This window comes from Oncorhynchus clarkii, chromosome 7, assembly GCF_045791955.1.
Source record: "Oncorhynchus clarkii lewisi isolate Uvic-CL-2024 chromosome 7, UVic_Ocla_1.0, whole genome shotgun sequence".
Taxonomy (NCBI): domain Eukaryota; kingdom Metazoa; phylum Chordata; class Actinopteri; order Salmoniformes; family Salmonidae; genus Oncorhynchus; species Oncorhynchus clarkii.
Genome location: NC_092153.1, coordinates 37,640,230 through 37,691,573, shown reverse-complemented (window position 1 = coordinate 37,691,573; position 51,344 = coordinate 37,640,230). Strand labels below are relative to the sequence as shown.

Here is a 51,344-nt window from a genome sequence, read left to right as displayed (position 1 = left end):
TTGTTCTCAAACCATAAGTGTGCCATATCTTGCAGTAGAATAAGTAAATGTCTCATACTGAACCGTTTGAAATCTTCTTATGTAAAGGGTTTAGGTGAGATGGTATAAAGTTAATACAATGGCAGCAATTCATTCCAGAAGGTATTTTTAACAGAACTTCACAATGCAATGTTTTTTTTGTTATTCCAATTTTATTATTATTATTATTATTATTATTATTATTATTATTATTATTATTATTATTATTATTATTATTATTATTATATGTATTCCCATACATATGAGAGAGCCATATTGTGGCAAAAAAATTGACTTTGTAGTTAATAATTATTAATCAAACATAATTTCTATGCAGTTATGGCTTTCAGAGTGATACACAGTCTGGGAGGAGTTCGTGGGTGCCTTTTTTTTGATGAAACAATTTGGTGAAGTACACTAGGCTCTCAACTTAATGTGTGTGTATAAACTGTATACCTGGCAAAAGTCATAATGACACAGTCCAAGGAAACTGCCAATGTGTTGCAGACCTTTTTTGACCACTTGTAAATGTGTTTACTTATCCATGGCCAAGGTAAAAATGAAGAAATCATTTATCTCTGTCGTTGAAAACACATTTGACCCTTTATTTATTTAAGTCCAAGATACAAATTGTTGAGGATTTATGTTCAAGAAAATAAAGAAAAAAACGATGAATCATATTCTACTAAAACAACATTACACCCTGAACACTGTTGTGAATTCATTTTTGGCATTAGTGCTATCAAGATGAAAGGGGCATATGTTATAAAATGGGACCATCTGCTTGTTACAGCCGCTGCCTGTGAATTGTAAATCACCGTGCATCTCTGAAATGACTGATACAAACATACTGGAGGGGATGTTTTCTCAGTTGAAATGTGTGTTTGCATGAAGGCCCGGCGTCCATTTCTCTCAGCGGAGGATGACTCTAGCGGCGTGGGTATTCATTCCATTTTTTGGATGCTCAATTTGTAATGATGAAAAGGTACTCGTCAAGCAACCGGTACACACAAATGCAGCTTTTGCATGAAACAAACGAGAGTAAAGTAAGCATGATTTATGCCTTGTGCAAATCTTCATGTCAATTGGCCTTTGGCTTTTGCACCACACACTCATCAGCAACCTGCTTAGTATGTAACCCTTACTGTTTGATGCCAAACTACTGAAACATTTTGTATTGTCTGCTGTTTATTCAAACCTGTTTTTCCCAAGGGCGTTGTTCGTTCAGACATCCTATGATTTTGATGTCCAAGAGGCCACTGTATATAAGCTGATCAAACTGAAAGGAGGGTGAAAGTTAGGATGCTAATTAGTCCATTGTAGTTTTGCCTCTCCCCCCCCCCCCCTCTCTCTCTTCCTTCTGTAAACATTATGCATTGAGCAAATGTGTTAATACAGCGTGCATCTTATACAATGTTGTAAATATCAGCATGTTTTAAAGAGGAATCATAACTATATTGTGTTTGTGTGTTTGTGTCCAATGTCATTTTGATAATAAAACGGAGAGAAAATATGCATTGACTGCACATTTGATGTACTTTCCCTAAATGCTATGGGACTCAACGTATGTCTGCATAATATATGGGTTTTAGAGGCTATTTTCTTGCCTGGAATTCAAGTGTTGATTTTTACTGTGTGGGTATTCATTTAGCAGAGCAAAAATACAGCATGCTTGTTTTTAGTATGTGTTAATTGTATAATCCTTTCAATCTGTCTACTGTGGTCAACCCTAAATATTTTACTATATACTTCAAGTACAAATGCAATATTACTAACATGTCCTGCATTCACTTGTGCATGGTCTTTGATGGCCATGATTCATTGTGTATTTATTGCAAAAGGACAACATTCACTAGCTCTCTTGCTTTGTAATCATATGTACCATAAGTGTTTCCTTCATTTATCCTGCCAGAGGTTGTAGTAACTGCCTTATCAAACATAATTTGTATCTGTTGTGTTGGGTTGGCCAGTATTGGCCCATTACTAAGTCAGATGACAGTACTACACAAATGTAAGTCCAAGTACTGGACCTTCCTTAGACTGTTTAGTGACAGGTTCATAACTCACCGCATAGAAGTCAAAGCATGGACTTGTAGCCCTCTTTCAATACCTCTTATATATTTGTACCCTGAGTAGACCTCTGCTTGCTGTCATTCAATGCTTAATATAACAGTTAAATGTGTCTTTTTTGTAGTATGTTGATCAAAATAAGAAGAAAAGCCATACAACTTGAGCACTGAAACATTAGAGCTCATCTGTGAGGTCAGTAACCAAGCCTAAAACACCTCTTAGGTATCTATACTCTGAGCAAAGGTATATTGCTACTCATATAAAAAACCTTATAGAGATATTAACAGAGTGGCTGGTTCAGACATTATCACTTTCCTATGACAGAATAGCTTAAAAATGATCTACCGAATAAGTATATTTATATGTGAATTATATTATATGTGTTCCCATCACCTGTGCCAGCTCTGTTGGATTTTCACCTCACATTATATAATATGTGTTTTGCTTATATATAGGTACTTAACATGATAATAGTGGTTATGTTTACCGACATTATTGGCATGACTTTGAGTTAATATTGTAAGATATACATGCCTCTGCATGTATTACATCCAATGACTGCTTGGCTTTTTGGGATGATCAAATACATACCTATGTTCGGAAAAAGTTGAAATGAACCTTCAGTCAGTCGTATAATTTGCACATGGAATGCAAAACAATGTTTTATGTTAGCATAAAGAGCCAATAGCAGAAAAATAGTGAAATGTTACTCGATTGCAAAATTACGTACATTTCTCCATGCTCTTAATACACCGATTGCAAGTATACATCTGATTTATTTAACCCATATAACCCATACAGTATAACCTCCATTCCAGTTATGCAGTTATTACTCAAATTATGAGTTTAATTGTGGTGATGAATGAATACTGTTACTTCCTCACATGTTTTCCGGATCCCTCCTATTGAGTATGCTTGGGTTGATTATGATTGTTTTATAGACCATTATTCTGTCCATTTTTAAAAGTTGTATTTGCAATAGGACCAATAGCGCCTGTGTTCTTCTAACATTTTCTCAGTGAACAACAGAAACTGAGTGGGTTTTTTCAAATTACTGCAATGCAGGCAACAAAATCCCTGTCTTCCTGGGTCTATGGAACTCTTTTGAGTATGAGGCGGACCCAAACAGTGCAGAGCTACATTCGCAATGCAATACTGCCAACCTTGCTGCTTAAAAAAAAAAGAAATAGGGTTCCTCTTTATGCATAGCGTTTTGATCCTCCATGGCCACCATACTTCACGACTTCCAAAGAACTGTTCCCCTTTGCCTCTCCTCACTCCCTCCTCTCCTTCTATACTATTCAACAACATGGACAAGGGAAATGCTTGAACGTGATTGTTTTTTTTGTCTCGTTGTAGAGGTGTGCGTATGTGTGTGTGTGTGTCAGTAGTTGTGCCTTTTGTGGATTGCATGATTTATTTCCCTACCAACAAACATGTTGTTGTCCAGCAAAAATACTACATATCCTCCAGCTCTTGTATCAATATATCAGTCAATGTGATATTATTAAGAACCTCAAGGGAACCAAAACATGGAATGTCTCCACAGACGTATCTATATGTTATCATAGGAAATAAAGGTCTTTTAAGTATGCTCGTCTTGCGTCGTTTGTAAACAACATAGTCTTTGTATTACATTTTCAAATTCACCTCTCCATATAATCTTTACCTGCTTTATTAGTGCTTACAAATGTGTACCAACCCTGGTTGTCGATCATGTCATACATACTGTAGGCCTCTGCGGTAAGATGCATTACCACACATTACCATTTGATGACAGTGCATACAAGAGATTGGATTGGATTGCAGCGTCGAAAAGGATTATAAATCATTTATACAAGGCTCAGGAGACTTTTCAGGTGGTGCAGTTTAAAAATAAACATGAAATGTAATTTAGTTACTTGGAACATCATAATATACCAACTGTTACACCAGTTCATAGATTAGACATTCGTACAGTATAATGTGCTGTGACGATATGAGTATGCATTATAACAATCCATAAATACATTTTTTTTTAAAATGCTAATATGCTAACTGTGTGTGAACTATCTGTGTACAATACAACCATCAACAGAGGAGAAAAGTGAAAGGGGCATCAAAAAAGGATTTAAAGTTGGCGCCCATCTGTCATTCCTGTCATGATTTGAATGTAGCGGTGGTTGGTGGTTGGTGATGGTGTAGTTGGGGTAAAAATTGGAAATAATTCTTGGATCATCCTCTTCCTCTCACTTGGACAGTTTACTGATGACCCGGATTAAGGCTCCGTTCTCGTCCTTCAGTCTCTGGTTCTCATTCTGCAGCTCTGTCTGGATCTGTGGAGGACAGCAGACAACAAGCAAACAGAGCAAACAGAGGAGGGTTAGGGCAGGGGTTACTGAAACATAACATCTACGTGCTGTACTGTTTGTTAAAGGGAAAGCTAAAAGTTGAAAGTATACCAATTCAAGCTGATTTACAAAACTCTAGTCCAAGTGTGATATACAGAACAAATGACAATGACTGACACATTCATCGCCCCTCTCTCCTCCGAGTGAACTGGGGACATACTTGAAAACATAAGCAACCATTTAGTTAAATGGGTTCTCCAGCTCAAAATGTGTATTAGCCAATTAAAATCGTTAACTTTGACCACTACCTACATGTACAAATTTCCTCGACTAACCTGTACCCCTGCACACTGACTCGGTACTGCTACTCCCTGTATGTTGGCCAGGTCGCAATTGTAAATGAGAACTTGTTCTCAACTTGCCTACCTGGTTAAATAAAGGTGAAATAAATATAGCCTCGTTATTATGTTACTTTTTATTATTTTTTGCTTTAGTTTATTTGGTAAATCATTTCTTAACTCTTTTTGAACTGCACTGTTGTTTAAGGGCTTGTAAAGTAAGCATTTCACAGTAAGGTCTACACTTGTTGTATTCGGCGCATGTGACAAATAAAGTTTGATTTGATTTATTGTGACAAATTCTCAATTGTAGCTTGTCCCACACATAAGCCCTATGCTAACTTCAACAGGTGGCACTGATTATATCCTGGCACAAGTGCATCAGCCAATTAAAATATTTGAAGTAGTTGGACATGTTCCTTAACATACCTAAGTCCAAAATAATGTTCTGATAATCAAAGCAACTATCACATGTATTTGACCCACTGGTCAAATTACTCTCTGTGTAAAGTGCCTAGTCCTCGTAATTGTCACAGATGGTGGAAGGGTTCGAATCTCGGATGAGTCCACTCGCCCCTCTGAAATGTTTATTTCCATCCATTATGTTAGCGTGGAGTTCTTGACTCGGACTAAAATAAGTGCCTGTATTTATTTTGTGTGCAGGTACTCTTTATATTTAGGTGCAGGAACTGCACAAATTTGTGGTGCCGTTACTCAGTTCCGGTGTCTAATAATCACATTGAATAGGCTATATTACATGGATGTGTACACCTAAATTAAGGCATTTTTAATCATCTACTTCAGCATATATGCAATATTTTACGCAAAAAAAACATGAGCATTACAAAGTGTGCATCAGGTAATGTGCACTCTCGTCATCATCCTACAGATGGCAGTATTCTAGTTATTTTAAAGAAGTTTGCAGGACTCAAAATCAACAGTCTTAATGTTGGAAGACAGTTGGCTGTCATTATGATATTGTTTTGTAGGGTACACTTACATGGAGGCTAAATGCTATGCATTGTTATAATCATTCACTTCGTCACATGCGTTTTGAATTGAGCATAAGGACTGGCAGTGAACAGTGTTTTCCTCAACCAAAAAGCGAGGGGGGATCAAACCCACGGTTAAAGTGCACTATCAATTGCAAGTTAACCGCTTTAGCAGTATGTACCACAGAGAAGCGATGATGACAATGATATGGCTACTATTTGATAAAAAAACTTGAAGAGCCTTATGGATTTAATGATGTACAATAAACTTACACATTGTAAGGACCTAATTTATGTGTGAAATTGATCAACAAAAATGTGGGAATTTGTCATGTTTGAAAATGTTGTCTGTCACTTGTAGCCTAGTCAAGTATGCATCAGTTCAATATTGACACATGACATTTTGTTACAGACCAATTTAACAAGTAAACCTTGAATTTGTAGGTTTAATTTCTCTCTAGTGGCCAGGGTTGACCTATTTTAAGAAATGCCATTGGTTGGTGGATATAAAGTTTAAGATCTTTCATAGGCTAATGAAAAAGTTAGCATAGAGCTAACGTGTGCCATGTTATGTGCTAATGTGTGCCATGTTATCTGATGGGACCAGCTACAATTATGCGTTCTATCACATGCAAGTAAATCAATGCCTTTCATTGGCTGATACGCATTTTGAGCTGGAGAACCCATTTCAATTTAAATGGTTGCTTATGTTCGCAAGTATGGCCCCACAGTGTTTGCCCACAGAGATATTATATATTCAGTTCAGTGTTCCATCTTTATTGAGAGCTCTCATTCAGAGATAATAAGAGGTTGTTGTCTGTACCCTCGTGTATGGAACACTGCAGATACTTGTGGCAGTAGTGAATGCAGGCAAATACTAATGGCTTGCTCACTCGATGAATATCAAATCAAAGCACTCTAACAAGCCACAGCCAACAGGGCATAATGGTTGACAAACGATGTCATCTTAGAATATCACAAAGGAGTCCATTATAGGGAATTGGGTGCCATTTGATAGACAGTAACACTATAGTACCAAGTCACATCCCAGAGCATCTCCTGATAGTTCTTGTTCTTCATTTGTCTGCAGGGCAGCTTTGTGATAACTGGACCTCTGTGGAGAGTGTGTTTTGGGAATATGTTCTGTCTCTGCTGTGGCTCAGTTTAGTCTATTGGAAATATTCTCAAGAGAGACAAGAGCTGGCAATAAGCTGCAAGAAAAGGGCCCTGAATTGGTCAAACAATGAACAACTCTCGGTATCAATTCGGTAAATTCAAGCAGGTTGGTATTTACCAAGTTTAATCAAATTTTATTGGTCACATACATGTGGTTAGCAGACGTTAATTCTTGATGCACCCATCCCGTTACCGGGATCATTTTCGTCAATATCCGCTGAATTGTAGAACGCCAAATTCAAATTAAATTACAAAAAATATTTAATTTTCATGAAATCACAAGTGCAATATAGCAAAACGCAGCTTAGCTTGTTGTTAATCCACCTGGCATGTCAGATTTCAAAAAAGCTTTTCGGCGAAAGCATTCCAAGCGTTTATGTAAGGACATCTCTCTCAGCAGACAAAACATTAAACAGCTTGCACCCAAGTAGATTGGTCACGAAAGTCAGAAAAGCAATAAAATGAATCTTACCTTTGATAATCTTCAGATGTTTGCACTCACGAGACTCCCAGTTACACAATAAATGTTCCTTTTGTTCCATAAAGATTATTTTTATATCCAAAATACCTCCATTTGGTTGGCACGTTATGTTCAGAAATCCACAGGCTCGAGCGGTCACAACCGAGCAGACGAAAATTCCAAATAGAATCCGTAAAGTTCGTAGAGACAGGTCAAACGTTTTATAATCAATCCTCAGGTTGTTTTTACAGTATATAATCAATAATATTTCAACCGGGACTGTAGCTTCTTCAATAGGAGAGAGAGAGAGAGAAAATGTCTGCCCCACACTGTTGCGCATGCAAAACGCTGCTGGCACCCAGCCATCCAATGACGCGATGTGATCTTTCTCGCTAATTTTTCAAAATAAAAGCCTGAAACTATGTCCAAAGACTGTTCACACCATGGGGAAGCCATAGGAAAAGGAATCTGGTTGATATGCCTTTAAATGGAGCGAAGGCAGGCAATGAAACAGAGAGCTTTCAGGAAAAACAGCACTTCCGGGTTGGATTTTCCTCAAGTTCTCGCCTGCAATATCAGTTCTGTTATACTCACAGACAATATTTTGACAGTTTTGGAAACTGTAGAGTGTTTTCTATACTAATCTGACAATTATATGCATATTCTAGATTCTGACCTGAGAAATAGGCAGTTTCATTTGGGTACGTATTTCTTCCAAACATCAAAATACTGCCCCCTGCATTAACCTGTTGAATGTAGGGGGCAGTATTTTGATGTTTGGAAGAAATACGTGTAGAGAGTGTAGTGAAATGCTTGTGCTTCAAGATCCGACAGTGCAGTAATATTAAACAAGTAATATAACAATTCCACAACTACCTAATACACACAAATCTAAGTAAAGGGATGGAATAAGAATATGTAGATATAAATATATGGATGAGAGATGACAGAGCGGCATTGACAAAATGCAATAGATGGTATAAAATACACTATCTAGATATGAGTAATGCAAGATATGTAAACATTATTAAAGTGGCATTATTAAAGTGACTAGTGATCCAGTTATTAAAGTGGCCAATGATTTTGAGGCTGTATGTAGGCTGCAGCGTCTCTGTGTCAGCTGTTGAACAGTTTGATGGCCTTAAGATAGAATCTGTTTTTCAGTCTCTCTGTCCCAGCTTTGATGCACCTGTACTGACCTTGCCTTCTGGATGGTAGCGGGGTAAATAGGCAGTGGCTCAGGTGGTTGCTGTCCTTGATGATCTTTTAGGCCTTCCTGTGACATCAGGTGCTGTATGTGTCCTGGAGTGCAGGTAGTTTGCCCCTGGTGATGCGTTGTGCAGACCACACCACCCTCTGGAGAGCCTTGCGGTTGCCATACCAGGAAGTGATACAGCCCGATAAGATGCTCTCAATTGTGCATCTGTAAAAGTTTGTGAGGGTTTTAGGTGACAAGCTACATTTCTTCAGCCTCCTTCACCCAAAATGTCTGTGTGGGTGGACCATTTCAGTTTGTCCGTGATGTGTACGATAAGGAACTTAAAATTGCCACCTTCGCCACGGCTGTCCCGTTAATGTGGATGGGGGGTGTGCTCCCTCTGCTGTTTATTGAAGTCCACGATCATCTCCTTTGTTTTGTTTTGTTGACGTTGAGTGAGATTGATTTCCTTACACCACACTCCCTGTAGGCTGTTTCGTCATTGTTGGAAATCAAGCCCACTACTGTTGTGTCATCTGCAAACTTAATGACTGAGTTGGAGGTGTGCATGGCCACGCAGTCATGGGTGAACAGGGAGTACAGGAGGGGGATGAGCATGCACCCTTGTGGGGCCCCAGTGTTGAGGATCACAGAAGTGGAGATGATGTTTCCTACAATTGCACAGGGCGGGGTTGAGACCCATGCTCTCAAGCTTAATGACGAGCTTGGAGGGTACTATGGTGTTGAAAGCTGAGCTGCAGCCAATGAACAGCATGGGATAGGGCAGTGTGCAGTGTGAAGGCGATTGCATCGTCTGTGGACCTATTGGGGCGGTGTGCAAATTGAAGTGGGTCTAGGGTGGCAGGTAAGGTGGAAGTGATACGATCCTTGACTACTCTCCCAAAGCACTTCATAATGACAGAAGTGAGTGCTACTGGGTGATAATCATTTAGTTCAGTTATGTTTGCCTTCTTGGGTACTGGAACAATGGTAGCCATCTTGAAGCATGTGGGGACAGCAGACTGGGATAGGGAGAGATTGAATATGTCTTTAAACACACCAGCCAGCTGGTCTGTGCATGCTCTGAGGACGCGGCTATGGATTCTGTCTGGGCCGGCAGCCTTGTGAGGGTTAACACGTTTGAATGTCATACTCACATCGGCCACAGAGAAGGGGGGAGGCCACAGTCCTTGATAGCGGGCTGCTTCGGTGACACTGTATTATCCTCAAATAGAGCAAAGAAGGTGTTTACTTTGTCTGGAAGCAAGACGTCGGTGTCCGTGACGTGGCTGGTTCTCTTTTTTTAGTCCATAATTGCCTGTAGACCCTGCCACATATGTCTCGTGCCTGAGCTTTTGAATTGCGACTCCACTTTGTCCCTATACCAATATTTTGCTTGTTTGATTGCCTTGGATGGTATAACTACACGGTTTATAATCTGCCATATTCCCAGTCATCTTTCCATGGTTAAAATGCGATAGTTCGCGTTTTCAGTTTTGCGCGAATGCCGCCATCTATCCACAGTTTCTGGTTAGGATAGGTTTTAATAGTCACAATGGGTACAACATTATCTAATGCACTTCCTTATAAACTCACTCACTGAATCAGCGTATAAATCAATGTTATTCTCTGAGGCTGCCCGGAACAATTCCCAGTCTGTGTGATCAAAACAATCTTGAGGGGTGGATTTCGATTGGTCAGACCAGCATTGCATAGTCACGGGTACATCCTGTTTGAGTTTCTGCCTATAGGATGGTAGGAGCAAAATGGAGTCATGGTCATATTTGCAGAAGGGTGGGGGAGGGCCTTGTATGCATCGCGGAAGTTAGAATAGCAGTGATCCAGTGTATTGCCCGCACGAGTGTTACAATCAATATGTTGATTGGATTTAGGTAGTCTTGTTCTCAAATTTGCTTTGTTAAAATTCCCAGCTACAATAAATGCAACCTCAGGACATATGGTTTCCAGTCCAGTGAAGTTCCTTGAGGGCGGTTGTGGTATCAGCTTGTGGGGGGATATACACAGCTGTGACAATAACCAACAAGAATTATCTTGGGAGATAATATGGTCGGCATTTGATGAAGGAATTCTAGGTCAGGTGAAAAAAAAGGACTTGAGTTCCTGTATGTTGTTACAATTACACCATGAGTCGTTAATTATGAAGCATACACCCCCGCCCTTTTTCCCAGAAAGATTCCGTCGACGCAACGCATAAAGAATCCCGGTGGCTGTAACGACTCCGACAACATATTCCGAGAGAGCCATGTTTCCGTGAAACAGAGAATGTTACAATCCCAGATGTCTCTTTGGAAAGCAACCCTTGCCCTAATCTCGTCTATCTTGTTATCTAGAGACTGGACATTGGCAAGAAATATACTCATAATCGGTGAGTGGTGTGCTCGCCTTCAAAGTCTGACCAGGAGGCAGCTCCGTCTACATCTTCTGCGGCGTCGTTGTTTTGGGTCGGCCTCTGGAATCAGATCCAATGTCCTGTGTGGTGGTGCGAACAAAGGATCCACTTTGGGAAAGTTGTATTCCTGGTCATAATGTTGGTAAGTTGACGTCGCTTTGATATCCAATAGTTCTTCCCGGCTGTATGTAATAACACTTAATATTTTCTGCTCTAACAACGTAAGAAATAATACATTTTAACAATTTAAAATACTGCATGATTTCCTAAGGACTAGAAGTGAGGCGACCATCTCTGTCGACCCCATCTTGCGCCATCTTGGGATGACTCGTACTGGAGGAAGCTCTGTAGGGTAGTCACTAGCTGGCACAGCCACAAAGTTATGAAATTTTAAACCTAACCCTCTCAACCGTATGCCTAACCCTTACCTTCAATTAATACCAAAAAGCACATTTTTGTTTTCATTAATTTGTACAATATATAACAAATTTGGATTTTGCAGCTGGTCCATATCTAGAGGAAATTGATGAATTCTGGACAGATACCTTCACTTCATCTTCCATGTCTGATATCTTCTTCTGAAGGACACGTGTTTCCTACAGAGAAGAGATGACACAAGCCACAATGAGACTAAACATGACAGGGCTATCAGCCTGACCATGACATGAACTAATAAAACAAAATATAATCAAATAGACATGTTGTACCAGAACAAGAGAGAAATAAACAGAAAGTGCATAGGCAAACATCTTATGAAATGAGGATCTCACCCGTTTTTCTTTCTCAAGCATGGACCTCTCATTGGACCTCTCAGTCATTGTGATCTTTCTCTGCAATACAAAAGTCCAAGGTTAAAATAGTGACAATGAGAACAATCCCTGAAACAGCAAACATTTCTCATATGAAGAGTTTAAATCCAAAACGCTATATATCCATTTTCAGATGGAGTCTATTGACTCACCTGTGAGTCAATCTAAATAACATAAGAAAACACCCATCAAAATCTGTCAGTTTAAGCTAGAGATATCAAACACAGCTGTAGCTTGGCCACCTTCCACCGCATCCGCCTATGGCGGCCTTCCGAATCTGAAGTGGAAGGTGGCCGAGCTACAGTGATGTTTGTTAGTTAATGAGAACCTGAAAATCGGTCTTCTCACAGAAAAATGAAATGTCTGTAGTGTCCGAATGGTTTGGCCTAGAAAACTAATATGACCACTCTAGGGATAAATTACTCTCGCGATGGAGGGGGGGGGGGGGTTCAACTTTGTTCCATTTGGAAATTAGAGCTCTACCTAGCGGTTGAGAAGCCTAGAGATGATCGTATTAGCAATGGCACATTAGAAGGGCAATTTGCCTAACATAAATTACTTTAGTTCTGCTTTCATAGGTAGGTAGGCAATGTTAAATGAGGGCTGATGTGAAATTTGGACACATTATAGTAATTTTGTGTGACCAAAAAATGTACAGTTAATTACATTTAAATGAATGCGTTTTCAGGTGGTTTGTAGTGCAATATCACCCAAAGTGTTTTTCTTGAATTTCAAATTAGCTACTGTACATGTTTCCATCATGGTTCCCAAATAACGGAACAAAGAGTAGTTTTCTATTATAGCATTTTTTGTATTACTATTTACCATATTCTCATTCCTAACAGGAATGATGCAATATTCATTCCTCAACAACTGAATTCCTACCTTTTATCCCATGTCTTTGGTGACTGATTGAGTTTTCTTACAGTCGACTTATTGGCCAAAGTTAGAGTGCCACAACACTGAACTGCAGCAACCCAAAAGGTTACAAATTATGTTAATTGGTGCAGGAGGGCTGGGGAGACGAACATCCAAGTTCAAATGAAGATTTTTTTCATATCTAGTTCTAAATCCATTGTCAAAAAACATGCTCAAGCAACCGGTTGAGAATAGGGTTAAAGAACTTATTAAAGTGATTTGTGTTTGTTCATGACAGAAATGTATTTGCTTGAAATCTACAGTATCACTTGAAAGTTTCATTTCAGGGAGACAAATAATCATGTTTTGTTGCAAAACACTAAATATCCACCTGAGCCTCACTCAGACAAATAAGTATTACTTGTAGGTTTTACACAGTCAAATGTGACAAGTAATGTTAAGGAGAAATTGACAATATATACATTTCTGGCATTAAAGTAAAAAAATAATAATTTTTAAATGTATCAATAAAGTAATATGAGGTATGTATATAAAATATTTACATTTGCCATTTTTAGCAGATGCTCTTATCCAGAGTGATTCATTCATTTTAAGATTGCTTGGTGAGAGACATCCACATATCACAGGCGAATGAATATACAGGATACAAACATTCCATTCCAGCTAAACAATGGATAATTAGAGTTTTGCAACAAAAGCCATTTTAATACACAATTAAAATCTATGAATAAAAAAAAATCTGAGAACAGTAATATTTTACCCACACATGAAGGTAAGTCATAAGCAATCATTTATTTTGAAAAAAAAAACACAATTGTGAAAGATTTGTGGACATAGCATTTTTGGAACAAAACTCTTCAATATTTACCTTTGAAAACAAACATGGTACTGTACTTCAAAAATACCAATTCCCAAGCATTTCTCTGGGAATTATCCAATGCCTTTTACTTGCATAATCTGTCATGGTTCTCACTCCTGCATCTTTCCTGATTTTATTGTGCAGTGGTCCATGTAATAGGATTTGGAAGAGTTACTCCACATTGTATTTGACAAGAACTGTAAGTTGGGAATCACAATGATAAGTCATGACATGGCACAACCGCCCATATACACTACAAGTATGTGGGCACCCCTTCAAATTAGTGGATTAAGCTATTTCAGTCACACCTGTTGCTGACAGATATAAAATTGAGTACACAGTCATGCAGTCTCGAAAGACAAACATTGACAGTAGAATGGCCCCTACTGAAGACCTCCGTGACTTTCAACGTGGTACCGTCATAGGATGCCACCTTTCCAAAAAGTCAGTTGGTCAAATTTCTGCCCTGCTGGAGTTGCCCCGGTCAACTGTAAGTACTGTTCGTGTGGAAACGTCTAGGAGCAACAACGGCTCTGCCTTGAAGAGGTAGGCCACACAAGCTCACAGAACGGGATCGCCGAGTGCTGAAGCGTGTAACTCGTAACATTCGTCTGTCCTCGTTTGCAACACTCACCACTGAGTACCAAACGTCAGCACAGAAACTATTTGTCGGGAGCTTCATGAAATTAGTTTCCATGGCCGAGCAGCCGCATATAAGCCTAAGATCACCATGTGCAATGCAAAGCGTTGGCTGAAGTGGTGTAAACCTCGCCGCCATTGGCGGAAACGGGTTCTCTGGAGTGATGAATCACGCTTCACCATCTGGCAGTATGGCGGACGAATCTGGGTTTGGCGGATGCCAGGAGAACTCTACCTGCCCCAATGCATAGTGCCAAATGTAAAGTTTGATGGAAGAAGAATAATGTTCTGGAGCTGTTTTTCATGGTTCGTGCTACAGTAGGCGCCTTTGTTCCAGTGAAGGTAAATCTTAATGCAACAGCATACAATGACATTCTAGACAATTCTGCGCTTCCAACTTTGTGGCAACAGTTTGGGGAAGGCGCTTTCCTGTTTCATCATGATAATAGAAATGGTTTGTCGAGATCGGTGTGGAAGAAATTGACTGGCCCGCACAGAGCCCTGACCTCAACCCCGTCGAACACCTTTGGAACGCTGACTGTGAGCCAGGCCTAATCACCCAACATTAGTGCCAGACGTTTGGGGAAGGCGCTTTCCTGTTTCATCATGATAATAGAAATGGTTTGTCGAGATCGGTGTGGAAGAAATTGACTGGCCCGCACAGAGCCCTGACCTCAACCCCGTCGAACACCTTTGGAACGCTGACTGTGAGCCAGGCCTAATCACCCAACATTAGTGCCAGACGTCACTAATGCTCGTTGCTGAATGGAAGCAAGTCCCCGCAGCAATGTTCCAACGTCGAGTGGAAACCTTTCCCAGAAGAGTGGAGGCTGTTATAGCAGCAAAGGGGGACCAACTCCATATTAATGCCCATGATTTCGGAATGAGATGTTCGACGAGCAGGTGTCCACATACCATGTAGTGTACGTATTCATTGGACTCTTCTGCAATCTGGTCATTTTCATCCGTGTTATTTGATTTTGGGATGGTTTGAACTACTTTGTGTGGCGGATGAATACCAGTTAGGGATAATCACCTGTGTGACTTTCTCCAGCTGAGTCTGCACCAACACCAGCTCCTGTTTGCTGCCCTGAAGCCGGGACTTGAGTCTCTCATTTGTAGACATGGCCTCCTCGTACATCTGCAATATAAAAGATGCAACAGCAAACAGACACAGAATATCATAACATGCCACAGTATTTTACTACTACACTTTACTTGAACCCTCTGTCATAAAGGCTACATAATACTTTCATTATCATGACATAACAGATGTCACAACAGATCATTAGCTACCTACGCCAGTTTGCTAGCTTTAACTGTTAGAGAATTTTACATTACAGGTCACCTTCTTATAGTCAGTGCATCCTGCCTCTTCCTCAGCCTTTTTCCGAGCTGCCATTCTGTTTTCCCTGCGAGCGTCATACGCTTCTCGGTCGTAAGCACCAGACGAGTCCAGTCTGAGGTAAAGATAACAAATGACTGAAACTACTTCACTGTGCCAGAGCTTGATCATCAATATACTTTATATTTCACCTCTATTTAACCAGGTAGGCTAGTTGAGAACAAGTTCTCATTTACAACTGCGACCTTTTGAGCCGAATTGTAATAAAAAGGTCAGTTGCAAAGGAGGCCTGAGTAATAAAGTTGGCTGTTAGGATATGCATGAACGCCTGGTAGTGAAAATCGTTGAGAAAGTGAGCTGAGATGAAAGCAGCTTACCTGGACACTCTTTCATGCTGAAAACAAACAAAAAAGATATGTCACTTACAAAATGCATAAAACATGAGTAGTTTGAATGATCTTCAACACTGAGGTGTAATGGCTTCTTCCTGGTTAATATTGCACCCTCAGACCGTAACTTTTGCCTGGGACTGTATTTTAAATCAACCTATGCTTATTATTGGGCTTTAATGAACATGAATAAAATAGGCACTTGTTAGGACAGATGACACTTGTAAATGACCCCTATGTTCAGAACCATTGATTGTGCATTCTTTGGGGTTTCACACATATTTCACCCCAGCGCCATTCATTTAAAATCAAAGTTTTCAGTGAAATACCATGAGAACATTTAGTTTTGATAGCAATATATCAAATAATGATAACATGACAAAATGGACAGTCTAAGTAAATTCCATACAGTATTTGACATGCAATTTATAAAAAATATATACAGTGGGGAGAACAAGTATTTGATACACTGCCGATTTTGCAGGTTTTCCTACTTACAAAGCATGTAGAGGTCTGTAATTGTTATCATAGGTACATTTCAACTGTGAGAGACGGAATCTATAACAAAAATCCAGAAAATCACATTGTATGATTTTAAGTAATTAATTTGCATTTTATTGCATGACATAAGTATTTGATACATCAGAAAAGCAGAACTTAATATTTGGTACAGAAACCTTTGTTTGCAATTAGAAATCATATGTTTCCTGTAGTTCTTGACCAGGTTTGCACACACTGCAGCAGGGATTTTGGCCCACTCCTCCATACAGACCTTCTCCAGATCCTTCAGGTTTCGGGGCTGTCGCTGGGCAATACCGACTTTCAGCTCCCTCCAAAGATTTTCTATTGGGTTCAGGTCTGGAGACTGACTAGGCCACTACAGGAACTTGAGATGCTTCTTACGGAGCCACTCCTTAGTTACCCTGGCTGTGTGTTTCGGGTCGTTGTCATGCTGGAAGACCCAGCCACAACCCATCTTCAATGCTCTTACTGAGGGAAGGAGGTTGTTGGCCAAGATCTTGTGATACATGGCCCCATCCATCCTCCCCTCAACACGGTGCAGTCGTCCTGTCCCCTTTGCAGAAAAGCATCCCAAAAAAATGATGTTTCCACCACCATGCTTCACGGTTGGGATGGTGTTCTTGGGGTTGTACTCATCCTTCTTCCTCCAAACACGGCGAGTGGAGTTTAATCCAAAAAGCTCAATTTGTGTCTCATCAGACCACATTACCTTCTCCCAATCCTCCTCTGGATCATCCAGATGGTCATTGGCAAACTTCAGACGGGCCTGGACATGCGCTGGCTTGAGCAGGATGACCTTGCGTGCGCTGCAGGATTTTAATCCATGACGGCGTAGTGTGTTACTAATGGTTTTCTTTGAGACTGTGGTTCCAGCTCTCTTCAGGTCATTGACCAGGTCCTGCCATGTAGTTCTGGGCTGGTCCCTCACCTTCCTCATGATCATTGATGCCCCACGAGGTGAGATCTTGCATGGAGCCCCTACCGAGCGGGATTGATCGTCATCTTGAACTTCTTCCATTTTCTAATAATTGTGCCAACAGTTGTTGCCTTCTTACCAAGCTGCTTGCCTATTGTCTTGTAGCCCATCCCAGCCTTGTGCAGGTCTACAATGTTTTTTCCCTGATGTCCTTACACAGCTCTCTGGTCTTGACCATTGTGGAGAGGTTGGAGTCTGTTTGATTGAGTGTGTGGACAGGTGTCTTTTATACAGGTAACAAGTTCAAACAGGTGCAGTTAATACAGGTAATGAGTGGAGAACAGGAGGGCTTCTTAAAGAAAAACTAACAGGTCTGTGAGAGCTGGAATTCTTACTGGTTGGTAGGTGATCAAATACTTATGTCATGCAACAAAATGCAAATTAATTACTTAAAAATCATACAATGTGATTTCTGGATTTTTGTTTTAGATTCGGTCTCTCACAGTTGAAGTGTACCTATGATAAAAATGGCAGACCTCTACATGCTTTGTAAGTAGGAAAACCTGCAGTGTATCAAATACTTGTTCTCCCCACTGTATTTGTATCCAAAAGCAGGTTGTGAGCATGTAAAGTAATATGTCAGTCTTAGAGATTCATTTTCCTTTTATAGTACCACTCTAAAGTTGACACACCTACTCATTCATGGGTTCTTTTTTTACATTTTTTGTTTTTACTATTTTCAGCATTGTAGAATAAGAGTGAAGACATCAAAACTATGAAATAACACATGAAATCATGTAGTAACCAAAAAAAGTGTTAAACAAATAGCTGTCACCATTTGCCTTGATGACAGTTTTGCGCACTCTTGGCATTCTCTCAACCAGCTTCACCTGGAATGCTTTTCCAACAGTCTTGAAGGAGTTCCCACATATGCTGAGCACTTGTTGGCCTCTTTTCCTTCACTCTGCGTTCCAACTCTTCCCAAACCATCTCAATTGGGTTCAGGTCGGGTGATTGTGGAGGCCAGGTCATCTGATGCAGCATGCCATCATCATCTTTGGTCAAATAACCTTTACACAGCCTGGAGGAGTGTTGGGTCATTGTCCTGTTGAAAAACAAATGATAGTGGGACTAAGCACAAACCAGATGGGATGGCATATTGCTGCAGAATGCTGTGGTAGCCATGCTGGTTAAGTGTTCCTTGAATTCTAAATAAATCACCAGCAAAGCACACCCACACCATAACACCTCCTCCTCCATGCTTCACGGTGGGAACCACACATGCGTAGATCATCCGTTCACTACTCTTCGTCTCACAAATGCACGGCGGTTGGAACCAAAAATCTCAAATTTGGACTCATCAGACCAAATGACAGAATTCCACCTGTCTAATGTCCATTGGTCGTGTTTCTTGGCTCAAGTAATTCTCTTCTTATTATTGGTGTTCTTTAGTAGTGGTTTCTTTGCAGCAATTCAACCATGAAGCCCTGATTCATGCAGTCTCCACTGAATAGATCATTTTGAGATGTCTTTTACTTGAACTATGTGAAGCATTTATTTGGGCTGCAATCTGAGGTGCAGTTAACTCTAATGAAATTATCCTCTGCAGCAGATGTAACTCTGGATCTTCCTTTCCTGTGGCGGTCCTCATGAGAGACAGTTTCATTATAGCTCTTGATGGTTTTTACGACTGCACTTGAAGAAACTTTCAAAGTACTTTAAATTTTCCAGATTGACTGACTATCATGTCTTAAAGTAACCATGGACTGTCAATTGTCTTTGCTCATTTGAGAATTCCTTGCCATAATATGGACTTGGTCTTTTACCAAATAGGTCCGTCTTCTGTGTATCATCCCTACCTTGCCACAACACAACACATTGGCAGAAACACATTAATTAAGAAGGAAAGAAATGCCACAAATGAACTTTTAACAATGCACACCTGTTAATTGAAATGCATTCCAGGTTGAGTGCGCAAATGCATTCACGAAGCTGGTTGAGAGAATTCCAAGAGTGTACAAAACTCTCATTAAGGCAAAGGGTGGTTACTTTGAAGAATCTCAAATATAAAATATATTTTGATTTGTTTAACACTGTTTTGGGTACTACATGATTCCATATGTGTTATTTCATAGTTTTGATGTCTTCACAATTATTCTACAAAGTAGAAAATAGTAAAAATAAGGAAAAACCCTGGAATGAGTAGGTGTGTCCAAACCAAATAGGGGTATTGTAAAGTAGTTGGCTACTGTGAAAACGTACTGTGGTGTTATATGGCATTTCTGCCCCACGCAACATTGTGCATTTCTATGTGACTTGTCAACTGGTACAGTATAGCTTGTGTCTCTGCTTGAAATTCATCAGCTTACAGTGAGTGTATCAATGAAATTCAGATAATGAGTGGAATATATTGTTATATACAACCCAGGTATTTCGTCAGTGTCTTGTACAATACATTATAATTCCAATTGGTAGCACAGAGTGTATCTTTCCACTTTGTACAATTACTGACTGATGGATAATGATTATGTAGTATTTACAGCCACATTCATGTATTTTGGTTTTACCTGCCAATAGAAATTGATGTCAAATTGATACATGTATGAGGAAAAGTGTAGAATTTTACATTGTTCAGCACTTTATAAAACTATATATACACACTATATAGCCAAAAGTATGTGGACACCTGCTCGTCAAACATCTCATTCCAAAGTCGCGGGCATTAATATGGAGTTGGTCCCTCCTTTGCTGTTGTAACAGCCTCAACTCTTTTGGGAAGGCTTTCCGCTAGATGTTGGAACACTGTTGTGGGGAATTGCTTCCATTCCGTCACTGATGTTGCGCTATTAGTTCTGGTTCACAGTTGGCATTCTAATTCATCCTAAAGGTGTTCGATGGGGTTGAGGTCAGGGCTCTGTGTGGGCCAGTCAATTTCTTCCACACCGAACTCGACAAACCGTTTCTGTATGGACCTTGCTTTGCGCACTGGGCATTGTCATGCTGAAACAGGAAAGGGCTTCCCCAAACTGTTGCCACAAAGTTGGATGCACAGAATCATTATATGCTGTTGCGTTAAGATGTCACTTCACTGGAACTAAGGGGCCGAACCAGAACGGTGAAAACAGCCCCAGACCATTATTCCTCCTCCATCAAACTTTACAGTTGGCACTATGCATTGGGGCAGGTAGCATTCTCCTGGCATCCGCCAAACCCAAATTCGTCAGTCGGACTGCCAGAGACATTGTTTGCTGATTATAATAATAATAAATTAAATTGCTATTGCGCTTTTCATAGAATCTCAAAGCGCTTCAAGAGCAAAAAACAAACAAGCAATATGAAAGCTGCATCCTCCGAAGATGGAGAGGCTCAGTCATGGCTTGAGCGGAGAGAGCTGGTCAGAGGATGGTAAATGATTGTGATGGAGTCTGCTGATGATCTTGTAGAGGGGCAAGTCTGGGAACCAGACTCAATTGTATAACCTCTTCTCCTTATCCACTCTGTGTAGCACCCACTTGGGTGATGCCTCAGCAGCTCTGGGTGCCAGAAAGCTCTTCAACACAAAATTCAGAATAGTACCCAGTTGTCCTCGCTACGAGCCCTCTGTCTCAGCACTGCTGTATTCCTCCATCTGCCATTCCTCTCCCGTTTCAGGCAACTCCTCAAATGATGTTCTCAGAATAGCCTGTACTGTGTCCAGATGTTTTTGCAAACAAAAACATTAGCCATTTAGCTAGCTAGCTAGCTAGCCAAGCCTTAAAGTGTTAACCTGTTAGTCAATCTGCAAATCCATGGCTCAAATACACCAGATACAGTATATGCAATTAAACTCGATGTTATCAAAAACAAAAGAGCTGATAAAAATCACCTAACAGATTACTAAATATTTACACATTTATAGGAGCTCTCTGCTGAGGCTGCTACTAGGGCACCATGGCAACTATATAACATACTCTAGTCATTTAAGCATGTTAACCCTTGTAAGGCTGCCGGCCTAGACGTCATCTGAAGCCACATCCTCAGACCATGTGCAGTCCAGCTGCCTGGAGTGTTTACGGACATATTCAATCTCTCCATATCCCAGTTTGTTGTCCCCACTTCCTTCAAGATGTCCACCATTGTTACTGTACTCAAGAAAGTAAGGGACAGTAACTGAACTAAATAACTATCACCCTGTAGCACTCATTAATGTCATCATGAAGTGCTTTGAGATGCTAGTTAAAGACCATATCACCTCCATCTTACCCGACAACCTAGACCCACTACAATTCGCATACCGCCTGAGTGGGGCAGAGGTCTAAGGCACTGCATCTCAGTGGAAGAGGCGTCACTACAGACACCCTGGTTTGATTCCAGGCCGTATCACCAACAGCCGGATTGGGAGTTCAATAGGGCGGAGCACAATTGGCCCAGCGTCATCCGGGTTTGGCCGGTGTAGGGAGTCATTGTAAATAAGAACTTGTTCATAACTGACTTGGCTAGTTACATAAAGGATAAAAAAATAAACAGATCTGCAGACGACTCAATCGCCATTGCACTGCACACTGCCCTATCCCACCTGGACAAGGGAAACCCCTATACAAGAACGCTGTTCATCGACTGTAGCTCAGCCTTCAACACTATAGTGGCTTCCAAGCTCATCACTAAAGTCAGGGCCCTGGGTCTGGGTCCTGGACTTCCTGACGGGCTGACCCCAAGTGGTGAAGGTAGGCAACAACACCTGCACCACACTAATCCTCCGTCACACCCTGATCTGTTCCACCTGTCTTTGTGTTCGTCTCCACCCCCCACCAGGTGTCTCCCATTTCCCCTAATTATCCCTTGTGTATTTATACCTGCATTTTTTATTTATCTGTTTCCAATCGTCTTGTCAAGTCCTACCAACATTTTCCAGTGTTTCCTGTGCTCTAGTTTTTGTTTTTCCTAGTTCTGACCTCTTTGCCTGTCCTGACCCCGATCCAGCTCCCTCATTTTCGAGCTGCAGCCTTTATTCCTCTCGGACCGCTTGAAGACAGTATACCTCATAACGCTGATGTCCAGGAGGGCACTCGCCTGGGCTACGGCGGTGTGGGAGCAACAGTCCACCGTTTGCCTCAGTCTGGAGGAGTTTATGGCGGAGGTACGAAAAGTGTTAGATTTTCCATTGTTTGGGAGAGAGCCTGCTCGTAAGCTGCTCCAACTACTTCAAGACTCCTTTAGTGTGGCAGACTCCACGGTGGATTTTCGCACGTTAACGGCTGAGAGAGCCTGGAACCTGGAGTTCCTTTTTGACACGTTCCTTAATGGATTACCGGAAGAGATTACAGACGAGCTTGCAGCCCGGGAGCCCGTTCTGATATGCGCAGTGTCTTAAGTCAGCACAGCCTGCCCCAGGACGGCTTCAGGGAGCGACACTCTTCTCAAAGTTGGACCTTCGGAACACTTACCATTTGGTTCGGATACAGGAAGGAGACGAGTAGAAGACAGCTTTTAACACGGCTATTGGGCACTATGAGTACTTGGTTAAGCCATTCGGACTGACCAACGCTCCCTCTGTCTTCCAAGTCCTGGTCAACGATATGCTCTGGGACATGCTGAACTAGTTCGTGTTTGTCTATGTCAACGTCATCCTTGTCTTTTCCCATTCAGCTCAAGAGCAGGTCCTCCAAGTCCGACAGGTCCTTCAGCTCCTCCTGGAGAACCAATTTTTCGTTGAAGCGGAGAAGTGTGAATTTCATCACACCACCATCTCCTTCCTAGGATACGTTGTCACTGCCGAACATATACAAATGGATCCAGACAAGGTGAAAGCGGTGGTGGATTGGCCTCAACCCACATCCAGAATGAAGCTGCAACGTTTCCTGGGATTTGATAACTTATACCACCACTTCATCCAGGGTTACAGCACCCTTTCTCCCCCCCTCTCAGCACTCACCTCTCCCAATGTTCATTCACGTGGTCTCCAGCAGCTTACCGGGAGTTCTCTGAACTAAAACATTGATTCACTATAGTCCCCATCTGAATCCATCCGGATCCGTCCTGTCAGTTTGTGGTGGAGGTCGATGCCTCGGATGTCGGCGTGTGGGCCGTCCTGTCCCAGCATTCTGCCCAGGACCAATAGCTGCGTCCCGGCGCTTTTCTCTCCCATCGTCTTACCCCTACCGATAGGAACTATGATGTGAGAAATAGAGAACTCCTTGCCGTCAATATTGTATTGGAGGAGTGGAGGCACTGGTTAGAGGGAGGGGGGGGGGGGCAGAGCACCCTTTCTTAGTGTGGACTGACCATAAGAATCTGGAATATCTCCACTCCGCCAAGCGCCTCGACTCTAGGCAGCCACGTTGGGCCCTGTTATTCACCCGGTTCAATTTCACTCTCTCCTACCGCCCTGGGTCCAAGAATGTGAAGCCTGATGCACTTGCACATTTGTATAGCCCGCTGCACTCATCTGGGGTATAAAGAGCCTGGTCCATAAGGTGCAGTGTACCCAGCTGGTCCCCGGAGATAACCAGATGTTTGTCCCAGAATCTGCCTGTTCCCCGGTCCTGAAATGGGCACATTCCTTGAGACTGACCTGCCATCCAGGCTAGGCTCCCGTCAGACACTGGCTTTCATCCAACAATGCTTTTGATGGCCTTCCATGGTTCCTGATGTCTCTGCATTCGTTGCCACCTCCACTGTGTGTGCACAAAATAAGACTCCGCGGCATGGTCCAGCTGGCCTTCTGGTTCAGCTGGACCAGACTCCGCTCCTGATCCCATATATGCCTGGACGTTGTTACTGGTCTTCCTCCATCAGACGGCAACACCTTTATCCTAACGTTGGTGGATAGGTTTTCTAAAGCCACCCATTTTATTCCCCTTCCCAAGTTACCCTCAGCCAATGAGACGGCTCAGCTCATGGTGCAGCATGTCTTCCGGATCCATGGACTTCTGGTCGACATTGTCTCCGATCGTGGTCCTCAGTTCTTGTCCTGGTTCTGAAAGGCGTTCTGCCCCCTCAAATGGGTCGTCGGACAGCCTGTCCCCCAATCTAACAGCCAGTTGGAACCCCCGGCTCTTTATTGCCTCTACTCTGCCAACACCACCCCCTGGAGTCAGGCGTGTGTGGAATACGCCCCTAACACCCTTCCCTGCTCAGCCAATGGTCTCTCAACCTTCGAGGGCTCCTTGAAATATCACTATTCCCTGAACAAGAAGTCAGCATACCCTCTACCCAGATGTTCATCCACTGCTGTCGCCGTTCCTGGAAGAGAGCCCGGGCCACTCTTCTGAAGACCATATCCAGGTATCGGCTACAGATGGATCGCCACCGGACCCCTGCTCCTTGCTATCAGCTCGGGCACAGGGTATGGCTTTAAACTTGGGACCTGCCCCACCGGGTGGAGTCCCGTAAACTTTCCAAGTTTCCTCTGTAGTTTCCCCATCCCTAAAAATCCTTAGCACCTTTGCTGTTTATCTTCTGTTGCCCGCACCCTCAGTAGACATCCAACTTTTCATGTGAATAGGATTAAACTTAGACACCTAAACCCTTTGTCTCCTGCTTTGTTTTTAGTAGTCTCCCCAGTTCTGACCTTTCTGCCTGTCCTGACCCTGATCCTGCCTGCCGTCCTGTAACTGCCTGACTCTGGTTTGGATTACAACTCTTTTCCTGCCTTGAATTACCTTTCACCTGCCCCTTGTACGATAATAAACTGAGACTCGTACTCTCCGCCTTCTGTGTCTGCATTTGGGTCTTAGCCTGAGCCATGATATCCTCAGAATGGGGGCCTCACTGGGGTGCATGCTCAGCCCCCTCCTGTACTCCCGGTTCACCCATATCAGTGTGGCCACGCATGTCTCCAACTCAATCATCAAGTTTGCTGACAACACAACAGTGGTAGGCCTGATTACCAACAATGATGAGACAGCCTATAGGGAGGTGAGAACGGTGGTGGAGTGGTGCCAAGAAAATAACCTCTCCCTCAACGTCAACAAAAAGAAAGAGCTGGGGCCTCCCGAGTGGCGCAGCTGTCTAAGGTACTGCATCGCAGTGCTAAAGGCGTTACTACAGACCCGGGTTCATTCCCGGCTGTGCCACAACTGGCCGAGGCTGGGAGTCCCATAGGACGACGCACAATTGGCCCAGCATCGTCCAGGTTAGGTGAGGGTTTGGACAGTGGGGCTTTACTTCTTGCTCATCGCACTCTAGCAACTCCGCCACAAGTGACCCCCGTCACCAGTTGAAAGGTGTTTCCTCTGACACATTGGTGCGGCTGTCTTCCTCCGGGTTAAGCTGGCGGGTGTTAACAAGAATTTAAGCTGTCTGCCAATATCAGATATTTTATTTTTTATTTATTTCACCTTTATTTAACCAGGTAGGCTAGTTGAGAACAAGTTCTCATTTGCTACTGCATAGCATAGCAATTCGACACATACAACAACACAGAGTTACACATAGAGTCAATAATACAGTAGAACAAAAGAAAACAAACAGTCTATATACAGTGAGTGCAAATGAGGTAAGTTAAGGAAATAAATAGGCCTGATTGAGAGCATCCTGTCGGGCTGTATCAATGCCTGAAGTTAGAGGCGTTGATACAGCCCGACAGGATGCTCTCAATGGTGCATTCGTGAGGGTATTAGGGGCCAAGCCAAATTTCTTCAGCCTCCTGAAGTTAGAGGCGTTGTTGTGCCTTCACCACACTGTCTGTGTAAAGGGATCATTTCAGGTCTCGTGAATAACGCTTCACCATTGCACCGTCCGTAATCGCAGAGCTCTCCAGAGGGTGGTGCGGTAGGCCCAATGCATCATCGAGGGCACACTTCCCTCCAGGACATCAACAGCACCCGGTGTCACAGGAAGGCCAAGAAAATCATCAAGGACCTCAGCCTCCCGAGCCACGACCTGTTCACCCGCCTACCATCTAGAAGGAGGAGACAGTACAGGTGCATCAAAGCTGACTGATTTAAACAGTCACCACTAGCTGGCCTCCGCCTAGTAGCCTGCCCTAAATCTGGTAGCCGGCTACCACCAGGTGAGCTACCTTGCACCTCAGACTGCTTTTCCACTGAACACTGGTCACTTTACTAATGTTTACATACTGACTTGCCCACTTTCATTTACATACTGTATTCTAGCCATGGCTCATCCTAAATAGCTACTGCTGTACACGTTGTACTGTTCTAATTCTCAGAGCAAAAAATGCAAGGAACTCTATGAAAGCTCAAACTAAGTTTATTCTTCCCAGAGGATCAATACAGCTGCATTAGACAATGACATTTCACACAAGCACTGATATTTAACACTTTCTCCTAGGAGGAGCCCCCCTCCTACTCATCTGAACAAACATTTTATCTTTATTGCTAGGCAGGAAACTAAGTGATATGGGCCATAAACCTTTGTTTCTCCCTTAACGTGACCTGACCTCGTACCCCTTCATCACTAATCCACGGCTATCTCTCCTTATCAATGCCTGCCATATATGATCACTTTCCCTACACTCAGTACATTCCAAGCTTAATTGCCCCCACTATATACTTCCCCCCTACAGATAACCATTAACTTCTGGTGTAGACCCTCTAAACCTAAACACTCAATATTTCAATAGGATACCTGAAAATGAACCCTATACCAAGTTTAGGAGTTAGTACCCAGAATTCATCAGTACATTCTGTCTACACATGCACACCCCTTCAAATGAATAGATGTGGCTATTTCAACCACACCCGTTGCTGACAGGTGTATAAAATCTAGCACACCACCATGCAATCTCCATAGACAAACATTGAAGGTAGAATGGTCCATACTGAAGAGCTCATTGACTATCAACGTGGCACCATCATAGGATGCCACCTTTCCAACAAGTCAGTCAGTCAAATTTCTGCCCTGCTAGAGCTGCCCTGGTCAACTCTAAGTGCTGTTTTTGTGAAGTTGAAACTTCTAGGAGCAACAACGAAGTGTTAGGCCACACAAGCTCACAGAACAGGACCGCCGGGTGCTGAAGTGCATATCGTGTAAAAACTGTATGTCCTCGGTTGCAACACTCACTACCGAGTTCCAAAATGCCTCTGGAAGCAATATCAGCACAATAACGGTTCGTTGGGAGCTTCATGAAATGGGTTTCCATTGCCGACTAGCCGCACACAAGCCTAAGATCACCATGCGCAATACCAAGTGTCAGTTGAGGGGCATAAAGCTTGTCGCCATTGGACTCTGGAGCAGTGCAAAAGGGTTCTCTGGAGTAATGAATAACGCTTCACCATCTGGTAGTCCGACGGACTAATCTGGGTTTTGCTGATGCCAGGAAAACACTACTTGCCTAATGCATAGTGTCAACTGTAATGTTTGATGGAGGAGGAATGTTTGGGGCTGTTTGTCATGGATCAAGCTAGGCCCCTTAGTGTCAGTGAAGGGACATTTTAACGCTACAGCATACAATGAGATTCTAGATGAATCTGTGCTTCCAAATTTGTGGCAACAATTTCCGGAAGGCCCTTTCCTGTTTCAGCATGACAATGCCCCTGTGCACAAAGCAAGGTCCATACAGAAATGGTTTGTCGAGATCGGTGTGTAATAACTTGACTGACCTGCACAGAGCCCTGACCTCAACCCCATCGAACACCTTTGGAATGAATTGGAATGCTGACCAGGCCTTATTGGCCAACATCAGTGCCCGACGTCACGAATGCTCTTGTGGCTGACCGGAAGCAAGTCCCTGCAACTATGTTCCAACATCTGGTGAAGAGCCTTCCCAGAGGAGTGGAGGCTGTTATAGCAGCAAATGGGAGGAACCAACCCCATATTAATGCCCACAATTTTTGAATGAGATGTTCAACAATGTTAAAAAAAAGAACACACACACCTCACCCATCTACACACAAACCCCATAATGACAAAGAGCAACATGTTTTTAGAAATCTGTCAATTTATTGACATTTAAGTACAGAAGTACCTCATTTACATAAGCTTTCGCACCCCTGAGGCAATACTTTGTAGAAGCAGAGATTAAATTTAGTATTTTTGGATAACTAAGAGCTTTGCACATCTGGATTGTACAATATTTGCCCATTTTTATTTATTTTATTTTATTTCAAGCTCTGTCAAATTGTTAGACAATAATTTGGTAGACAACCAGCATTGCTAGACAACCACTTCCAGATCTTGCCATAGATTTTCAAGTAGATGTAAGTCAAAACTGTATCTCAGACCCTCAGGAACATTCACTGTTTTTTTGGTAAACAACTCCAGTGTAGATTTGGCATTGTGTTTTAGGTTATTGTCCTGCTGAAAGGTGAATTCATCTCCCAGTGTCTGGTGGAAAGCAGATTGAACCAGGTTTTCCTCTCAGATTTTGCCCGTGCTTAGCTCCATTCTGTTTACTTATTATCCTGAAAACTGCCCAGTCCTTAACAATTGCAAGCATACCCATAGCAGATGCGGCCACCATTATGCTTGAAAATATGGAGAGTTGTACTCAGTAACGTGTCGTGTTGGATTTCCCCCAAACATAGCACTTTGTATTCAGGGGAAAAAGTTAACTGCTTTGCCACATTTTTAGCAGTATTACTTTAGCCATTGTTGCAAACAGGATGCATGTTTTGTAATATTTAAATTCTGTACATGATTCTTTCTTTTCACTCAATCGTTTTAGATTAGTATTGTGTAACTACAATGTTGTTGATTCATTCTCAGTTCTCTCATATCACAGCCATTAAAAGGTTTACTATGCAGAAATCGCTCTGCCATTTCCTGGTCGCTAAAATTCTTATAGTTAGCCTAATTTGACATTATGTGACAAAACAAGCAAGTATAGTATAGAGTATCTCAATCTATTTTCCATAATAAAAAATATTGTATTTTCAGCTGTTTGAAGCTGGTGTCCAAAACCGAAAATGTGAGACACAAAAAAAAGTATGAATGGGAAGCATAGAAAATAGCGCACATAGAACAGATCTACCACTTCTTAGACATGCTTTCAATGAAAATGACAAATCTATAACTAACTTTCTATGTGAATTTGGTCAGGTCGCCCAAAAAGTTGCATATTTCAGTTTTAAACTCTGTTTTAAAGTCATCTTTGGCCACATGGTGAAATCCCGGAGCATTTTTCTTCCTCTCCAGCAATTGAGTTAGGAAGGATGCCTGCGTCTTTGTAGTGACTGTGTGTATTGATACACCCTCCAAAGTGTACTTAACTTCACCATGCTGAAAGGGATAATCAATGTCTTATTTTTTAGTTTTTTATCAATAGGTTTTCAATGTAATCCTTTGGAAAACCTGCCTGGTCCATGTGGTTGAATCTGTTTTAAATATACTGCTTAACTTCAGTACCTTACAGATAATTGCATGTGTTGGGTACATAGATTAGGTAGTCATTCAACAATCCTGTTAAACACTATTTTATCACACAGTGTCCATGCAACTTATTATGTGACTTGTTAAGCAAATGTTTACTCCTGAACATGTTTAGGCTTGCCATAACAAAGGGCAATACTTATTGACTCAAGACAGTTTTAATTAAATTGTAAACACTTTGGAAAACATAATTCCACTTTGATATTATGGGGTATTGTGTGTAGGCCAGTGACAAAAAAATCTCAATTTAATACATTTAAATTCAGGCTGTCACAACTAGGGCTGTTGCGGTCATGAAAGCAGTCAAATTCCATGTGTCCGTTTAGTCACTAATTAAGCTTCTCCAAGATCTGATGCTGCTGATGGTCGTTAGTAGTCTACCAAATGTGCTAATTGCCTGGTACTCAGCACTCTATTGTCCCTCTAATCACTCAATACAAATGTAATCGAAAATCGAAACAAACACTTCATGAGAGCCCATGAGCTCCTGTTGCACAACATTTCTAAAGGCTACGCAAGTGCGCGAGAAAACAGAGTGATGGCCTCTACTAAAAAGAGAATCCAATCAGCTTTCTATAGGCTATGCCTACTATATTTATTTCTTAACTTTCCTAATATTAAGCACAATGCTTATATTTACAACAGGAGTACAGCCTATCTAGCTGGCATGAAAATGAACCACGGGGAAAAGCGTCCTCCATTCGCTATTTAAGTGTATAAATGACATGTATTTTTTCTAGCTGCCCCCGTTTAGAGACAGATGCATGATAATGGTTGATTTTAAATCAAATTTCACAAACATATTATTTAGTATAAGACTAGATTAAATCAAGAAAAGTCTGATGGGTGACAATTTTAGCCTACTGTATCACTTGTGAATTATATGTATTATCACTTGTGAATGATGCCCAGCATAAGAAACAATGCTTTTTTTTGCTACTTTCTCAAATCATAGTAGCATACCTCATGTAGCCTAGCCCATAGACCTATATGTTTTTGATAAGGTTTGTATCACAACTAAATAACTTGCCAAATAACTTCTTAAAATTAAGCACATTAACCCGCTTTACAAGGGGTGGAGAGCCTAACTGTCATACATAAGCAGCACATGAGTTTCAAGTTTGGGGAAGATATCTTTCACCATAAAAATGCACCATTGTCATAAAAACATTACATGCAGAATCTCATTTGCAGTCACTATTGATAATGGTGTTTACCCGCTAATGGAACATTTGGCTTACTGCCATGTGTGCTTTATTGCATAATTAATATTTGTATTTTATCCCGGTGGTTGTATTAATTTGGGATCTATTGCATCCCACAACTGTTCCAGACAATGTTTGGAATATTTATTTCTCGCACAGAATAGGTCAACTTTTGTACTATGGGGGATAATAGATTGACATAGACTAGTGCTTTCGCTGTTCATTAGGCCTACTCATCTTGTTGGCTGATGTAACAGATGTATATGTACTCTCCTTGAGTTGTGTTTTCTCAAAATAAATCACTTCGGCCAGTGGTCCCAGTTGAACATCATTTATTTCTGTTTTTAAATGGGGAAACACCACGTTAGTTGTGCAGGGCTTAAGGGTATTGATGGCTGTCAATGGCAAAATCCCTTGCATCACATTTTCGTACTGGGCGAACAAAATACAAAACAAAATATAACATGTGTCATTTATTTCTGTTGTTAAATGGGAAACAGCACAGCACGTTAGTTGTGCAGGGCTTAACGGTATTGATGGTTGTCGATGGCAAAATCTGTAGCATGAAGACAACTGTGTTAGCAGTGGCTTATGTGACCATTACATCGGTGTATGCTAGCTAACACACTTATTTACAGCAATCATATGCCAAAGCACATCCCAGAAAGCCCCTCAATCCCTAACAGGTACCATATACCCACACATGTATAAATCAGTAACGTACAGCAAACTTGTACACATTGTAAAATAGAAAATAGAAAACAGTATTCAGAATGTGACCTACCCCTTGCATCACATTTTCATACTGGGAAGACCTGACGTTCGCGATCTCCCCCTATCTGCAAGCGGGGCCAATCACAACACACCTTATTGTCATCAGAGTTGAACTAACCAATAAGAATGCTTGAACATTAAATACACATTTCTTCAGAGGCAAGTGGAAACATAACCAACCCTGTTACACTGACGAAAAGTAAATGTGGACAGTTCTTCTAATATCTTCAATATGCCTCTCGGAATTGGATAAGGATACACGCAGTTGCGTCCCCGATGTGTCTGTCTTCACTTGTAAATATTGTCTGCTAAATTAACTAGTGTACCCAAAGCCATTTGGCATAGCCAGTTCAGGCCCTAACATAAAGACAACTCAGAGTATGCTATTCTGTTCTTCTGAAACAGACTGCATTTTCTTCATATCATGCTTCTTTAGACCTGTCTAAAAGTAAAGTAAGAAAGTATTCAGACCCCTTGACTTTTTCCACATTATTATATTACAGCCTTATCCTGTTTGGGCGCATGAACCGCTAACGGGACACCTTTGACAACATCCAGTGAAATTGCAGAGCACGAAGTTCAAAACATTTATTTTAAAACATTCATGAAAATACAAGTGTCATACATCATTGAAAAGCTTAACCTCTTGCTAATCCAACTGCGTTGGTAGATTTCAAAAAGGCTTACGGCGAAAGCATACCATGCGATTATGAGGACAGCGCCCCACACCAAAATACTTTTTCAACCAGCACAGGAGTCACAAAATCACAAATAACGAACAAATAAATCACTTACCTTTGAAGATCTTCCTCTGTTTGCAATCCCAAGGGTCCCAGCTACACAATGAATGGTTGTTTTGTTCGATAAAGTCCTTCTGTATATCCAAAAAAAGTATGTTTAGTTGATCGGCAATGATCTCAGTAATCCACTCTTTCAACATGCATACACACGAATCCACAAAGTTACCAGTAAAGTTCATCCAAACAAGTCAAGTGATATTTCTAATTAATCCTCAGGTACTCTAATATCTAAATAAATGATAATAAATGAATCCTACAGACAAATAACCATATATGTGACATTTACAAAAAAAATGAGATATACATCAACAATCATTATTGGACACCCCTTTTCTATAGTGAACCGGTTTCACAAGCTTTCCACGCGCTAATTAACAATCATTTTAAATTTAAAGATAGGCTCTCGTGGAATAACCGTTTATGTGCACCACTCAGAATGGACGGACAAGCGCACAACCTTTCTGTTGCTGATGAAAATCACAGAAATGTGGGAAAGAAACGTAAAACAAAACAAAAAAAATGGAAAGACAGGCAAAGGAAGATCTTACGGGATGCGGGAAAACCCTATACAAATCGTAAGGGTCAAGAAAAAACTGGGAAAAACTGTCCAAAAGAGGTATGTGGAAGAACCGTATATCAAACAATCAAGCTAGCTTGCTATAGAGTACAGTAACTAACATGTATGTTGTGGGTTGTCTAATTTGTAACTATAGAGAAAACATATTAGCTAAAGTTCGTTGGCTAATAACTCATACATTATCGTTACAAATGTTATTGCTAGATTATAGAAGAAACATAGGTAGCTACTTTTTCTCCATCCACCGGATGATTCGACATGGCTACAGTAGCTAGCTAGTTACAACTGTATCCTGCAGGGAAGAGCGTGTTCCACGACGTGCAGAAAGGAGTGTGGAAAGTGACTGATGAGCGCAAGCTGCATCTGTTCAACAGTTTCTACACTGTCCCATACGAGAAACAACAAGCGTTGTTTCTCTCCGGCTTAGAACAGGTTAGAAATAAGACAAAACGCCTATTATTATAATAGCTATATTGAACACTTGCATAGTTTAACTTTGACAGTAATGATACGTACATTAACGTTAACTCTAAAAGTGCTGTGTTACACAATGGTGCAATACAAACTCATTCTGTGTATAGATTGGGAGTGTTTTGTGGTTCTATGGTATGTTCACATTGAGGGCTTCATTTTAAATGAGACTAAGATTTCATGACTCAACTTTTAAGAAAAGTCATCATTGCTAAAGTTGATAGACCACCTTAAAATGAACCTCCATACAAATTAATTAACTACATATTGCATTTAAGTTATTTACATGAAGGGCATCTGTACTTGAAAGTACTTAAAACATCATATCAGGTGTTAAAAAAGGACATCTTACAAGAGTCATGCCCTTTCTAAAGACTGTTGACATATAGTGGAAGCCATAGGAACTGCAATCTGGGTCCTATCTATTTGTATATCCCATAGGCAAGCATTGACATCCGGCGCCGACAGAGATAGCCATCTCGCTTCGCGTTCCTAAGAAACTATGCAGTATCTTATTTTTTTACGTGTTATTTCTTACATTGTTACCCCAGGTAATCTTATGTTTTATTACATACAGTCGGGAGGAACTATTGGATATAAGAGCAACGTCAACTCACCAACATTACGACCAGGAATACGACTTTCCCGAAGTGGATCCTCTGTTTTGCCTACCACCCAGGACAATGGATCGGATCCCAACCGGCGAACCAAAACAACGACGCCGTAAAAGGGGCAGACGAAGCGGTCTTCTGGTCAGGCTCCGGAGATGGGCACATGGCGCACCGCTCCCGAGCATACTACTCGCCAATAACCAGTCTCTTGACAACAAGGAGGATGAAATCCGAGCAAGGGTAGCATTCCAGAGAGACATAAGAGACTAACGTTCTTTGCTTCAAGGAAACATGGCTCACTCGAGACGCTATCGGAGTCAGTACAGCCAGCTGGTTTCTTCACGCATCGCACCGACAGAAACAAACATCTCTCTGGTAAGAAGAAGGGTCGGGGGGGGGGGTATGCCTTATTATTAACGAGACGTGGTGTGATCATAACAACATACAGGAACTCAAGTCCTTCTGTTCACCTGACTTAGAATTCCTCACAATCAAATGCCGACCACATTATCTACCAAGAGAATTCTCTTTGATTATAATCACAGCCGCATATATTCCCCCCCAAAGCAGACACGTTGATGGCCCTGAACGAACTTCATTTGACTCTATGTACACAGGAAACCACATATCCCGAGGCTGCATTCATTGTAGCTGGGGATTTTAACAAGGCTAATTCGAAAACAAGACTCCCTAAATTCTATCAGCATAACGATTGTGCAACCAGGGCTGGTAAAACCCTGGATCATTGTTATTCTAACTTCCTCAACGCATATAAGGCCCTCCCCCGCCCTCCTTTCGGAAAAGCTGACCACGACTCCATTTTGTTGCTCCTGCCTATAGACAGAAACTAAAACAGGAAGCTCCCGCGCTCAGGTCTGTTCAACGCTGGTCCGACCAATCTGATTCCACGCTTCAAGAATGCTTCGATCACGTGGACTGGGATATGTTCCGCATTGCGTCAAACAACAACATTGACAAATATGCTGATTTGGTGAGCGAGTTTATGAGCAAGTGCAGCGGTGATGTTGTACCCACAGCGTTTATTAAAACCTTCCCCAACCAGAAACCGTGGATTGATGGCAGCATTCGCGTGAAACTGAAAGCGCGAACCACAGCTTTTAAACATTGCAAGGTGACCGGAAACATGTCCAAATACAAACAGTGTAGCTATTCCCTCCACAAGGCAATCAAACTAGCTAACAAACTAGTCAGTATAGAGACAAAATAGAGTCGCAATTCAATGGCTCAGACACGAGAGGTATGTGGCAGGGTCTACAGTCAATCACAGATTGCAAAAAGAAAAACAGCCCCGTTCGGGACCAGGATGTCTTGCTCCCAGACAGACTAAACAACTTCTTTGTTGTTCGCTTTGAGGACAATACAGTGCCACTGACACGGCCCGCTACCAAAACCTGACTCATCGACTGCAGACTCTCCTTCACTGCAGCCGATGTGAGTAAAACATTTAAACATGTTAACCCTCGCAAGGTTGCAGGCCCAGACTGCATCCCCAGCCGCGTCCTCAGACATGCGCAGACCAGCTGGCTGGTGTGTTTACGGACCTATTCAATCAAGCCTTAACCCAGTCTGCTGTTCCCACATACTTCAAGAGGGCCACCATTGTTCCTGTACCCAAGAAAGCTAAGGTAACTGAGCTAAACGACTACCACCCCGTAGTGCTTTGAGAGACTAGTCAAGGACCATATCACCTCCACCCTACCTGACACCCTAGACCCACTCCAATTTGCTTACCGCCCCAACAGGTCCACAGACGACGCAATCACAACCACACACAGCCCTAACCCATCTGGACAAGAGGAATACCTATGTGAGAATGCTGTTCATCGACTACAGCTCAGCATTTAACACCATAGTACCCTACAAACTTGTAATAAAGCTCGAGACCCCGGGTCTCGACCCCGCCCTGTGCAACTGGGTACTGGACTTCCTGACGGGCCGCCCCCAGGTGGTGAGGATAGGTAACAACATCTCCACCCCGCTGATCCTCAACACTGGGGCCCATAACGGTGTGTTCTGAGCCCTCTCCTGTACTCCCTGTTCACCCACGACTGCGTGGCCATGCACGCCTCCAACTCAATCATCTGTTCACCCTGCTATCATCCAGAAGGTGAGGTCAGTAAAGGTGCATCAAAGCAGGGACTGAGAGACTGAAAACAGCTTCTATCTCAAGGCCATCAGACTGTTATTAAACAGCTACCACTAACATTGAGTGGCTGCTGCCAACATACTGACTGAACTCCAGCCACTTTAATAATGTAAAAATGTATGTAAAAACTATGTATCACTAGCCACTTTAAACAATGCCACTTCATATTACATACCCTACATTACTAATCTCATATGTATATAAATCTACTGTATCTTGCCTATGCCGCTCTGTACCATCACTCATTCATATATTTTTATGTTCATATTCTTTCCTTCCTTTACACTGTGTGTATAAGGTAGTTGTTGTGGAATTGTTAGGTTAGATTACTCTGTTATCACTGCATTGCCAGAACTAGAAGCACAAGCATTTCGCTACACTCGCATTATCTGCAAACCATGTGTATGTGACAAATACAATTTGATTTGATTTGAAATGGACTGTGACCTCAAAATAAAGAAATTCCGGAAGGATTTCCCTGGGTTTTTGCCTGCCAAATCAGTTCTGTTATACTCAGACATTATTTTAACAGTTTTAGAAACTTCAGAGTGTTTTCTAGCCAATGCTACCAGGTATATGCATTTCCTAGCTTCTGGGCCTGAGTAACAGGTAGTTTACTTTGGGCACGTCAGTCATCCAAAATTCCAGACAATAGCCAGTATGCTAATGAAGTTATTCTAAAATGTATTAAATTGTTTATTTTCCTCAATATACACACAATACCCCATAATGACAAAGAAAAAACAGGTTCAGATTTATTTTATTTTTTAAAAAAGGAAAAAACTGAAATATCACTTTCACAAATATTCAGACCCTTAACTAAGTACTTTGTTGATGCACCTTTGGCAGCGATTTCTAAAACATTTCTAAAACCTGTTTTCACTTTGTCATTGTGGAGTATTGTGTGTAGATTAATGAAGGACAAAATGTGTTTTATCCCTTTTAGCATAAGGCTGTAATGTATCAAAATGTGTAAAAGGTCAAGAGGTCTGGATTGAGGTAAACTGTCATATCCAGGATGGAGTGTCATGCACTCCACCCCTCCTGCAGTCAGGTGGCACCGGTCCATAACCTGTAACACATGACATAGATGGAAGCGACTTCATCATTCACTGGAGACTTAAAGACAGAACTTTACCAAGAGAGCTGTGACTGACAGTGTGTGGTTAGACAGCCAAATCCATATAAATATAATGCTGTTCTGGTTAGACAGCTGAAGTTGTACTCTATACATAATTAAAATATTGTAAACACGTCCCTAGATAAACGTGCATATACTTTTTGTAGCGATGGTTCCATTGAAACTGAAGCTCATGCATTGCTTTACTGTGGGTTATAAAAAAATATATATAATTCCTAATACATTTTTTGGTCCCGCTTTAGGTGACGTGCAGTTTATAAAGGCTTCATAAAGCCTTCATAAACACTACATACATGTGTCACGAATCATCTACAACGGTATGTCATGCAATTATGATCATTTACATTTACATAATTTTGCACACATTCTTATCCAGAGTGACTTACAGGAACAATTTGAGTTTAAGTACCTTGCTCAAGGACACATTGGCAGATTTTTCACCTAGTTGGCTCTGGATCCAAACCAGCAACCATTGGGTTACTGGATCAAAGCTCTTAACCCATAGGCTACCTAAATAAAGGGTTCATAAATGTGGCATAACCGTGTGACATAACCATCAATGTCAAATGTGACATAACCCACTATGTCAAATATCACATAAACCTGTTCTTTATAAAGGGTGGCATAAGCGCCGCTTAATAAAGGCTTTATAAATCATATTGAATTGAGGCTTCACAAAGCATTTTGTAACCTTGTCATGCATCTTGGTAGAGCATTGCAACACCAGGATAGTGGGTTTGATTGCTGGGACCACCCATACACAAAAATGTATGCACACATGACTATTAGTCGCTTTGGATTAAAGAGTCTGCTAAATTTGATATATTATATTACACTAAAACATTTCTAGGATGGCCCAACCTCTTTCCCTCTTGGGTGTATAGCCAATATTGGACCTGACCTCAAAATTCCACAAAATGCTGTTCTGCAGGATGACACACACTAAAAGTGCAGTCATATGCACAGCAAACAACTTTGGAAGGGACTTTTAAAATCATTTAAACAATTTTGGCCTAATTCCATTTTCTCGGTTTTGTTTTTCCAAGTTTCGGATTTCCCCCAATTTTTTCTGGTTTTCCCAGTTTTTTCACACTTTTTTAAAATAGAAAAAACAGAACAATTTGATTTTCTGTGTTAGCAACAATTCTTCAACCACATCAGGAGTTGACTTTTGAGTTCTGTGAAAAATCTAAGGAACTTATGTTTGAGTGTAATTGCCCTTTAATTCAGTGCCCATTATCTGCACTGTTGTTTGGTTAGCTGTGTTTTCATAGTACAGTAAGTGCACGTGATGAATTTCCCACTTGTTTTGCCACTTGACAGCGAAAAACTAGTAAGTAAACCTTAATTGATAAACTTGGGAATTCATTTTTCCGGCGATGAAAGCCAGCTGTCCAGGCCCCGAGGCAGCAAAGCAGCCCCAAACCATGATGCTCCCTCCACCATAGTTTACAGTTGGGATGAGGTTTTGATGTTGTGTCAAAGGTGTATTGGAGGTGAAGTCAGGTGCAGGAGAGCAGCGTATAATGAACAGGCGCACTTTTATTATTGTTCCAAAAACGAGAGCACTACATAAATCAAACGCACTAAAAAAAACAGAACATAACAGTAAAGCTTGTAAACTAACACCACATAACACGAAACAATTACACACAAAACATGATGGGAACCAGAGGGTTAAATATAAGTGGATTGATTGGGGAAATGAAAACCAGGTGTGTTTGAAAACAAGACAAGACAAATGGATATATGAAAAATGGAGCGGCGATGGCTAGAAAGCCGGTGACTTCGATCGCCGCTCGAACAAGGAGACGACGTCGGCGGAAATCTTGACAGCACCCCCCCACTTGAGGCGCGGCTCCAGCAGGGCGCCAACACCGGCCTCGAGGACGACCTGGAGTACGAGGCGCAGGGCGATCCGGCCAGTGACGGTGAAACTCCCGCAGCAGTTCAATATCCAAAACATCTGTAACCGGAACCCAGCACCTCTCCTCCGGCCCGTACCCCTCCCACTCCACGAGGTACTGAAGGCCCCCCATCTGATGCCTGGAATGAACAATGTACGCCGGGGCCCCCTCGATGCCCAAAGGGGGCAGAGGGACCTCCTGCACCTCAGATTCCTGGAGCGGACCAGCCACCACCGGCCTGAGGAGAGACACATGAAACGAGGGGTTAATACGATAATAAGAGGGAAGTTGTAATCTGTAACATACCTTGTTCACCCTCCTCAGGACTTTAAATGGCCCCACAAACCACGGACCCAACTGCCGGGAGGGCAGGCGGAGGGGCAGGTTACGGGTGTGAACACCGGGGTCTCACTGCGGTGACGGTCCACGCTGGTTTTCTGGCGACGCTGGAGATGGACACGGCCGGCCTCCCATGTCTCCTCCGCACACTTAAACCAGTCGTCCACCGCAGGAGTCTCGGTCTAACCCGGATGCCATGGTGGCAGAACCGGCTGGTACCCCAATACACACTGAAAGAGGGAGAGGTTAGTGGAGGAGTGGCGAAGCGAGTTCTGTGCCATCTCGGCCCAGGGCACGAACACTGCCCACTCCCGCGGCCGGTCCTGGCAATAGGACCACAGAAACCTGCCCACATCCTGGATGACTCTCTCTACCTGCCCGTTACTCTCGGGGTGAAAAAACCTGAGCTAAGGCTGATCGAGACCCCCAGACATTCCATGAACGCCTTCCGAACTCTTGTCGTGAACTGGGGACCCCGATCCGAAACTAAATCCTCAGGCACCCCGTAGTGCCGGAAGACGTGTGTAAACAGGGCCTCCGCAGTCTGTAGGGCCGTAGGGAGACCAGGCAGAGGGAGGAGATGACGTTCCACAACGACCAGGATCGTGGTATTTCCCTGTGAGGGAGGAAGATCTGTTAAGAAATTCACTGACAGATGTGACCAAGGTTGTTGTGGAACGGGTAAGGGATGTAACTTACCTCTGGTCAGGTGACTCGGAGCCTTACATTGGGCACACACCGAGCAGGAGGACCAGTACTTCCCAGTCAGACAGCGCACCGTCCGATCCCTGGATGACCAGAGGGAGACGTTGCCTCAGGTTGCGGTGGTCAGTCCAGATGAGGAAAGGGTGTTTAGCCCCCTCAAGCCAATGTCTCCACGCTTTCAACGCTTCAACCACAGGAAACAACTCCCGGTACCCCACATCATAGTTACGCTCCGCTGGGCTGAGCTTTTTCGAGAAGAAAGCACAGGGGAGCGCTGTGAGAGCACTGCTCCTATCCCAGCCTCGGACGCGTCCACCTCCACTATGAATGCCAAAGAGGTATCGGGATTGATCAGCCGACCACTGCAACCTTACAGGACCCCCCATTCAGCAGTGAGGTAATGGGTGCAGCAACCTGGCCAAAACCCCGGATAAATATACAGTAGTAATTGGCAAACCCTAAAAATCGCTGCACCTCCTTTACCATGGTGGGAGTCGGCCAATTAAGCACGGCTGCAATGCGGTCACTCTCCATCTCCACCCTTGATGTGGAAATGCGATAACCTAGGAAGGAGACGGCCTGCTGAAAGAACAGGCATTTCTCAGCCTTGACACAGGTCATGCTCCAACAGTCGTCCAAGTACCTTGCGCACCAAGGACACATTCTCAGCGCGTGTAGCGGAGTAAGTCAGAATGTCATAAATATACACCACTAAACCCTGCCTGTGCAGGTCCCCGAAAATCTTGTCTACAAAGGATTGGAAAACTGATGGAGCATTTATCAACCCGTACGGCATGACAAGGTACCCATAATGCCCTTTGGTGGTACTGAACGCTGTCTTCCCCTCGACTCCCTCCTGGATACGCACCAGGTTATACGCACTCCTGAGATCCAGTTTCGTGAAGAGGCGAGCCCCATGCAATGACTCAATCACCGTGGCGATAAGAGGTAGCAGGTAACTGTACCTCACCGTGATTTGATACCTCTATAGTCAATGCACGAGCATAAACCTCCATCCTTCTTCACAAAAAAGAAAAACTTGAGGAGGCGGATGAAATAGAGTGCCGAATGTACCCAACAAAGGGATTCAGAGACATTTGTGAGAGCTCTCTGTTGCCAGGAAATAGTGGGGTTATGCAGAGCCAACCAGGGAAGGCCTAGTACCACAGGAAACGCAGGAGAGTCAATGAGAAAGAAACTGATTCTCTCCTCATGATCCCCCTGCATAACCATGGCCAAGGAGATGGTGGCCTCCCTGATTAGCCCGGACAAATCCACCAGTTGGGCGAAGGAAATGTTGGCATCCCTGCAGGCCAGCTCATGTCGGATGTCCTCTCGTAGGCTGCATCGATAGTGGTCAATGAGGGCCCTGTCGTTCCAGCCTGCTCCGGCGACCAAGGTCCGGAATTCCAGGGCGAAGTCCTGGGCGCTCCTCGTCCCCTGCCTCAAATGGACGAGCCATCCCCCGCCGCTCTGCCCTCAGGTGGATGGTCGAAGATGGCCCTGAAGCGACGGGTGAAATCCTCCAAGTGGTCTGGCACCATGTCTCCTTCTCTCCACACGGCATTTTCCCACTCCAGCGCTCTTCCTGTGAGGCAGGAGACGAGGGCAGCCACTCTCTCCCCTCCTGAGGAAGCTGGGTGCACAGTGGCCAGGTAGAGGTCCAGTTGCAACAAGAATCCCTGGCACTGTGCTGCCGTTCCATCATACTCCCTGGGAAGGGAGAGACGCATCCCCCCGGAATTCTCTCCGGATGGAACGGGTGGAGACAACCCCGGTTGTGCTGGTCGAGGCACTGGAGGGACTTCCTGTCTCTCCCAGCGGTCCATGGTCTGGACAACGCGATCCATCATGGCACCACCATTTCTGACCCAAGCAACATTGCATAAGATCAACTTCTATGTGACGTGCACTGTAACCGCTACTGTATCATTAGCTAAAATCATAGGCGTTCAGCAGTGGATTGTTACTACACCACATTTTTTTAATTGTAGCACTAGCATTTAGCATTTAGAGATAATTTCCATGTTGCCCTACAGTATTGAAGCACACTGGCTGACAAAGGATGATGATGTAGTTACAGCCACATATGATGTGGTTTTACCAGATAACCTAAAATGAGTTCAACAGGAAAGTGGGCCTGTCAGGTAGCCAGAAGCTTTTTTTGCACAGATTCCACCCGACATCCGTTGATTTATTTAGTCACCCTCATTCTGGCCATCCTACAGGGTTAAAAACTCTGATAACTGTTGAATCGATTATGATAGAAAGCCAATATTCCAACCCCCATGGCTCTAAGAGGACCACACACACACAGGTTTCTCAAACGACTGCCTTGCCTGGTTCACCAACTACTTCTCAGACATAGTTCAGTGTGTCAAATCGGAGGGCCTGTTGTCCGGACCTCTTGCAGTCTCTATGGGGGTGCCACAGGGTTCAATCCTCGGGTCGACTCTTTTCTCTATATACATCAATGATGTCGCTCTTGCTGAAGGTGACTCTCTGATCAACCTCTATGCAGACGACACCATTCTGTATAATTCTGGCCCTTCTTTGGACACTGTGTTAACTAACCTCCAAACGAGCTTCAATGTCATACAACACTCTTTCCGTGGCCTCCAACTGCTCTTAAACACTAGTAAAACTCAATGCATGCTTTTCAACCGTTTGCTGCTGGCACCCGCCCGCCCGACTAGCATCACTCACATCAAGCTGTTTTTTCCAAGCACAGTCTTGATAAACAATTGTTTTGGAAAGTTTGTTAGGACATTTACTTTGTGCATGACAAGCAATTTTTCCAACAATTTCTTTACCTTGTAAAGAAACTGGAGGAAACAGATACACAAGTATCTATATCCACAGTAAACGAGTCCTATATCAAAATAACATGAAAGGCTGCTCAACAAGGAAGAAGCCACTGCTCCAAAACCGCCATAAAAAAGTCAGACTACGTTTTGCAACTGCACATGGGGATAAAGATTGTACTTTTTGGAGAAGTGTCCTCTGGCCTGATGAAACAAAAATAGAACTGTTTGGCCATAATGTCCATCGTTGTGTGGCGGAAAAAGGGGGAGGGTTGTAAGCCAAAGAACACCATCCCAAACGTGAAGCACGAGGGTGGCAGGATCATGTTGTGAGGGTGCTTTGCTGCAGGAGTTACTGGAGCACTTCACAAAATACATGGCATCATGAAAAGGAAAATGTGGATATATTGAAGCAACATCAGGAAATGAATGCTTGGTCACAAATGGGTCTTCCAAATGGACAACAAATGACACAAAGCATACTTCCAAAGTTGTGGCAAAATGGCTTAATGGACAACAAAGTCAAAGTAATGGAGTGGCCATCACCAAGCCCTAACCTGAAACCTATAGAAAATGGGAGGGCAGAACTGAAAAAGCGTCTGCGAGCAAGGAGGCCTACAAACCTGACTCCGTTACACCAGCTCTGTCAGGAGGAATGGGCCAAAATTCACCCAACTTATTGTGGGAAGCTTGTGGAAGGCTACCCGAAATATTTGAGCCAAGTTAAACAATTTAAAGGCATTGCTACCAAATACAAATTGAGTGTATGCAATCTTCTGACCCAGTGGGAATGTGATAAAAGAAATAAAAGCAGAAATAAATCGCTCTCATTTCACATTCTTAAAATAAAGTGGTGATCCTAACTCTTCTAAGACAGGACATTTTTACTAGGAGTGAATGTCAGGAATTGTGAAAAACTGAGTTTAAATGTATTTGGCCGAGGTGTATGCAATCTTCTGACTTCAACTATAGCGGGGCAAAAAAGTATTTAGTCAGCCACCAATTGTGCAAGTTCTCCCACTTAAAAAGATGAGAGAGGGCCTGTAATTTTCATCATAGGTACACTTCAACTATGACAGACAAAATGAGAAAAAGAAATCCAGAAAATCACATTGTAGGATTTTTAATGAATTTATTTGCAAATTATGGTGGAAAATAAGTATTTGGTCAATAACAAAAGTTTCTCAATACTTTATATACCCTTTGTTGGCAATGACAGAGGTCAAACGTTTTCTGTAAGTCTTCACAAGGTTTTCACACACTGTTGCTGGTATTTTGCTCCATTCCTCCATGCAGATCTCCTCTAGAGCAGTGATGTTTTGGGGCTGTTGCTGGGCAACACGGACTTTCAACTCCCTCCAAAAATGTTCTTTGGGGTTGAGATCTGGAGACTGGCTAGGCCAGGACCTTGAAATGCTTCTTACGAAGCCACTCCTTCGTTGCCGGGACGGTATGTTTAGGATCATTGTCATGCTGAAAGACCCAGCAACGTTTCATTGTCAATGCCCTTGCTGATGGAAGGAGGTTTTCACTCAAAATCTCACGATACATGGCCCCATTCATTCTTTCCTTTACACGGATCAGTCGTCTTGGTCCCTTTAGAGAAAAACAGCCCCAAAGCATGATGTTTCCTCCCCCATGCTTCACAGTAAGTATGGTGTTCTTTGGATGCAACTCAGCATTCTTTGTCCTCCAAACACGACGAGTTGAGTTTTTACCAAAAAGATTGGTAAAAACTTCAGACGGCCCTGGACAGGTACTGGATTAAGCAGGGGGACACGTCTGGCACTGCAGGATTTGAGTCCCTGGCGGCGTAGTGTGTTACTGATGGTAGGCTTTGTTACTTTGGTCCCAGCTCTCTGCAGGTCATTCACTAGGTCCCCCCGAGTAGTTCTGGGATTTTTGCTCACCGTTCTTGTGATCATTTTGACCTCACGGGGTGAGATCTTGCATGGAGCCCCAGATCGAGGGAGATTATCAATGGTCTTGTATGTCTTCCATTTCCTAATCATTGCTCCCACAGTTGATTTCTTCAAACCAAGCTGCTTACCTATTGCAGATTCAGTCTTCCCAGCCTGGTGCAGGTCTACAATTTTGTTTCTGGTGTCCTTTGACAGCTCTTTGGTCTTGGCCATAGTGGAGTTTGGAGTGTGACTGTTTGAGGTTGTGGACAGGTGTCTTTTATACTGATAACAAGTTCAAACAGGTGCCATTAATAAGGGTAACGAGTGTAGGACAGATTAGCCTCTTAAAGAAGAAGTTAGGGGTCTGTGAGAGCCAGAAATCTTGCTTATTTGTAGGTGACCAAATACTTATTTTCCACCATAATTTGCAAATAAATTCATAAAAAAATCCTACAATGTGATTTTCTGGACTTTTTTTCTCATTTTGTCTGTCATAGTTGAAGTGTACCTATGATGAAAATTACAGGCCCTCTCTCATCTTTTTAAGTGGGAGAACTTGCACAATTGGTGGCTGACTAAACACTTTTTTGCCCCACTGTACAGTGCTTTGCGAAAGTATTCGGCCCCCTTGAACTTTGCGACCTTTTGCCACATTTCAGGCTTCAAACATAAAGATATAAAACTGTATTTTTTTGTGAAGAATCAACAACAAGTGGGACACAATCATGAAGTGGAACGATTTATTGGATATTTCAAACTTTTTTGAAAAAAAAGGCAAGGCACTGTATATGTATATCACACACGCACACACAAATTATTATTTTTTGATTGGACACGCTACCTATTGAAGCACAGTGGCTGATGGAGAATGATGATGTAGTTAGTTACTGCCCCATCCATATATGATTTCGTTTCACCATCCAACGTGAATTGATATCAATTGATACATTTATGATGTAAAAAATAGAATGTTGCCAGTGATCAGCAATCAATGAGTATGTATGCAAATTGCAAGAGTGATTTGGTGCAGTGAACAAATGACTGAATTTGTTTGTGGTATTCAGTCAATTGAGAATGTGCTTAGGGTTTTAAAACAGGAGGCATTTTGATGATCTCTTTTTTTTGTGTGTGTTTAGAGTTGTGATGTACCACATACTTGTGCATATTGTACCAAAGTGATTGGTACAAAGTAACTTCAAAGTGAATGTGTTTGAGATTCCACTTTCCATTATTTGCAGTCAAAGTCATGACCCAAAGACAACATTCTGAACACTCACAGAACTGCCTGGGTCATACTTATTGTATTGTAACGAACCTTGCCAAGGTTGTTACAATTCCTCCTTAAAAAGTTAACCCATATTGGAGCTTTGGTTAGCAGTCCTGCCTATGGGCTTGGAGACCTGGGTATGAGACCCATAACAGGCATTTCTCTATTACCGTTTGCAATAAACTCCACTATACGTCTGCTCCCCTATTTGTTTTTAATGTTGCCAGTGGAATCTCCCTCAGCCCTGCTCTGGACCTTACTTGAGTGACCTCAATAAGTCCACTGTATTACCAGCCTCTAAAATGACAGAGCGGAGCTGTCAAGATGAGACTTTGTAAAGGACTTTGTGACCCGTTTGCGTAAGGATTCTGGTGTTTTTAATTTTCATTTCAAGTGGTCAGGAAAATCCCCTGGCCCTAGTTATGATCTCGCATGGAAGACTTAGACCTTCACACTGCCCTGCAGCCAAGCATGCGCTTATCAGCAGAGGGCATCTTGGGATGAAACTTGAAGCTCACACCAAGTTAGAGAAGGACTGAGGAAACAGCCACATGCATTTAACTGAGAGCCAGAGATAAAAACTAAACATATCCAAAAAAGGTCATAACTTTGGCAGTGGCTTAGCTTGGGAATCTTGACGGATATTGCCTGCTGAAGGGTTGGAGGCAGGGTGTACGAGTGTGTTCTTAAAGAGACACTCCTGCAAAAATGGCATTGTTTGAGCTTCTTTTAATAGTGTCCGATGGGGTTCAGGTCACTGACCATGTGGATTGTTTTCAGCAGAGCTGAGAAGTGTACTACTGATAGAATAGGAGATGTGTTCCACTGCAGACCGAATCATTCATTCTGTGATATATCCTCAGTCACTCTCCTACAGTATCTGGACCAGGCCCTGACCTCTGTGTTCTCAGGCTGCAGTGGACAGCCTACTTCCATTTTGAAGCCCATGCTGCTTTTCGATGTGACTAGGGAACCATGACTGACCAGCACTTTGTCAGGCAATTACAAGAGGTCAACCGACAAAGCCAAATATGTATGCTTTTACGCCATGCCATGCAAGAGTGAAGGCATTCAACATCGATTACTATTGTGCCATCTAGAAATCACGTCAATGGATAAAGTCAACAAAGTAAGATCATATGCATTTTCTCTTGTTTTTGTGCACTTGCATATTATTGCTCTCAAGAATAAGAGAGACTTAAATGGACGAGAGCCCAAAGGTCATGCACAGATGTAAGGACTCACTGCATGGGTTTAGACAGCTTTATTTTTTACTACAGACCAGGCTACCTGTCAGCATTTCTTCCAGCTGGGGACAAACCATTACACATCAAGTAAAGCCTATCACATGCTTCCCAGTCAAAACAGTTTGCGCATATATTATGATTACATTTTTGTTTGTTTTGTACTTCGGCAGGTTACATTGTTTCTGCTGTTTGCGCACATTTTTTTCTTGAGGCACGCTAAAGTTTGGTAGCCAAAGTCTACGTCCCTTCGTAGATGACCCCTCCGTAGGTGACCCCTTCGTAGGTGATTGGTCAACAGCCTACTACTCCTAGTAGGAGTGAGAACTATGGACGGGATTCTTCAATTCTTCAATGTTGCCATTCAATGAGAGACGACTAGTTTTCCTGCATTTTGTTCCCCCACTTGGAAAATACTGCAACTAACATCTTAGTTAGATTAAAAATGTGTCACTAAGACCTCGTCGGCAAAAACATCCAAATTAATTTACAGATTTATTGATTTCATTCTATTTTGAGGAACTGTATACCGGCTATGTTTTAGCTAGAGGCCAAAACAGTAACATTGCCGCTTTTCTCATTTTTCAGGTGAAAATCTTTTAAGGGTCAACACGAGTCACAGACATTCGCTTCACCTAGCCGAGTTCTGCTAGGAGCAAACCAAACCTAGTATGCGGGCGCCTTTAGGCTCTATAGAGTGTCGGCCAGTCTCTCCACAGATATATATTAAACTGAATTGTTCAAGGTGGTCTAGGAGGAGGGGATCAGTCCATTGCTTTAGTCTTGGGCCTCATGTAAAAACACAAAGGAATGGTTCCCATCAGACATCAACAAGCTCTCAGTCTGTGTCAACACTGTCAGCTCCCTTTTATTAAAGAGTCTGTCTGTGTGTTTGGAGCCATGGTAAGCTCTCATTAAAATAAGGCATGCTGTTGACCCCCTGAAGCTCTGCTTTGGATCATGGATCCAGCACTGGGAGATGCTGGTGTGATGGAGAGGGCCTGCTCGGAGTCTATCAAGCCTTCCAACACTGACCAACCCAGTCAAGAATAACCCCTATAATATCTAACTCATAGGCACCTAATGTAGATTTGGGTATAAACAATATGCTTGTAGCTCCACCTGGTTCTCTAGTAGGCTAGGTGAAAGTACTGCCATATTGATTACACCAATCAAATCCTTCCCTCTGCACACCTGCGCCCAGAGTGTAAGGGCTAGTGGTTGTTTGTGGACCAGGCCAGTCTTCCTCTGTGCTCCCCTCCTGCTCTGTTAGATGCCATGGGGGACTGTCTGCTGACCAGCTCTTCCCAATAGGAAAATGTGAGCTTCTCCCACTGGACCAGCGGAGGGATAGACACTGTGTCTGCGTTCCAATACAAGCCAGCTCTAAGTTCTCTCTCTCTCTCTCTCTCTCTCTCTCTCTCTCTCTCTCTCTCTCTCTCTCTCTCTCTCTCTCTCTCTCTCTCTCTCTCTCTCTCTCTCTCTCTCTCTCTCTCTCTCTCTCTCTCTCTCTCTCTCTCTCTCTCTCTCTCCTCCCCCCCGTCTTGCTCCCTCATTCTTTTGTTTGCTGTCTTGCTCTTTTGCTCTCGCTGTCTTGGTCTATTTTGCTCTCTCGCTCTCTCAAAGTACCAGTGTCACTGCTTGAGTAAACATTTGAGATGAACTTCTTATTACAATTTCTTTTTTATTTTACTGTTTATTTTTCACTGCCTGGCTCATTGTGCAAAAAGGTGCTGCCAGAGTCTTGTCCAGAGTGATATCAGGAGGACCCACTTGAAAGCATGCTTCTCAAAGGGTTTGATATTATTGACCTTGTCAGATATCTATCTTCAATGCCAATCTGAGTTTTATATGTCATTTGCCTCTTGTTATTTCGAGTTACACAGGACCCCTCTCAGTAAAATTCAGAGGCAACTTTCTGCCTGATGAAAAAAATAGCATAGAGCTGATGATGTCATGGAAACTCCAAACTTATCCAGGACTTATATGACCCATCGTGGGAAGTAAATGTTGAGGCTGTATTGGACATCTCTCTCACAAAGAGAGAGAGCATCTTTGTGAAAGAGATGATCTTTGAATAGTTACATGCATGCAGCCAATGCTGAAAATTTATTTTCCTTTAGTCAAATTTACTCCCACATAAGCCACCTGACCCAAGAGGGCTCATCACCATCTGCCATTACAATCTGATGATGTCTGCTCATCAAACATTGACATTGGTTTCAATGTGGAGTGAAACATTTATGGTTAAACAAAGAAAGATATTCAAAATAACTTGTTTTTCCTGGATATCTTAAAAGCATAACACCTATAGCAGTGGTTTACAGCCTTTTTTAAATGAGTTTGCTGTTCCTGGAGTACCCATGAAGTATCCCCTCCTGCATTTTACCAGTAGGCCTATGGTCTCATGAGTCTTCACAAGTACCCCCTGTGGATAGGCCAAGGTTGTAGTACCTCTGGTTGGGAACCACTAACCTATAGTATTAGACCTACACACAGTGCACTGTGCTCCAAACAAATGATGGTAGTCAAAAGTCAAGCACTGCATTTTATCTGAGCTTCTGCACATAGCAATGTTTACAAACAGCAGCCTAACAGCATCCTAGGCATTTCCTTGTTATTGCCCATTGAAAAGATAAGTAATCTGCTCTTACTTTGATGCCTCTGGAAGTCAGCGAGGGTGTAGTGGGAGACGAGTCAGAGAGTGACTTGGTCGTGCGTGGCTGATCCTTTGCGTTGCGGGGGGAGAGAAGAGATGACATCGCCCCAGGCTACTATACACTGCATGGGGTTCAAGTCTGGTCCACCAGTCTTGTCCACCAGTCCTGTCCAGCGGTCCAGTCCAGCAGTCCAACCAATGGGATTCCAAAAGACTACTGCATAAACAATCCAGTGACACACAGTTAAAATCTATGTGATGTGAATGGTGGTGAAGGGACAGAACCAGAGTTGTGATCCAAATTGAAGAGTACTAATGATAGAAAAACAGCGGTGTGATCTCTCTTCAAGTGATGTTGTGTTATGGTGTGATGAGTTGAGGGTGAGTGAGTGAGTAGCAGAAGTGTGATCCACAGATGAGGGCGCTGTGGAGGAAGTAGACGGTGGGCGGTGCTCTAGAGTGGGTTTCCTCGGGCTCCCCAGACGTTTCACATTTTTGTTTTAACCCTAAACTGGCACACCTGCTTGATGATTCGTTGACTAATTGATTCAGGTCTGCCAGTTTAGGGTGGAAACAAAAATGTGAAACGTCTGGCGGGGCCCGAGGAGAGGGTTGGGGAAACCCTGCTGTAGAATATATGTGGAAGGACACTGCCTGGAACTTGACAGCAGTGCCGCTCATGAGAGCACTCTCTCACTGGACTGTGGTCATTCAACAAAAATGAAAACATCAAAGCAAAGAACTCTGCTCTCATTCTGCCTGACACTCTCTCTCTCTTTCTTTCTGTCTCACAGTTTCTCCTTCTGTCTCTCCCTCTTTCCTTCTCTAATCACCATTTTGCCTGAGCTGTGGACTAATATGGATTTGTTTGACTTTAGAATTTGTTATGAAGATTATCTTTTTAAAACATTTTAATGACAGCCTCACGCAAATTTGATACTAGTTTCCCCTTAGTGTGAAAGTACATCCACATATTTAATGTGTATATTTATAAAACATGATATCACACAGTAGCCAGCAGAGGTCCTCTCAGTACCGTACAGTAGACTACATACTGTAAATGAGGAGGATCCTTTAGCCTCACAGGGATTATTTGGCTGCTGGAGA

General features: G+C 42.6%; 1 protein-coding gene across 1 annotated transcript; it reads right to left on the bottom strand.

Moving 5' to 3' along the window:
* Positions 1-2,958: 2,958 nt before the first annotated feature.
* Positions 2,959-50,623, bottom strand: LOC139413251 (protein phosphatase 1 regulatory subunit 12B-like). The gene is made up of 7 exons (XM_071160399.1): positions 50,233-50,623; positions 15,901-15,917; positions 15,527-15,638; positions 15,215-15,319; positions 11,763-11,822; positions 11,538-11,588; positions 2,959-4,403 (listed from the first exon to the last, which is right to left on the bottom strand). The coding sequence occupies exons 1-7, from the start codon at positions 50,338-50,340 to the stop codon at positions 4,317-4,319; spliced, it is 540 nt and encodes a 179-aa protein (XP_071016500.1). The 5' UTR covers positions 50,341-50,623; the 3' UTR covers positions 2,959-4,316.
* Positions 50,624-51,344: the final 721 nt, after the last annotated feature.

What these genes read in the sequence shown, in the direction of transcription:
- LOC139413251 (XM_071160399.1), bottom strand. Translation starts at nt 50,340, where the DNA reads ATGTCATCTCTTCTCTCCCCCCGCAACGCAAAGGATCAGCCACGCACG. An exon ending in GATGCACTGACTATAAGAAG is followed by an intron (nt 15,320 to 15,526) that starts GTGACCTGTAAT and finishes TTTATATTGCAG; the next exon opens with ATGTACGAGGAGGCCATGTC. An exon ending in AGCTGGAGAAAGTCACACAG is followed by an intron (nt 11,823 to 15,214) that starts GTGATTATCCCT and finishes TTTGTATTGCAG; the next exon opens with AGAAAGATCACAATGACTGA.